General features: G+C 41.9%; 4 protein-coding genes across 11 annotated transcripts; 3 read left to right on the top strand and 1 right to left on the bottom strand.

Annotated features, from left to right (window-relative positions):
* The first annotated feature begins 3731 nt into the window (after nt 1-3731).
* On the top strand, nt 3732-9146 carry LOC140853453 (uncharacterized). Of its 5 annotated transcripts, none has more exons than XM_073248144.1 (9): nt 3732-4146; nt 4284-4357; nt 5221-5363; nt 5472-5518; nt 5610-5718; nt 5824-5981; nt 6750-6864; nt 8549-8685; nt 8864-9146. In XM_073248144.1, the coding sequence occupies exons 1-9, from the start codon at nt 3991-3993 to the stop codon at nt 8870-8872; spliced, it is 948 nt and encodes a 315-aa protein (XP_073104245.1). In that variant the 5' UTR covers nt 3732-3990; the 3' UTR covers nt 8873-9146. The 5 variants fall into 5 exon arrangements, with proteins under 5 accessions (XP_073104245.1, XP_073104244.1, XP_073104243.1 ...); XM_073248143.1 differs by having other exon boundaries at nt 8549-8709; nt 8845-9146; XM_073248142.1 differs by having other exon boundaries at nt 3737-4146; nt 8549-8709.
* A 25401-nt stretch (nt 9147-34547) lies between these two features.
* Nucleotides 34548-38336, top strand: LOC105055860 (ACT domain-containing protein ACR1). Of its 4 annotated transcripts, XM_073247908.1 has the most exons (9): nt 34548-34691; nt 34953-35097; nt 35405-35492; nt 35627-35672; nt 36412-36526; nt 36656-36723; nt 36794-37489; nt 37624-37731; nt 37825-38336. In XM_073247908.1, exons 3-9 carry the CDS (start codon nt 35407-35409, stop codon nt 38209-38211), a joined length of 1506 nt encoding a protein of 501 aa, XP_073104009.1. In that variant the 5' UTR covers nt 34548-34691; nt 34953-35097; nt 35405-35406; the 3' UTR covers nt 38212-38336. The 4 variants fall into 4 exon arrangements, with proteins under 4 accessions (XP_073104009.1, XP_073104010.1, XP_073104011.1 ...); XM_073247909.1 differs by lacking the exon at nt 34953-35097; XM_073247910.1 differs by lacking the exon at nt 35405-35492.
* Nucleotides 38337-38495: 159 nt separating this feature from the next.
* On the bottom strand, nt 38496-46596 carry LOC105055858 (uncharacterized). The gene is made up of 3 exons (XM_010937864.4): nt 45857-46596; nt 43425-43612; nt 38496-39322 (listed from the first exon to the last, which is right to left on the bottom strand). The coding sequence occupies exons 1-3, from the start codon at nt 46497-46499 to the stop codon at nt 38693-38695; spliced, it is 1461 nt and encodes a 486-aa protein (XP_010936166.1). The 5' UTR covers nt 46500-46596; the 3' UTR covers nt 38496-38692.
* Nucleotides 46597-48033: 1437 nt separating this feature from the next.
* LOC105055857 (GTP-binding protein At2g22870) lies at nt 48034-52245 on the top strand. Its single transcript, XM_010937863.3, has 4 exons — nt 48034-49107; nt 49454-49523; nt 51614-51776; nt 51887-52245. Exons 1-4 carry the CDS (start codon nt 48600-48602, stop codon nt 52106-52108), a joined length of 963 nt encoding a protein of 320 aa, XP_010936165.1. The 5' UTR covers nt 48034-48599; the 3' UTR covers nt 52109-52245.
* Nucleotides 52246-71069: the final 18824 nt, after the last annotated feature.

The following is a 71069-nucleotide window of genomic DNA, read 5'->3' as shown; positions in this document are numbered from 1 at the left end:
GCCTCCTCCTCCTCTAGAGCGACGACGATGGTGGGAGGTGGAGGTGGCAGGGGAAATGAGGCTTCGGGTGGAAGGCTTGAAACGAACGAAGAAAAAACACGTGACTCTCTCTCCTCTCCCACCGACGACGGCGACGATGATGGAGAGGGAGGCCACTGCCGATGATGCGTGATGGCCACTGCGATGACGCATGATGGCCAGCACGTCAAGCTCAGCTGGCACTCTAACGATGGCCCCAGCTCCTTTTTCGTGCACTCCGACGGTAATGCGTGACGGCCTCCGCTCCTTTTTTGTGAGCATTTTTTTTCTTTTATGTGGTAATGTGGCCAAAGGAGATCCTATATTGCTGCCAAGTGATGGATGGAAGCTTCTCCATTGAGAGACTTCCGTTTATATATATATATATATTATATATTTATATTTTTTATTTTTTTTATTTATTTTTTATATTTATATATATATATATTAGATATATCTTTTAAGACATTAACACATGTCAAGCCATTATAAGAATTTGCAATGCTAAAATATATATAATTTATCATAGCATGAGATCGATCTCTTATTAGCGATCTCATATCATAAATGTTGCACAAAAACCCACCCTCTTTAAAATGGTTTAGGAACTTCAAGCACACGACATCCATGTAAGACGGGAAGTAGCTCAGGTAGGGCCGACTTCGAGTCAGGCTTCAACTTAATTTGAAACAATTCAAGTCAGCTTGGGCCTAAATATAGAGTCTGTTTTTCTTTTAGGCCAATTCGGGCTTATCTTTGGCCTAGCCAAGGTCTGAGTCCAAATTTCAACCCAATTAAGTCCGATCCTAAATAGATTCAGCCATTTTTGTTGGCTCGAGTTAATTAACTATCTAAGTTGGCCCAATCAAGCCAGATAATTTTTTATTCTATTCCTCTATCCGAATAACACACCACGTTACCCCTTGTATGTCACAAATTTTGATTGTGCGCTATCCATCATGCATATGCTCCGAGATTTGCCCTAGTTCATGGTTTCATGGAGACCTAGTGCTGATGGAGGGGATATGGAGGAGGGGTCGGTGCAGTGGCAGTCATCAAAAGGGGTGGGTTCTCCAGCGGTAGTGGTTGGACGTGCGACGGTGGCTTTGCAGGAGCGGCTGGGGAGATCGATGTAGGTGGGGCCAATGGAGGGGACATAGAGGATGGGATCGATGTTGCGGCAGTTATCGGAGAGGGGTGGGTGCTCCAGCGGCAGTGGTGGATGCAACAGCGGCTGTACAGGCGCAATTGGGGAGATCAGTGTGGGTGGCGGTCGATGGAGGGGACATGAAGGAGGGGGTCGGTGCGGCGACGATCACCGGAGAGGGATGGGTGATCCAGCGACAATGAGTAGACACGATGGCGCCGTGCAGATGCAACTGGAAGGATCGGCATGGGTGGCGGCCGATGGAGTGGACATGGCGGCTTGGGTTAGCTTGACGAAGGACAGGCGTTGGGTAGGCCCAATCAGGTTTGGGCAGGCTCGAACCTATTTTTTCTCAAAATAATCAGGCCTAAGTCCAGTCCGAAGTTCGAAAATTTTTTCAGATCAGGCTCGAACAGGGATATGGCCCGGCCCAGTTCCAACCCTACATCCATAATAGGCATATAATACTTGGGTTATTCTTATTAGCTCGATAAGTGTTGGTTAATGAAAAAATCTCTATGTCTTTCGACATAACACATATTTACAGGAGGTGAATAAAATAGCTAATTAAGTTGTAGCCAATCTTAGGAGAGTCATTTTATGGACTTCTATTTTTGTGGCTGCTAAATACTCAATTGAACATTTATATGCTGATTTTTATGGTTAAATATCCTATTTTAAACCTCCCAAAAAAGATCCCCATTTGTGAACCATAACCCGAGGGGGGAATCTTCTTGGAGAGAGAAGCTCCGCCCCTTCTACTGTCACATCCCTAAAGTCTTTGCGAGTAGATGCCTCCTCTGATGGACCTTTTTCTCTGGTGCCGGCCGTCTGGGCCCTCTCCTTTCCCCTTCCTCTTCTTCTCCCCCCTCTCTCTCTCGTTTCTTCCCCTCCTCTCTTTTCCTCTCTTCTTCGGTTGTTCTCGTCGGAAGCCGGCTTCTCCTCTCTCCCTTGTTTTCTCTTCCCCTCTCTGTGTCGATGGAACCCTCCCTCTCCTCTCTCCCCATGGTTGAGCCCCACCCTCCTGAGGCCTCCTCCGACGGTCGGTTGAGTTGACGCCAGCCTCCCCCCCCTTTTTTTTCTCTTCCCTTCCGTTGGTCGGTGCTGGGCCTTGCTTCCCCTCTGACGGTCAACACGCAGTGGTTCATTCGTCGGAACCATGCCGGACCCCCTGCACTCCCTCCTCTCCTCTGATTGAGCCCATTGTCGGTGTTTTGCAGCCCCCATTGAGCCATTGCCGATGTTTCGTGTGGTGTTACCAAGCACCCTTGGCGGTGGGTCTGTCATCGAAACCCATGTCGGACTCTCTGCTCTCCCTCTCCTCCTCTGGCTGTCTGCTATCAGTGTTATGTAGGGTCCCCCCTCCGGTTGAGCTCCTCTCACTCTCCTGTCTCTGTTTGCTATCAGGTTTTAGCGAGGTGGTGCCGAATTGTCGCAGGGTTAGCTCTCCCTCTCTTGTCTTCAGTGGTTCTTTTCTGCAGGGTCCCCCCTCCTGTGAGCCCCTCTCTCTGTTTGATGCCCCATGTTGAGCCCCTCTCTCTCTCTCTCTTTTCTCTGTTTGTTGTCGGATTTTCGCAGGGTATCATCGAGCTCTCTTGGCGTCGGACTCCCTGTTCTCTTTCCCTCCTTCAGTTGTCTACTATCGATGTTTCGCAGAGTGCCCCCCCACCCCGATTGAGTCCTCACCCTCTTCTTTCTCTGTTTGATGCTAAGTTTTTGCGAGGCATCACCGAGCACCCTTGGTGGTGGATCAATCACTGAAATCCGCACCAGACTCCCTACTCTCCCTCCCCTTCTCTAGCTATCTGTTGTCGGTGTTCTGCAGGATCCCCCTGGTTGAGTTGCTCTCCCTCTCCTGTCTCTGATGGCTATCGGGTTTTCGTAAGGTGTCGTAGGGTCTCCTCTCCCTCTCCTATCTCCAGCGGCTCATTTCTACAGGATCCACATCGGAATGTCCAGAGCCGGCTGTTGTGTTCCCCTCTGTGCTCTTCTTTTTGATGCTTTCTCTGATGGTGACGTTCTCCTCCGACTATTTTGAAATTTGAATGAATGTTATTGGGAGGGGGGAATTTTAAATTTTAAATGTTGGTTGATGGATGAATAGAGAAAATTTGAAATTTAAATTTTAAAATTTCAAATTTGAGTTTCAATTATTGGATTGGGGTTCTTTTTTTTTTTTTATGATATTTATTTTTTTAAAATAAATTTTGATGACTATTGTACTAATACATATTAATCTTTTTACATTCAAAAAAAAAAAAAACCACGGGGGCACATTGAGTGCTCTCTCTCTCCGCGGCGGCCGCCTTTGTTAATGTTTTGGCACCCATTTGCTGCATTTTTCAACTCTCTCATCTTTTCCTCCAACGATTGGGATATTGAGCAAAAATTAAAATATGGTTAGCAAAGGAAGTCCATGCATCCGGTATAAAAATTTTCCGATACACAAATCAACGGGAAAGCACAAGGCATAAAGTTGCAAGGTGTTTTTTCACTTCTTAGCTGTAGCAGGGCAAAGAATTCTTCCTCGATTGCACCCAATCAAACCTCAACCATGCATGACCAATCCTACCCATTCCAGTCTTTTACGTAAACTAGCCTAATTCATCCCCAGTGCAACCTAATCTAGCTTAATCAAGTCCCAGTTCAATCTAATCCAACCTAATTCCATCCCTTTCAGCTAAAAGATTTCCCGCAAAGTGACACCAGGGTCTGGTTACGACAACTATAAACCATCTCCTCTGCTCTCCAAAATCCAAATCCCATTCATAGCTTGGTTCATCGCTCTTCAGTGGATTATTACTGGAGGGTTACTCGAGGACAGGATGCCATCTCCCGCCGCACGAACTCCATTTCCTGGCCTCATCTGCCGCTCGTGGCGGAGCCTCAGCACCCTCCGCGCCCAATCGTCCGATGTCGCTGCGAGCCAAGCCCGTGGCGGTCTCCCTCGCTTCCATTCCCCATCCCTTCCCTCATCCAAGGCACGTCATTGCACTCCTCTCTCTTTGCTGGTGCTCTAATTGTATCGTATTCTCTTGGAGGCATTTCTACAAGCACTCGGTTCCTCGGTTCTTTCCCGCATGTCAACCCATTTTCTTTACTTGATATGTTCGAACAGGGAAGTGTTGTTCGGGTTCAAGGTGACGAGTTCTGGCACATGACGAGGGTCTTGCGCCTGGGCGTGAATGATAGGTATGTTCTTTATATACTGTCAGTTCAAGTGAAGCTTGATCTCTTGGTTCGAATGTGGAGAATTTTACATTAGAGAGCGATCGTTTACCAGAGATGTTGTGGAATTCTAAGGGAAATATGGTCGGGATATTGTTGGATTGAGAAGTGAAAGGGAAAAAGACAAAGCCAAAAGGATGAACAAATCAGGATGATAAGCTTTGATTTTCAGCTTGGTTTTAGGGATGAAATAATCAACGGCATGACGTCCCATGTAGAAGTAGAGCATGGAAACTTGGAAATAGGATAGATGAGTGATTTCATGTAATGCAGTTGAGTTGGATATTTTTATGTCCAAATGAGAGATTATACAAAGGAAGTTGTAGAGGATACATGGCATGTTACAGATTGCGGATATTTATTAGTAATTAGTTGAGTTCGTGGGCAACATATATTTCCTAGGAAAGATAAATGTTCAGATTTAGAATATTTTTCCTAGAAAAGATCTGGTGCAAGTCTCCTGTGGAGCAGTCAAGCTCTCAGAAAATTTTGTGATTAGAAAGTACAGAGCAAGATTCCAAGATTCAAAGAGAGTGGAGTGCCAGACCTAAGTGCAGCATGAGCCACAGATACCTCTCTCTTAGGTGGGCAGAAGTGCTGACCAAACTACGCAGGTTATTAGTTGTTTATGTTATTAGCCTACTAATCCATATTTTATTTCATCATGTTTGAAATGACTCTCATACCATAATATTTGACAATGCGAAGGTTCTACCTTCGATGCTTGAACATAATTGGAGACAGATATCATTTCTATTGGTGGTTGGATAGAATTATTCTGATACTGACAATGTTTTTTTTCTGAATTTCCTGGAATAAAATGCAAGGGTGGAGCTCTTCAATGGGATAGGTGGTCTAGTTGAAGGTTGCATTCAGAAAGTTGATCGTACTGGTTTAGATGTCATGGCTTTAGAGGACCTGAAAAAAATTGCTCCTCAGGGCATTCAGTGGCATGTATTTGCTGCTTTCGGTGAGTCTTACTGTGATTCTTATGTGATTCAAAAAAAAAAAAAAATCCAATTTCATTACCATGCTATTTGTGTATTTTTTATATCTATCTCTTGCTATGTTCTTTCAGGGACCTTGAAACGTGGTCGAGCAGACTGGCTTATCGAGAAATGTACTGTACGTTTTCTTTCACTAGTGAAATGTGGAGGATTTTGTTATATTTAACTTTGCATATGCAGTGGCTTAGTTATTCACTGTCATTGTCAAGGAATTGGGAGCTAGTAGTGTAACACCCCTGCTGACAGAGAGGTCTCCTACAATTACAGAAAATCGGGTAGACAGGTTGCAGCGTGTCATATTAGCTGCAGTTAAACAGTGTAATCACTTTTGATTTTTCCTTTTTAAGAGCATGCATGTATGCATGCATAAATTGTCTTCTTAATTCATTGTAATATGAATTTATGTTTCCTTCTACATTCAAGTCAATGCTATACAACACAGAAGTTCTTCACAAGATTGTGGCAAATCATTCAGTGACTCTACTTCTCTACTCACCGGATATGATGTCCTTTTCATAGGTCAGCGGCTACATGAAATGACTCTGAATCCTCCAATGAAATTTCACAGCTTTTTGCCTGTTGTAAGTTCTCTTTGATACTAAATATTTTAGAAGTGCGTTAGATCCTTTGTTTTTTTATTTTTATTTTTTATTTTTAACAATTTAGATAACACATACTGGACTATGCCATCTCATGGCTTTTGTCCAAGCATATTAAACCTTCTATTATTTAGGAGCTTAGGTGTTTTACTTATAACATAGATAAACAGGAAACAGGAAATGCAATATGTAGTTTGTGTACTCACAAGAGATTATTCTCCATGCTTTAGAGAAACAAAATTTTGTGCCCTCAAATTTCTCAAAGAAATTATGGCCTTATTATGTGCATGCTATTTGCATTATGCAGTGAGACTAGGGATGGGACAAATTTTTAACCTGGAAATGTGGAAAAACTAACTTTCAGGGGGCAAAAGAAACAGAGAGGAAGAGAGAAAATTTAGTGAATTATTAAAGAATTGGCTTGCATTTAGAACTCAGGGATAATGAAGGGCTGAACTCCCAAGATTACTTGTTTCTTCCTTGATTATAAACAGGATAAGGAGAAACGTAAGGATGTCCAGTTATAACAAAATCAATATGGATTAGGCTGGGATTTGATTATGGAGTATCTGAATAACTAAGACTTAAAGTACCTGCAAACCCAGCAATGTGAAAATAAGTGCAGTTTGTTGACACATTAAGCTTCTTTTTAAAAATAGCTAACATCTCATGGTTCTATCAAAATGTAACTGAATGTTTTTGCTTCACAGCTTATGACCATTGTGCATCATGTTTTTTGTGATATCCCAGGTTGCCAAATCAAAACTCTCTTTCCTTGCTGCAGCTGAAGCAACTCCTCTTATTAACACCTTATCCTCGTCAAGTGTAGAACCCAGTGGGCTTTTGATTGTTGGACCAGAAGGGGGTTAGTTGCTCTCTCTCTCTCTCTCTCTCTCTCTCTCTCTCTCTCTCAGACCTCCCAACCGTGCTTCTCTCTAACATGTGCTTTATTCATTCTATATGTTTATCTTGATACATATCTGCTGTGTAAACGGTTTTTTTAACATGCTAAATTGTCACAGTAGTCTATTGTCAGAGAATCAAATCATGAAACTTAGTAAGAATAATAGTTTCTGCTGCATCTTTCCTTACATTTTATAAAAATTAATATTTTCCATATTTTAGAAGACTGAAGTTAATGGTTCTTGAGTTTTGATCATGAGCCTCCTCTAAATGATTGAAATGATGCTACGATCATAAAATGCTAAAAAAAAAAAAAGAAGAAATGATGCTATGATCATTGATCACCACATTTTTGGTAAAATTCATATGTACCTGTTTGGAACCATATTTTGCATTTTATTGGTCCATTTAATCCTACTTATGGTGAAGTTCTACCAAAAGAAATATAAGTGCTCAGAATTTCAATCCAAGTAATAGGATTTCTCTTCTGCTTTTTGCTCTTTAATGTGATCTTGTCAAACTGTTTATGTTCAATACTATACCTGTCCAGATCATGTATTGTGTCTTATGCTCACATTGAGATTCTCATTTTTCCTATGTTCATTTGGTGCCTTTGTCACTGATGTTGTATGGCATGTGAATATATACAATAAAGTCAATTAGCATACCATGATGTTTTTACACTCCAAAAGCTCATTTCCAACTCTGTAGTCCTGTTTTAATCTTATTACTGACATCCTAATCCTTCTTCTTCTTGTAAATTCCAATGAGCAGGCATCCTTTACACCATGCAGTTGTCGCTAAATTCGCATTCTACCTACTCTGCCTTTTGCCTTACTGATTTTTTGGAGAATATTTATCTGATTGGTTTTAAAAAAATGTTATTTTCTGATCCTATGCCTGTCCAAAAGCCTTCAATGTTTTACACAACCTGCAGAATGGACCCCTTCCTTTTATGATTGGTAGGAGTGTCTTGTAATATTTTTTTTAAACTCTACATAGTGATGTTCATTTAGGTGATTTTCATATCTTTATGCTGTAAAATGATCGCATATTGGAACATCAGATCTGACATGGTAAATTTTCTAGTGGGATCGCAATATTAGTACTTCAGTGGAAGTAGAAATCTCAAAACCCATCCATATACACATTCAAGACTGTCAAATTCATGAGGGATATTTATGTTTTCCAGTTTATAAAAGAACAATTTCTTACGTTCTCCCCCTCCTGTCATATGTCTCCTCTTATCAACTAAACAGGAAGTTATTTTTTAGTGAAGACCAAATTCACCCATCTGCTACACTTATCTCTTCTATTATAATGCAAGAAAACTTTAAGCTACCTCTCTGGGAGACACTGAGCTTCCTGTTTGAGAATGCTGTCCTATATATGCTCCCTCCTTTAGAAGGAACACCTTATATAGTTCAGTTTGCATTTTTTAAAGCAGAAAAGAAAATGCATAAGACGGAAAGGCTTATGTTCATTGATATCTATAAACACAGAAATAGAACTTGATTACATGTGACTCCATCCATTCACCCCTCTTTAAGCATGCAATGCACATGTCTAATGCTAGCATAATGGATATCTGATACCACCAGAAAGGTTTCCAAAGAAAATTATGGTATATCAATTGCTTTTTCCAGACTTCACACAGGAGGAGGTGAAGCTGATGATAAAGGCTGGTGCTACTGCTGTTGGTCTTGGTCCATCCCGACTGCGAGTTGAAACTGCTGCCATCACTCTACTCGCAACCCTAATGCTATGGTCTGATGCTCAAAAAGTAAAGCTCCAATAGCACTGATAGGTAGAGCATTAATTTGTTAGTGGTCCTTGTCAAAAGGTTTTGGTAACGACATTTATGTCTGAATCTTTCCTGCATATGTGTTTGTTAGAATGCATTGATAGATTCGTGATTTATTTATTTATTTGCTTCCTGAAGCTATAAGGTTGAATTGCAGATGAACTGAGAAGAAACTGGACTTCTGATCCATCCACATGTTTCAAGGCAGGGACCATCCAGCTGTGTGCAGAGACCACATTAGGGCCAAGGATGGTGCTTCTTTATAGAGGGCAAGGTGGTCAGCACAATAAGAAAAAGAGCTTAATCATTGAGATACATTGTATTTTTGATGAAATTGAGATACATTGTATGACATTGTTGCAGGGTACACTATATTCAACAAAATCTTGAACAAATAGCCCTTTGTAATTGTATGAAGAAGTAAGTGGATTCTGTCTTCATTTTTGTTTTTCTTTCAGCTTTCATTACATGATTTTTGTCTGGAGAACGTATTACATTTTTCAGTGCTTGGTTGCCTTTAACCTTAGAAGAAAAAGCACAGGAAGCATCCTCAGATCGTAAATGATGGCATACCTTACACGCATTATATTCAGCTCTTTACTTGTTATTCGCTGTTGTCTTCCGGATTGGTTGATTTGATTTGTTGGAGAATCGTCTATACTTTGTCAGTCAAGTAAGCGCATGAACAGAAACTTTTAGAGCATTGTAAAGATATTGGGAGCCCAATAGTCAGCTCATGGCCATCCACAAACCCACCTCCAAGTCAAACCATTTCAGAACTTGTCAACAAAATCCATTTCTCAAGCCGACCTCCAGGTCAACCATCTACAGATCTTACCAAAAAAAAAAGGTCAACCATCTACAGCAGTGTAAAAAACGCATCACCATGGTGAAAGGAATTCTGAAGTTTCGACATTGGTTTTTCTCTAGACCGACTTTCAAGTTGGGAAACGGAAAGAAATCACCTTTTGGTATGATGAATGGATAAAAATGAGTTCCTGAAAAATCTCTTCCCAACAATCTTCATGTCAAGGCATCCTGCAGGTTTGGTATTAGCTATGATGGCAAAGCTACAGAAGGGGAATGGCCATTCCTTGCATTGAGCTCTAGACGCAAAGAAGAGCTAACATGCATGACCAAACTGCTCAGTGGAATTACGTTGAGGAACGGACAAGACAGAGTAAGCTAGAAATGGAGCAACAACAAATGCTTCACAGTTGAGAATAGCTATCACTTTTTAAGCCATGAGGGAATAAATCCTTCTTTGCAAAGATCATATGGAAGCGGCATCTACCAGAAAAGGTAAAATTATTCATTTGGCTGGCCTACCATCAAAAAATCCAAACAATAGATAATTTGATGGAATAAAAACTGGAATAGATCGCAATTGTGTATACATTGTGATAAGGAAAATGAAACAGTGGATCACATATTTGCTGCTTGTGCATTTACCTTCTTTGAGGATTGCTTGTGCATTTACAAAGATGATTCGGGACCATTTTCAGACAATCCCAGTCTTCAAAGATGACATGATATCAATAGAAAAGCTTTGGACTTCATGGAGGAAAACCCACCAACGACAAAGGAATAGAAGTGGCAGTGGACTGTGTACTAGCTACAGCATATTGGTCTGTAAGAAAAGAGGGGAACCAAAGATTTTTCCACGGAGAAGTCACCGCCCTAAGCATGGTTGCCCAGCAAATAGTTTTCCTTTCGAAAAATTGGACAACCCATTTCATCAAAAAAAGAAAAAGAAAAAAAAAAAAAAGGTCAGCTTTTCCCTTTAATCCAATATTTCGTTGGCCATACATGGAGAGAAGGCGAACAATCTCTAGAGAACAAGAACATCCCCATTTAATTTAGCAACTTGAGAAATTTTTCGGACTCAACCATCTTCATATTATATGCGTAATATCGATATTCGAGCCATTTGAACAGCCCGAATAATTTGCAACGTATCTCGAATCTAGCTAATAAGAACAGATCTCCAATTTCATCGTTGTAACCACGTTGTGATTTTTTATTCTGGAGATAATTGCGGGGATCATCCAATCACCCACCACCACCCGGGCCACTCCCTAACTACCTTGGAAGGAATGTAACACCGTCCCTTCCCCATTGATATATAGCACAAAAGGAAGAAGAACAGAATCTCTACGTCTTCAAACAAGCAAGCAATGGATTCAGAAAGGACGGAAGAGAATTGGAAAAGAGGAGGAAGAGAAAGAGAGAGAAAGATGGCTGTGATGCTGGGGAGCATCGTGGATTCTATGAAGACAATGGTGATAATATCTTTGAAGACGAAGAAGAAGAGCAAGACATACGCGAGGATGGACAAGAGCAGCAGCATGAAGCTGAAGATCCGTAGCTTGCGGGCGCAGCGCCTCATCGATCAAACGCTCAAGGCGGCTGATCGCCCCGGCGAGATCTCCATCTCTTCCTGAAGTTTCCCTCATTTTCTCTGCCCCTTCTTCACTTCAGATTTCCTATCTAGTAGAGAACCAAAAAAAAAATTGCGTAGGACTATATTCATTCATTCATCGCATCCATCGTTACATGTAATGCTTATCGCAGGCATCCCTTCTCTGATCTCTCTTTTTTTTCGTTCCTCGGAGATTGGAGAGAGTAGCAATAAGATGCCGATTATTTTTGGACAGGATTTTCTTTTTTTTGTAAAGAAATCCTCTTATTCTTTTGGTTGATTCGTTTTATATTGGGTTTATGAAGTTATTTATTTATCTATTTAACTTTCCCTCTGTAATAACTCGAGAAACGAAAGAGATGGTGCGAGGGAAGGAAAGCGGCGACCGGGAACAAATAGATGGTCATCACAATTTTGGTTTAATTAACACGAGCATATGAGTCCATGACTTCACTTTCCTTTATCTTAGGATGGTCTGGATACATCTACGAACGGTAGGAAGCACGGTTTTTGCCACTGACAACTCAAATTAGGTCGGTTGGGAAACGCAGGGTAGAAACTAAAAATATTGCACGGCAGCACTCTTCATTTAAACTTTAAATTTTAATATCAAGATTTAAATTTTATTTTTATGAAATTACAAATTTTATACTTGATTTTTTTTGCAATACAAAAAAAGGCTAAGCCAAACTAAGATATATATATATATATATATATATTGTTGCGGCCAATCCCCTCATCGTCTGGTCGCCGGGAACGTGCGCCTGCAAAAGAAAGTCCACACTGACTGGGGGTGGCTCCGGCGGGGACCCTCCGACGGTCAAGTCAGAGAGGAGACTAGGCAACAGTGAAAAGAAAACAAGAAGCTCAACGAGAGAGAGGAAGAGAGGGAGCTAGAGAGGAGGAAATTCAGGGGTTTCGAATCGACCTCTAGCACTGTTGCCTTCCCCGATATATAGTGGAGCATGGTATGGCGCCGTCATTAATGGCGCGGACAATTGAAGAATTGTCAACTCACTGAGGACTGTCAGAGTCGTCGTGAGGATGTCAAATCGTCGTGAGGCCGTCAAATCACCGTGGCGCTGTCAAATCGCTAGGGTTGACCCATGCCTTAGGTGGGATAATGCCCCTAGGCGGCAGTGCCGCATGCCGTTGTCAGGGCTGATAGTTTCTGGCAGCCGTACGGCATCTGAGGGAGCCGACCGACTATAGGTCGGCGGCTGGTTGAGAGACGTTGGGTGGAAACTCGGGTCCCTCCGACGGTCAGTCGGGCGCGTTGCCAAAGTCGGACGTCGGACCCCATAGTGCAGCCGATCAAGGGAGAGAAGAAGGTCCGCCCGACCGACGCATCCTCGGTCAGTCAGCGGCCGTCGGTCAGTCGGCAGAGTCGGACGTCGATCATGTAAGCCCAACAATGAGTCGGCATGAGTGGGGTCGGTCGGTATCCTCCAACAGTTGTCCCCCTTCACTCCTAAGTCGGACGATGCGCTGGCCAATGTCTTTGTTCGGACGGCAGCGTCGAGCGAAAGGAGTGGATTCTCATCGTATTAAGTTCTGATTCTGATGATCGTACCAGGGGCTGATATGGTGCCGTGGACCTCATGAATGCCAGGCGATTCGCCGATGTCAGATGTCCCATCGATGTCAGACGTACTGTCTCATCGGCGTCAGACGTCCTGTCGGTGTCAGGCGTACTGTCTCATCGACGTCAGACATCCTGTCGGTGTCAGACGTACTGTCTCATCGGTGCCAGACGTTCCGCCTCTTTGGGAATGGAAATCGTCGTTCCCACCGCCCGTTCGGGGATACGAAACGTCACGGCCTCTGCGCCACGTGGCAGGTGGCTATTGGGTCGGGTTGGTTCGAGCGGATGGAGGTGACGTGGCTCGATCTGAGGATGGGTGCGTCGAACCGTTGGGCCGACAGACGGCCCGGATGATGCCACCTGACGCGATCTGGAAATCCCTCGTTGGTCGTGCCTTCATCTCGTCTGCCAGGGGATACTATATATACAGGGCCGCTCATACCCAGGTTTCTACCCCCTTCATTTTGCCGTCGAGATTCTGCCCATGTGATCCCCTGTTCCAGGTACTCATCTCCGCTTTCCTTCTTTTTGAGAGTTCTCTCTTCTTCTTCTGGGGGCCTTTACTGCCTTCATCACCTTCTCCCTTGTCTTCTCACAGTCTTCTCCTTCTTTTTCTTTATTTCCTATCTTCCGTCATGGCCAGAACATCTCCAAGAGGAGGTCGGTCGAGAGATCCGACCGACGACCCTCGGTCGACCCCGGAGGTGGAGGTCTCTTCACTTTCGGAGCCGAACATCGATCGGCTCCGGGAGCAATATTGCGTCCCGAAGCAATTTTGGCTGTTCACCCCCGGTGCCAATGGTCGGGTCAATAGCCCGCCCGAGGGCCAGGTGGCCTTTTACGTTGAGGACCTCCGGGCCGGCCTTCGCTTCCCGGTTCCAGAGTTCGTCCGAAACGTGCTTGACTATTACGGGCTATGCCCGGCGTAACTCGCGCCGAACTCGGTTCGGCTAATAGTCAGTTTTGCTCTATTGTGTCGGCTTTTGCCGACTGACCCTCGGATTTTCCTCTTCCGAGCTTTCTTCGTCCTCCGACCCCACCCTAAGGCCCGAGGGTGGTGGTACTTTAATCTTCGAAAGGGACTTTCTTTTATCACCGGTCTTCCGTCGTCCATTCATGGATGGAAGAACCAGTTCTTTTTTGTATCTTCTTATATCCCTTGGGGGTTTTCCGCCCGTTGGGAGAATCTCCGAACCCAACCGAATGAGAACAGTCGGGTGGAAGCTGAGGACCGGGAAGACTTCCACCGGCTGAAAGATATTTCAGTGCCGAAGCAGAGGAAGCTCATCACCGAGCAGGCGCTGTATGACGTCGGTCTCAGCCCGATCCCTCGCTTAGGTCAATTTTCCATCTTCTTTCTCCTTCCTTCTTTCCTTTCCTTTATGACGCTGACCGTCTGTCGTCGTTTGCAGATATGCCACCGAGGTCGAGACTGACGGCAGCCGACGTACGGCAGTACGCCGTTCGGAAGAGGCCGGCACAAGGGGCCTGGCCGTCGCGGCCTCCCAAGAGGCCCCAAGTAGCTCCGTCGGTCGAGCCGACTGGGTCGGAGGCGGAGCCCGTCATCGCGTTGTTGGCGCCGACGGTACCCGTCGAAGTCCCGTCCGAGGGACCGTCGAGCGAGGGCGCAGCCTCGCCCGAGAGAAGGGCGGTCGAGGAATCGATCGACGGCGCGCCGGCTGCTCAGCCGGCAGAGGAGGAACGGGAGGGGGCGCGTGAACCCGAGCGACCCGCGCTTGCTGCTGCCGCGCCTTCGGGGGAAGCTCGGTCGAGCTCAAGCTTGCCGTCAACCTCCGATATCAGGGCCTGGGTGTCCGACCGAGGGAAGGCCCCGATGACATCCGACGACGAAGGCAGGTCGGCCGGTGGTGGGGGGTCGACCGACTTCCCAGTCTCGAAAGGTGCGTCGGGCCTGACCAACCATGGCTTGGCCAGAAAATTATGCCAGGTGCTCCTTCTCCCGGCCGACATTGAAGCAATGAAGAATCAGCGGGTCTCTGACATGCTGTCTTCATTTTATCCGATGATGATCCGGGTGAGTTTCCTTCTTTATTTTCATTATTGCTTGCACGAGTTCGGTCTCCTGACGGTCGGTCCATTTTGTGCAGCTGGTTTACAATATATCCGAGCTAGAGGTCGGATATCGAAAGTTCGGTGACCTGCGCGCGGCTTGGAGAGACAAGGTCGCGGCCACTGAAGCCGACAGGATCATCCTGGTCGACCAGCTGCAACAGTCGGTCGATCGGGAGGGCCGACTTGAGGGGGAGGTCTCCCGACTCAAGGAGGAGGTCTCCCGACTCACGGGTGCCTTGGCGACTTCGGAGTCCGAGCTGCAGTTGACCCGGGACGACGCCAAGAAAAAGTCCCGAATCGTCCGTCGGCTTCAGCACAAAAGGGACAGCTTCGCCAAGGAGCGAAGGCCGAACGCGAGCACTCCGAGTAAGCCTCGGGAACCTCGTTAAGGCCGAAGAAGGTCTGTCCATTGCCCAGGCCGACGCAGACATCGCGAAGGCAGAAGCTGAGTCGGCGAAGGAGGCCATGGGTCGGGCCATAGAAGACTTTCGCGACTCAGAAGAGTACCGGGAGGAACTTCTAGAGAGCGGCTTCCTCTCATACCGAGTGGGGTACGAGGATGCTCGGAAAGCCATTCGAAGCCTGTACCCGGAGCTTGATCTCAGCAGCATTGTTCTGCCAGAGTCGGAGGCCCCAGCTACGGAGGAGACGACCGACCCGTCACCGGGAGGTCTCACCACCAGGGCGGAAGCCGAAGTAAACGCGGAGCAAGCCACCGAAGATCAAGCGGCCCCATCTCTCGAACCCGAGCGGGTTCGCCGACCGTCCCCGACCGTCATCTGGTGGAAGAGGCTGACTCTGAGGACTAGTCGGCTTTTCATTTTTCCTTTACCTCTGTTTGTCATACTTGTATTCGGGCTTCGGTCCAGTTTTGTAAACTTGACCTGAACTTCAATGAAATGAAAGTCAAAGTCTTTTGAACTTGAACATTTTTCCTTTGTATGTCTCTTCTTCTTTCATGTGTCATAGAATGCTTTTGATCACATAAGTCGCTAGCCCTATAGATTAATTAGGACGTTCGGCAATGCGTGCTGCCACGAAGGCAGGGCAAATCCCGACTTTGGACCAGCCCCCTGACTGTCATGTAATCCGATGATCGAAGCCTTTAAGTCGGACGTCCGTCGCCCGGTTGTGAGTCGGGCGTGTTCGTCGAGTCGAAAGCCGACCGTCCGCCGGGCAAGGTTCGGCAGTCGGATATCTTTCGATGCGTTCAGTCGAATGGCGTCCGACGCACTTAGTCGGAGAGGCGATGATAAGTCGAATCTCGATAACCTTACATCGGGTACTTACGTCGCACCGCATGATAGACGGTGGTAAGCCGAATATCCTTCGACCGATTGTAGCTCGGTCAGTGAGTCACGAATGCAACAAGGGTCGCATCGTGTGATAGACGGTGGCAAGTCGAATATCCTTCGACCGACCGTAGCTCGGTCGGTAAGTTGTGAACGCGACAAGGGTCGCACCGATGTTTTGCCTTTCTTGGTCGGGGCTGAGTCGGTGAGTTAGCCGATCGTTTGGCCTGAAAGTTCGACCGTAAAGGAGTGTTGCTCCCGTTGTCATGGATGCATCGGCCCTTGTAAGCGTCCGGCGCATCGTCGGCGATCAGGCCGTCAGTTTCGAGCAGGATGTTGAGTCCGAGTCGGAACATAGGGCCTCGTACTCCTTGGCGAGCGCTGACCAAAAGTCGAAGAGTCGAGATTCCAGACTCCAAAATTTGAAACTAAACTTGTATTCTGAGTGAACAGGTACAAAGTTCATTGGTGATACAGCTTTAGGTTATCGGCATTCCAGGTCCGAAGAATGGGGTTCTCTTCCAGAGTCTCCAGTCGGTAAGCCCTCGGCCCGTAGGTGTCTGCTACCATGTAGGGCCCTTCCCAATTCGGAGCTAGATTCCTTGGTCTAGAGGCTTCGAGACTTCTGCCTTTCTTAGGACTAATCCCGGCCTGAAAAGTTTTGGCTTGACCTTGGTGTTGTAATATCGGGCTACCTTCTGTCGGTAAGAAGCCATACAAAGTTGAGCCTCGCTCCGAAGCTCGGGGAGGAGGTCTAGGTCGGCTCTCCGACACTCAGAGTTGTTCAGCTCTTGATACTGCTCGACCCTAGTTGATGGCAGCTCGATCTCGAGCGGTATCATCACCTCCGTCCCATAGGCCAAACTGAAAGGCGACTCCCGGTTGGCACACGGGGGGTCGTTCGGTAAGCCCACAGGACGGAGTTCAACTCCTCGACCCAGAGGCCTTTGGCTTCATTTAGTCGGGTTTTGAGCCCGTGTAGTATGGTCCGGTTGGTCACCTCGATCTCACCGTTGGACTGTGGGTGCCCGACGAAGTCAGTCGGTGCATGATGTGAAACCTCACGCAGAAGTCTCTGAAGTCCTGGTTGTCGAACTGTCGCCCATTATCGGTGATAATGGATGTGGCAATCCGAACCTGAAGATGATGGACTTCCAGACGAAGTCCTCCATCTTTCACTCGGTAATCTACGCCAGGGGCTCAGCCTCCACCCACTTGGTGAAGTAGTCGATGGCGACGACTATGAACTTCTTTGGCCAGATGCCAGAGAGAAAGGACCGAGAATGTCGACCCCCCACTGGGCGAAGGGCCATGGGGCGACAATAGGAGCGATTTGGCTGGCTGGCTGGTGTTGTACATTGGCGTACTTTTGGCATGGTTCACACTTTCGGACCAGCTCAGCCGCATCCTTCCTCATGGTGGGCTAGTAGTAGCCCTACCGCAGGACCTTGTAGGCCAAGGATTTGCCCCCCAAGTGACTCCCGCAGATCCCTTCATGCACTTCTCTAGCACGTAGTCTGCGTCGGTCGGTCCCAAGTACCTGAGCAAGGGAAGGGAGAACGACCTTTTGTAGAGTCGGCCATCCATTATCACATATTGGAGGCCGACCATCGAAGCCGCCTGGCCTCCGTGGGATCTTCAGGACTGATCCCGTCGATTAGGTACCGAACAATCGGATCCATCCAGCTTGGTTCGGCTGTCAGTTGTAGCACCTCATCGACCTTGTCGATGCTCGGCTGTTCGAGATTCTCCACGAGCATCCGGCCCAAAGCGTCGTAAGCTGAAGTCGCCAGCCTGGAGAGTGCGTCGGCCCGGGCGTTCTCCGACCTAGGGATATGGAAGATCTCGAAATATCCGAGGCCGCCACAAAATCCTTCACTTTCTAGAGGTACTTTGCCATACTGGATCTCATGCCTCGAGTTCGCCTCTGACCTGCCCCACGATTAGCTGAGAATCGAAGAATATCCGGAGGCTGTCGATCCCAAGTTTCCTCGCCATCCTCAAGCCGGTGAGGAGCGCTTCGTACTCGGCCTGATTATTGGAGGCTTTGAAGTCAAATCGGAGGGCGTGCTCAGTGACTACCCCTTCCGAATTGATGAGCAGGAACCCGGCCCCGCTCCCCTGAGCATTTGAAGCTCCGTCGATGTGTAGTACCCAGGTGGACACTGGGTCAGGCTCGGAGACCGCAGCTCCTCTGGGTTCTCGCCTTCCGATCCTTGGTCGGTCGTCGGGCATTCTGCGATGAAGTCGGCCAGGACCTGGGCCTTTAAGGCAAGTCACGATCGGTACTGTATGTCGAACTCGCTGAGCTTCATCGCCCACTTCGCCAGTCATCTCGATGTATCGGGTCGGTGCAATATCGCCCTCAGAGACTGGTTGGTGAGGACCACGATGGCATGCGCCTGGAAGTATGGGCGGAGTCATTCTGCGAAGACGGTCAGAGCAAAAATCATTTTTTCTGTCTCCGAGTATCGAGCTTCAGTACCGCGGAGTACTTTGCTGGTATAGTATATAGGTTGATGAATTCGACTCTCTTCTCTCGGACGAGCACCGAACTAACCACCTCGGGGGAAGTAGCCAAATAGAGGTACAGCATCTCCCCGACCTCTGGCTTCACAAGCAGCGACGGAGAAGCCAGGTACTCCTTCAAATCTTCGAAGGCCCATCGGCACTCGTCCGACCAAGAGAAACCCCTCACCTGTCTCAGGGTTTTGAAGAACGGGAGGCATCTTTCGGCCGACCGAGAGATGAATCGGCTGAGAGTGATGATTTTTCTATTCAGCTGCTGAACCTCCCTCTTGGTGCTCGGGTGCCGCATGTCGATGACTGCTTTGATTTTCTCAGGGTTGGCCTCGATTCTTCGTTGCGAAATGAGGAAACCGAGGAACTTCTCCGAGATCACTCCAAAATGCGCTTAGTCAGATTCAGCTTCATTCTATGTTGTCGTAGAGTGCGGAAAGCTTCTTCGAGATCTCGAACATGATCCACAGTCTGCGCACTCTTTACCAGCATGTCGTCCACATATACTTCCATGTTGCGGCCGATCTGGTCTTTGAAGACCTTATTGACGAGTCGTTGGTAGGTAGCTCCGGCATTCTTCAGTCCAAAGGGCATTACTCTGTAGTAGTAGAGGCCCTTGGGGGTCACGAAGGCAGTGTGCTCCTCGTCTTCAGGCGTCATCTAGATCTGGTTGTACCCGATGAAGGCATCTATGAAGCTGAGCAGTCAAAATTCGGATGTCGCATCCACCAACTGGTCGACCTTCGGAAGCGAAAAGCTGTCCTTCGGACAGGCCCGATTCAAGTCGGTGTAGTCGATGCAAATCCTCCACTTCCCGTTGGCTTTCTTCACTATGACAATATTGGCAAGCCAATCGGGATATGTAGTTTCTCTGATGAAGCCTGCCTCGAGTAGCTTGTCCACTTCTTCGTCGATGGCCTTCTGTCTTTCAGGAGCAAAAGACCTCTTCTTCTGCCTCACCGGCCTCATCGTTGGGTCGATGTTGAGTCGGTGCATTATTATCTCCGGGAGGATGCCCGACATGTCTGCTGCAGACCAAGCGAATATGTCGGCGTTGGCCTTCAGTAGCTCCGCCAACCGTCGTCATTCTGGGTCGGGTAGTTGAGACCCGACCTATACCGTTCGGTCGGGATTCTCCGCTATTGAGACGGGGATGAGCCGTTCGATCGGTTTTCCTCGTTCTTCCTCCTCCCGTTGGTCTAGCTTGTCGATTGTCAGGGAGCCCTTCGACTCCTCGCTTCGAGCGAAGATCTGAAAGCATCGACGAGCGAGCTGTTGGTCCCCGCGCATCTCTCCGACTCCGTTTTTGATCGGAAACCGAACCAGGAGGTGATACGTCGAAACTATCGCCCTGAGGGCGTTTAGCCCGGGTCTTTCGAGTATGGCGTTGTAAGCTGAAGATGCTTGGACGACCGCAAAAGTCAAATGGACTGTGCTTTGTCGTGGTTCGGTGCCAACCGTCACGGACAGAGTGACTTCTCCTTCCGTCGTGACAGCGTCTCCAGCGAAGCCTATCAAGGGTGTAGAGACTCTCCTGAGTCGGTCGGTCGATAGTCGCATCCGAAAGAAGGTCGAGTAAAACAAAACGTTCGTTGAACTTTCATTATCTATAAAAATTCTTTTTACATCATAGTTAGCTATTGTTGCCGAGACAATAACAGCGTCGTCGTGGAGAGTCTGGATGCCCCGAACATCTTCTTCTGTAAAAGTAATTACGTCGTCCGGGTGTGGCTTCTTTGTCAGCTCCCCTCTAGCGGACGTCTCCGGGCCCAGTCGTTTGGAAATCATATTGATGACCCCGACCGTAGGCTGATTAGTCGTCGCTTCTTCAGTCGGCTGGGGTCGTCGGTCGGCAACGGATTGAGTCGGTGGATTCCTCCAAAATTTATCGAGATATCCCCGACGGATGAGAGCTTCGATCTCATCCTTGAGCTGGATGCACTGCTCGATATTGTGGCCGTGGCCCCGATGGAATCGACAGTACTTCCGTCGGTCGAGGCCCTTTGCCTTCAAAGGCGGAGGCCGTCGCAGGTACTCTTCTCCTTCGATCTCCATCAAAATCTGCGCACGAGGAGCAGAGAGAGGAGTGTAGGAGTCATACCTGGGGCGTGTCGGCCTTGGGCTCCGTCGTCGGGGTGACCTTTGGTTCCGCTGTGGGGGTGAGACCCGACTGTCGGTCGGGGGCCTGTTGGGCATGGCAGGGTCCCGACCCTTCCTTTGCTTCTCCTTCGGGCCCTTGGGCTCGGCCAAGCACCGGTCGGAGGCTCCTTCGTCCGCGTGCATGTATTTGTACGCGTACTCCAATAGTTCGGTATATGTCCGGGGGAGGGTCTTGTCCAGGCTGTAGGTGAATCGGGATGCTCTCAACCCGCGCTTCATGGCCGAGATGGCCATATCTTCGTTGAGATCCCGAACCTCAAGCGTGGCCGCATTGAATCGCATCACAAAGTGTCGGAGCATCTCATTTTCTTCCTACTTGAGGGAGAAAAGGCTGTCCGAAGTTCGTGGTGGCTTCCGACTAGTACTGAAGTGGACCACGAATGAGTGCTCGAGCTGCCCAAAGGAGTGGATACTTTCTGATCGAAGATCGAAGTACCAGGCCCTGGCAGCTTTGCGGAGCGTGGCAGGGAAGCCGATGCAAAGGAGAGCATCGGTTGCTCTTTGAATCGTCATGAGAGCTTTGTAGCTCTCCAGGTGGTCGATTGGGTCAGTGGAGCCATCGTAAGGCTCCACATGCGGCATCTTGAACCGACTGGGGATCGGTTCATCGAGGATGAGTCGGAAGAGAGGTTGGGCGGTCTGGAAGTCGACGTCGTTTGAAGACTTCTGCCCGTCCACCTGCAGCTGGGCAAGCCGACGGTTGATTTCCTTGAACCTGCGTTCGTAGTCGTCGATCCGTCGGTGCTGGGAGACCCCAGGAGTGGAGTCTCCGAAAGAGTCCGAGAGAGAGGCGGACGGTGTTCGCGGCCGCTTCTCCTTCCTCGCTCGCTCCAGCTGGGAAGGAGACGGCCGTCGAGATCGACGGATGTCACGCCGCGGGCGCCCCTCCTCCTCTCGGTAGGAGTGTTGAGATAGGTTCTCCGGAGGGGGCAATGGAGATTGGTACGGACGTCGGTGGCTGCTCCTGGAGGGCATCGGGCGTGCCACTGGTTGCTCGACCGGTGAAGGTGACTGCCGGACCGGTTGCTGTTGAAGGCTTTTGACCGCGTCTGTCAGCACAGTTATCTGTCGCGCGATCGCCGTGATCTGCGCCTCCATGGTCACCGCGGGGTGCGGAGAGCTAGGTTCCGCCATGGAGGGTGGAGGGGAGGCCTCTTCCCGGCGGGAAGAGCGCCTCGCCGATCCAGTGATCCTCGATCGTTGAGCTCTTGTCTTTGTCATCTTGGAAGATGTTTTAAGTTCCGTGGGGGTCGCAATCCCTGGTGCTGTCAATGAAGCACTAACTTGTCACTGCGCTCCCCCTTCCTGGCGCACCAATCTGTTACAGCCAATCCCCTCGTCGCCTGGTCGTCGGGAACATGTGCCTGCAAAAGAAAGTCTACACTAACCGGGGGTGGCTCCGTGGTCGACCGAGAGTCGTCGGTCGGATCTCCCGACCGACCTCCTCTTGGAGATGTTCTGGCCATGACGGAAGACAGGAAATAAAGAAAAAGAAGGAGAAGACTATGAGAAGACAAGGGAGAAGGCGATGAAGGCAGTAAAGGCCCCCAGAAGAAGAAGAGAGAACTCTCAAAAAGAAGGAAAGCGGAGACGAGTACCTGGAACAGGGGATCACACGGGCAGAGTTTCGGCGGCAAAATGAGGGGGGTAGAAACCTGGGTATGAGCGGCCCTGTATATATAGTACCCCCCGATGGACAAGATGAAGGCACGACCAATGAGGGATTCCCAGATCGCACCATGTGGCATCATCCGGGCCGTCTGTCGGCCCGATGGTTCGACGCACCCATCCTCAGATCGAGCCACGTCACCTCCATCCGCTCGAACCAACCCGACCCAATAGCCACCTGCCATGTGGCGCAGAGGCCGTGACGTTTCGTATCTTCGAACGGGCGGCGGGAATGACGGTTTCCATTCTCAAAGAGGTGGAACATCTGGCGCCGATGAGACAGTACGTCTGACACCGACAGGACGTCTAACGCTAATGAGACAGTACGCCTGACACCGACAGGACGTCTGACGCCAATGAGACAGTACGTCTGACACCGACGGGACATCTAACGCCGGCGAATCGCCTGGCATTCATGAGGCCCACGGCACCATATCAGCCTCCGGTACGGTCATCAGAATCAGAACTTAATATGATAAGAATCCACTTCTTTCGCTCGACGTTGCCGCCCGAACAAAGACATTGGCTAGCGCATCGTCCGACTCAGAAGTGAAGGGGGCAACTGTTGGAGGATACCGACCGACCCCACTCACGCCGACTCATCGTCGGGCTTACATGATCGACGTCCGACTCTGCCGACTGACCGACGGCCACCGACCGACCGAGGATGTGTCGGTCGGGCGGACCTTCTTCTCTCCCTTGATCGGCTGCACTATGGGGTCAGACGCCCGACTTTGGCAACGCGCCCGACTGACCGTCGGAGGGGTCCGAGTTTCCATCCAACGTCTCTCAACCAACCGCCGACCTATAGTCGGTCGGCTCCCTCAGATGTCGTACGGCTGCCAGAAACTGTCAGTCCTGACAACGGCATGCGGCACTGCCGCCTAGGGGCATTATCCCACCTAAGGCATGGGTCAACCCTAGCGATTTGACAGTGCCACGACGATTTGACGGCCTCACAGTGATTTGACGCCCTCACGACGACTCTGACAGTCTTCAGTGAGTTGACAATTCTTTAATTGTCCGCGCCATTAATGACGGCGCCATACCATGCTCCACTATATATATCGGGAAAGGCAACGTGCTAGAGGTCGATTCGAAACCCCTGAATTCCCTCCTCTCTAGCTCCCTCTCTTCCTCTCTCTCGTTGAGCTCCTTGTTTTCTTTTCACTGTTGCCTAGTCTCCTCTCTGACTTGACCGTCGGAGGGTCCCCGTCGGAGCCACCCCCGGTTAGTGTGGACTTTCTTTTGCAGGCACACGTTTCCGGCGATCAGGCGACGAGGGGATTGGCCGCAACATATATATATATATATGCTTGATTTTTTTTGCAATACAAGAAGGGTGATTATTATGCGCGCGCTCCCTCTCTCTCTATATATAGAAAGTATATCAAACGAGAAGAGTGGTTTAATATCAGAGGTTAGAGGATATAATAATAATCTTGGATCTACATCAATAGTTCAGATGAGCACCATAGTTATCCAAATACTCCTAAGTTGCGTTTGGTAGCTGGTAATCTATCCGAATTGTTGGCAATTTAAAGGGACTTCACCAGATTACCACATTTGATATACTTTTTGGATTGATAATCCAGATTATCAGATGATCCAGATTATCTCTCATGAGCTAATCTGGATTACTAATGAGATGGATGGTTGTTGAGATTACTACTACTTTGATAATCTTACAATGGAATTTCTGAATAAAATTGCCCTCCTTTCCTCCCCCTCCTCGTGCGGCACCACTCGTCGCTTGCCCATGCCTCCCCTCTCCCCTCCCTGCAAGGCGCCACCCATCGTTTGCCCATGCCTCCGACGGCAGGGCCGCCTCCTACGCCACCATCGTGGCCCTTACCATCGTTCTTCCCACTGCCACCACCCATCCCACGGTTTTCTTTCTCACGATGGATGGCAGAAAGAGGGGGCCCAAAACCGACATCCTTCTTTATAAATTTCGATCGGTGGCGATCGAAAATCAGTCGATCAGCGAGCCGCCATCGTCTTCTTGAAGGCAGCCATCGATAATCAAGAGGAAACCACTAGTCTATTGAGATTCGACGGTCTCAAGGGGATGACCATGCGTAGAAAGAGAAAACAGTCAACTGGCCATCTCTTTCCTGACCTTCGTTGCCTTCTCCCACTGGCACGACCTCCGGTGGCTTGGGTGAGGGGCGGCGGCACAAATGGGTGAGGGCAGCGATGGAGGTGGTCGTTGGGAGCGCGGGGTGCAAATTTGCCGGGGGCCAGGGGTGGTGTAGGAGGGTGGGAGGAGGCACGGACGGTCGGAGGTGGTGCCGGAAGTGCAACGGGGGAGGGGCCAATGCCAGACGGCCAGAGGTGGTGGGGTGGGGTGTGGCGTGTGGGAGAAGGAGAAGAAGGAAAAAAAATAAAAATAAAAGTATTAAAAATAATAAAAAATATTTAAAAATAATAAAAAATTAAATAATTTGATTATGTAATTAAAAAATTTATAATTTTTTTATTATTAAAAAAATTAAATAAATATTTTAAAATACTAAATTAATAATAAAAGTATTTTAAGAATTTGATGTTATATTATCATGAGTAATCTGATTATCATACCAAACATGTCAATTAAGATTTTAATAATTTTATTGTAATATTACCTGCGTATACCAAATACAATAATCAATATTTCTGGCAATCTATCTAGATTGTAGGTAATCCAGATTATCACTGCCTGACAATGCACCAAACGCAACTCTAGAATTTATCCATTTCTTTCTTTTTTTTAATTTTTTTAACATTCACGTGATGCTCATCTGAACCATTGATATGGATCCAAGAGTTATTAGTATGTTCTCTCACCTCTTATATTAAATAACTCTTCTCATTTGGTACGCTCCTATATATATATATATATATAATATCATACCACTTCGTCACGAGCTAAAGGCTTAAAAAGGTGTTAGCTGTAAGCTGAAAATGGAATATCTCCTTGAAAAGTAGCAGCTGCCATCCAGTCCGCCAAATGATTTCCTTTGTGATAGACATGAACAGTATAAAATAATGGAATAATTTGCTTCCACTGCTTAACTCATGAATTACCGGATTTGCAATCTTTGTTACTCATTTTGAAGAAGAAATTCAGGCTAACACCACCGTCATAGAGTCTCTAACGACAAAACCAACTGCCACCCGGCCTCCTTGCAAGGCTCCATCAAAATTGACTTTTGGGACACCAAGGGGAGTGAGCAGGCCGTAGTGGTCTCAAATGTTGATTACCAAGTTGGATATAAGAACAACTACCTCCAGTACAATCCCGGGTTGATAAGGCTAAGAGAAAGGCTTCACGTCAAGCACACAAAACCATTACCAATTGCATAGGCAAGCATGAGTCTTTGCTGAAACACCCTTTTTAATGCTGCAACGAGAGACCTAAGCCTCCTTTCCATCGGTCCATGCACCATAGGACATACCTGCTGCCAACATTGTTGTGCATAGGGACAACGAATAAACACATGCTCATAATCTTTAATTTGAGGAAGGTACAAGTCGTGGTTAATATCTTCCTGTGGAATAATCCTCTTAGAATAAAGTAGCTGTTTGTAAGGTAATAACTTCTCCCAAAACAATTTCCAGCAAAACACCTTTATTCATAGAGGAATAAGTAAATTCCAAACCCAAGAGAGATTTAGAGAAATACCCAACATCGGCTTTGCATCAATTAGTGCATAAACATGCTTCAAAGGTGCCCAAGGATTCAAAGTAGAGATCCAAGTAAGCTGGTAAGCCCATGTACCAACCGGTAATGGTGTGGCACATATAATGGTCATCATATCAGCTGAAAATATATGAGGTTTATTTGAAAGATCCACCTCCATTTTAACCTCTATAAAAGAATATTTGAGCACTAGGGATCCTGCATAACTCGGATATTAGTACCATTACCAATATGCCACATAAAATCAAATTGAATATGAGAAGTAGAAGCTGCTATTCTCCTCCATAAAGTAGAAGAATGCCGAGGTGACTGATAAATTTAACTGATAGTCATGAAAATTATATTTGGCGATAACCAACCTCGCCTACAAAGAATATGGATTAGGCACTAACTTTCCTACCAGCTTGCACCTTTTATACTTATTTGATGGTGACTTGATATATCAGTAGTTGCTGCAACGATAACGGTCAATAGTGGTGTGGCCATCAGCAGCTTTGATTTTTTAGAAATTAAAAAAAATAAATTTTGTAGCTACCACAATTCTAGAAATTAAAATTTCTCCAGCTGCTTACGAGAACTCACAAAAATTATCATATCATATATAAAGATGTGATAATTCTATAGCCAAGCAACTTATCTAGGGCAGCAAATATAATAGGAATCCATAACGTTACTCGTTGGTCCGAAAGAGGCGTGATAAGTGATGATAAATACCCAAAAAAGTCACAAAACTATCTTCCACGAATCACATTACTTCCTTATATTACTACACAAATACAATAAGAGCTATCACCAACTGCGTGGAACAACCTTTCTGAGTTGAAGTATTTTTTATTTTAAAAATTAAAAAATTCTTAATAATATTCAGGTGGCACAACTCATTAGTCTTTTTTTTTTTTTTGCTTAAAAAAATCTCAATAAATTTCTAGGACGAGAAACTTCTATCCTTACTTCTTCTTCTTCTTCTTCTTCTTCTTCTTTGGAATCACGGGTGTCTAAAAGAAAAGTTTTATGTGTTTCGTTTGTGTTTTTTCTTTTTTTTTTATTCATTAACAATTACTCACGCGAATACGCGTTCCCCGTGGAGTCGTGCTGCTACTTTTCAACTGCTCGTCTTCCATCGACGCTTTCCCTCCAAAAAAAAAAAAGGTGAAAATCCCTCCTCAGCCCTCGTCACCACCCCAAAATGATAGCCTGCCGTCGAAACCCTAATCCTTCTTTCACCTCTGGAATCGATCCAAGCCTCGTGATCGAGGCTTTCTTTATTCCATCTCTCGCCGCCTATTCCAATCTTCTTCTATTTCTCATGGCGATTTCTCGACGAGCGTCGGTGAAATCCGGACGAGTATCGCGATTGCTTCTCCCCGAGAACTCTCGCCAATGTGGCCGCGCACCTTTCCGGGAAAACCCCTGTGAGTTAACGCCCATCTATGGAATTATCGATACCATTTCGGAACCATTTAATTAGGGTCAATTTCATGTGAAAATCGATTATTCCGGTCAATTTCTATAACGCAAATCATCGTTGTTTTCCCCTTTAGTTGTGATTTATATTTGTTATGCTGCATTGGGAGTACAATTGTCCTTTGCGTTGATGATGATAACATCAACAGAAAGCGGCAATTATATGATACTCGTTATGGCAAGAGAAATACAAGCCAAACACTACAAGAACTAATGGTAGCATTAATGTATTTTTTGGCTCGACAAATGAGTAGAAAACAGTGTTGTGCTTCTGGGATCAAGGAGGATGGACGAATCGCGTCAAGTTTGGAATTTGTTCCTGTACTATCTACATGCATGTTAGCCAAAAAGTCGTTGATGCATCAAGTGCAGGATATGTAAAAGGACTTGAGGCCTTGTGATCTGGAACTGCTACTCTGGTTTGTCTAACAGTGTACCGGAATCTAATGATTAATGATGGTCTCATGATACAGGAGTTGTTAAGAAGAGTAATGGCAGCAGAAGAAACATGCAGACTCTTTGAATTCAGTGACTGCATTTAGGGACTGCTTGGTCATAGTTACAGCAGGGCCTGGAAGGACAGCAATTCCATTTTATTGTGATTGTTGCAACTATGAAAGGAAAACATATATTTTTCAACCTCGATGGTGTCTTCATCATACTGGTACATGTACATCTATATAAGCAGTGACCTGGCAAATGCAATGGATATACAGAATGAGTGTGTGGTTCTCCAGTTCCAGATGTCTCTATAACTCCAGAGCATTGACATGTCTAATTGGAGAAGTGATTCCTCAAGAGTATGTCATTTGTCACATCAACACTTTGTCAGTCATCTTAACTCATGTTTGCAACCTTTTAAGATAAGATATTTCTATTCTAACAATTATAGGTTATAAGGTTTAGACCAGTCACCTTCATTTTGTTATTATAATATGAGTTAAATATATGGCATTTCCTATGCCCTTGAAGCAAAAGCGTGAAGGCCATCAAACTGCAAATCAATTTAGTGAACAGTTATCCCTGGATATCCTTGGGAAATTACCAGTTGCTGCTCTTCTCTGCACACCAGTATAGAAGAAGATAGTATCTATTGCATATCCAAGGTTGCAAAGTACAGTAAATCTGAATATCCAACTTTTACACACGTGTTGGTGAGAAATCCTTCCACACAACAATTTCAGTTTTTGGGTATTTCGGGGCTAGGTCTTCTTTAGTAATCTTTTTCCTTTCAGCTTTAGCTTTCATATTCTTTGACAGATTCCATTTGAAGTGAAATGCTGCATTTTTTTTTTTTTTGTTGGAGACTAGGAGGGGACGTACATGTATTGATTATCTTGGATATTAGCTCAATGCTTTGAAATTTTTACCAAATATTTTCGATTGTGAACTTGATATGTCAAGGCCCAATTATAGAGTAAGGTGATGATGCTATTTATTAGCATACTAGCAAATAGCATGCTTTTAACACTTTTAAGTAATGCAGATACATTAACAAGTTTTCTCTTTAAAAATCCTCTTCTTGGACATCAAACACTATAAACATTTGAAATTGGATATGTGGCTTGTGGCTTTTGTATTTTGAATCATTCACTGGTTGTCGTTTGTCGTGTTCGGTATGCAGATATTTGGAGTTCACTGGACCTTCATTTTCCTAAAAGGGCAAATCTGAACATCTTCCAAGAAAAAAAACTGAACGCCTCTCATTTTGTAAACTTGTGTTCGCCAAACTGCCATGATTACTTTGTTGCTAGTTATTAGTTAATAATGTATCTTGTGGTTGATTTCCTTCTGTAATTCCTCCCAACTGTCTTAGGTAGCTTTTATCATGTAAGAGAAAATGCAGAAAGGGCCCTTCATGCTTTCAGGTTTCATTTGTTGGTATGGAGCTTCACTTTGAAATTTTCATGTCTGTAATACTAATAGCATTTACTTCAAGATCTTCCCTGTTGGTTTTCAGTTAGTTTTCAATACCTCTCTCTGCACTTCTATAAGAGAACATATTTGCAGCTAAAGCATTTGTGGCATTTGTTCAGAAGTCTCAGATCCTGATAAGGCAGGAAGAAGCAAAGACATGGAGAAAATAATGTCCATGTGTTCTATTTGGTGCTTCTAATAGATTCAAATCTTTCCTCTTGACCAAATATGCTAGTAATATCCCTAGAGGGGTAGAATTGTCCTAAATAGCACCATGGATCAAATAAATCTATGCCTAGTAATGGCTCTTGTCATCTAGAACATTCCTATATTCTTAATGAATTTAAGACATTCGAAGAGTATTATGGAAACCTTAATCAAGTTTAAAATATTAGTGTGTATTGGTCCACATCAACTGTATTGGATCACAGCAGTAAGGTACTGATATTGGTATACAACCCATACTGGTACAATACCAATGCATGTATAGCAGCTCCACCTTTGCTGTACTGGCAAAACGAGGCATGTTGTGTGTTGATACTTTACCATATTGCACCTATCCATTACTGTAGTTCGGTAGTGGTAAGGGATCAGTAGGGGTGCTAGTACCAATACTTTAAACCTTGGCTTTGATGACTAACCTATACTTAAGCAAATGTGGCAATGGCCAAAAATGAGAGGAGAGGTAAGTTGATGGAAGTTGAGGTTCAAGGTCATTACATTTAGAAAACTATTTATCTGATTTCCGTAAAAGGCTTTGGTGACGGAGTTATGAAGTTTGTTCCTTCAGATATCCAATACAGTAAGGTAATGGGCAAATTTTGGTCATGCTATTAGTAATGATGTCATAATTGCTATCCCATTAATATATCTTAGTGCAAAAGCAACAAAAGCTATCTGATCAAAATGAATTATATCTCTTAAGAACCAGAGTACTTCCTAGCCTTGTGCCTACAGTTACCCTCTGTTCTCAATATCATACATCAAATATGGTCCTTTTTATGATCTGAGAATGCTTCATGATGAATACTACTTACAAGCATTTATTAATTTCAGATATATGCATCTTTTTTACATTGTATAGTTTGTATTACTTTGTGTCTTGTAAATATCCATCCTTGTAAATCTATTTTAAACTTTACCTTAATAAGATACAGGGTGGATACAACCTCTCTTTTTTCAATAAAAAAACATTGGATCTAAAGTGACTGTTGATACTTGATACTGTTGAAAAACCTCTTTATTTTATATGACATTTGGGCCATTTACCAAGCATGAGAGTTATTTGAAGTTTGGCTTCCAAAAGAATGTGTTGCTGGAAAAAAAAACCATTCATATAGAACATCACTTTGGATTCGTGTTTACCTTAGGGAAAACCAAATGATGTGAAAGAACAGAAATTAAATCCACCAAATTGCCATGTTTCCTCTATAGATAAAACATTCTTGGCTCTTTTTTGATCTAATATCATTGAATCCTCTGGTACTGGTTATTAAAACAAAGTCCATGCATTTGTACCAAAAAGGCAAAAATCCACAATCTGGTGTTGTCACTGCTATTTACTGTGAAGGCATTTGGCCCCCTTTGATTTATTTATTTATTTTGAGGAGTATGGTGAGAATGCTGCCTTTCGGTTTTGAACTAATTGGTCCCTTTGTAATGATTTACCAAATGCATATTATGCATTATACAAGAAGTCTATTTTGTTTTGCAGATAGATGCCAACTACTGTGTTTTATCAGACACCAGGGTCCAAATGGCTGGCCTAGGTTCTTAGAATAACTGTGCAAATCCAGGCTGCAGTTCCACAGGAGGGGTTTGCTAGGCCTAATATCGAGGATTAACGATGGGAAGTATGTGCTTCCCTTATCGTCCAAACTCCATGCGGCAGCGTTGAATTTTCTCCAGCACCAACCCTACTCAATAATGAATACGAGGGATGGTATCAGATCCAGTCCAGTTCAGGTTCGTATCCTATATATGTATCATAGTTATCTAATCAAGCTGGTCAATAATACATTGATATGATATTTGTTCTCACATAGCTAGGTAATCGAGCTGGCCGATAATTCATTGATATGATTTTTGTGTTGACAACATAGGTGGCTGTTGTTTGAACATTTTTTTTGATGCATGCCTTTTTACTGCGGGGATTATAGCCGTCTCAGAGCAGTCAATACTTCTCATATGATTTAGGAATAAAATAAGATGGACATGCTTTCGATTTGAAATTGTTCTTCAGGCACCTGAAGACGCCTGATTCAGACATCGGGCACCTGATTCAGACAGACTGAAATAACGTTTACAGTCTTGTCACATTTTCCTGCTGCGTCTTGTTATTCTTCTCGCTGCTTTTGCTCATATCATGACCTAAAGACACATTTGCACTGTGCTGTTTTTGTTCTACTTGTACGTTTTGATAGTTTAATATTTATGAACATAAGAAGATATGCAATACTAATTATGAATAAAACGACACTTTTGGCTTTCATATTCTGCAACCAAATTAAGTTGTTATCTTTGTTCGAAATGCTCTCAAAGTTGCAGTATTGGTTTGTCTCTTCATTTCATTTCCTGTTTCTCAATAAAGTTACTTCATTATTGAAGAAGGTGAGTGTCATCATCTTCTCAAAGGTCCATATTTTTATGCTAGCTTGGCTGGGGGTGTCCCAAGTCAGCTGTACCCGCGTGGCTAGGTCCGATAACCCTCAAGTTTGGCACGGTTAGATTCTTATATTTCTAAAACCATCGCCCATGCTGTGGTAGAGCCTTTTAGACATTTGAGATATTGTATAAGGTATGAATTGATGCCCAATTTAATTAAAGCTAACAAGCGAGCTTGGTTGGGAACCAGGTTTGCTTGGAATTTAGTAGCGTACGTATCCTTGTTTTCTTCTCCTCGTTTTTTTTAAAAATAATTTTATTCTAATTGTTAAATTATAGCAGTCGAGCCATCGTTCTGTCTTTAAAAACCAATGTCTCGTGTCTTGCTTCCTGTGGTAGGGCTTAGCTGGATCCCGTATTTTCTGTACAAGTATGGTGGCTGCACGAGACGTGTTAATATATCCATGATATCTAAAATTGTCTGACTGTCGTGTTTTTGTCCTAGCTTTAAGATAAAGCATTTTAGGTCCTAAACATGTGTAGAATATTTGTGTTGAAAACTAGCTGAAGTCAGTGATCCAATTAATCTAGGAGTGTTTAGTTGGAGAAAGTGGAGATTTGAAATCGAAATCGGAATAGAAATGGATAATTCTCATTCCAATTGTTTGGTTGGGAGGAGTTTCATTTCGATTCTGATTTTAAGATGGAATGAGAATGACTCAATATATATAGAACTCAATCCCTACTCTCCTCTAAGAATTCAAATTTTCATTTCAATTTCGATTTCGATTTTGATTCCGATCACGAATCAAATACTTTGAAAAATTTGATCATTCCGATTTCGATTCCAAACTATTCTGATTTTCATTTTCATTCTAATTTCGGTTGCGAACCAAACATTTTTAGGACATATCATGGATAATCATATCCATGGTGAGCAAATGCGTGTATCCATTTATTTTGGGACCTTTTCCAGCCATTAGTTTCTCTCTAGAACCATATCTGTCTAGTTTTCCTAACTATTTTTGACCAATAGGATAACCGCTTGATTCATCATTTGTCTTGAAAGTTTGCGTGTTTGTCTGTTGGACAAATTTTCCCGATTACACGGTGGATAAGCGTCTATCGCATGTTTTTACAAGTCAAAAGAAACTTCAAGTCTACAACGGAATCGTTGATAACAATCAATCGTCTGATGTTTTTTATTTCAACTCAATCTAAGTCTGATCTCATGCAACAGTGCTAAAAATCGGCTTCTGTCATCTTGTTGGGATGTGATAAGTCTGAGTTGTCAGCATGCCACGTAATTATTACCTTAAAAATTGGAAGGCGATAACAAGAGAGGGTTATGTGTGAATGGCATAATAGAGCTGTTAGAGTTTTCCACCAGATATGGTTCTTATCGTTCGAAATCTATCATAGAAGAGTCGAAGTTTCGCATATCTTGGGATTCAATTCATTGATGTTCTCTTGTTGCCAACGAAGATTTTGGAAGTCTACAAACATCGAAAGTGGAACCAAAAAAATTGTTTACGTATCATGCATACTTATTTGGAAAACATTAAGTCTACTGCTCATCAACATTAATGTTGATTTTTATTCACTTAATCGTTTTTGATTAATACACGGAATTAGATAATTGATGGCAATAGTTTTTGCTTCTTTTCTTAAATCACTTTGATGTGATGTTACATGAGTGAATCAAAAAGGTAAAGCTTTTAGATTCTGCAACAACTTGGAAGGTCATTTAACATGACAGCTGTTATAATGGTAATTCTAATGGTTATGAAGGCCTCCTATTATATTGTGAATATTAATAACAGAATTTGAATGACAGTCGATATATTTTTGTTTGTCTTAACCATTCTATTCCTGAAATAATAACTGTTTTTTTTTTTTTGATGAAAAAAATAATAACTGTTAGTTGCATCTTTTGCTCTTTCATTTGGATAAGATAATATTTCTGATTTATTTCTAGAAAGAGTTCTTTTTTCTCCTCTTTCCAGGCATGCAGAGCCTCGAGCATTTGTTCTCATTATTTTTCGTTATAATTTTGTTAATGAATATTATAAAGCTATTTCTGTAACTGATTTTTTTTTTTTTTTCTTTGGAAGAAAAGGAATGGTATGGCCGTGTGATATTACGGCAGCGCCACGTGTGTTGGTGCTAGGCGCATGATTTGTTCATCCTAGGTTTCGTCCTATGAGGATGATGAGTGAGCGCAAATGCTCACGGGTGGTTGAATGGGGAGAACCCCGTCAAAGAGCACGTGTCCGAGGGTGTCGCTCTAAACGAGCGAGCCGCCGCACTTGGGCCATGGAGCTCCCCCGCACCAACGCGACACGTGTCCAGATCCGTGGCAGCTGTAGCCAGGTAGATCCCTCCCCTCTCTCTCTTTCTTCCTCCCGTGTCTCGACGCCTATAAATAAATTCTTTCTCGCACTCGTCCAGGGGAGGATTCACGGAGGCGCGCACGGTCCGGCGAGAAAGAGAGATAGAAAGGAAGAGAGAAGAAAAGGAAGAGAGAAAGATTAAAAAGAAACGAGGAAAAAGAAAAGAAGAAGGGGGCGTACGGGAGAAGCTTATTAGCGGCTGGTTCGTTCGGCTCCCCTCCTCCTACTGTTCTTTTGTTTTGTTTGTTAATACAAAAACGGCGGCAACGCCCGCCGGCCTTTCCGCCCTTTGTTTCTTGCACTTCTTTTTCTTTTCTTGTTTTTAGTCCCCACACTTTGTTTTCTTTTTTTTTTGCTTTTCTTTTCTTTTTCCCCTTTATCTCCATCCGTTTTCATAAATTTCAAGGAAGATGGGTCTCCACTGCTTCATCTCTCCCTAACTAACTTTCTCCTATCTTTTTAGGGATCTATCGTTCTCTGGGGTCTCTCCCTGGGCCTACCGCACGCGCGATATCGGTATCCGGAACCTGGTGGATTCTTCGATCCGCTTGCGTCTGCCTGTTCCTGGCACTTGAGAGAATAGAGAAGAACGAGAAATTTCGAGAAAGGTGATTCCGAATCACTGCTCGCTAGCTTTCTCGAATTAAAAATCCAGTCTTCTCTATCGGATTTCGCCGCTCGTATGCATTTTTTCCTTTCCAATTTTATGCGGAAACGCGTAGATTTGTATGCAGTACGCGTTGTCTTTTTTTTTTTTTTTTAATTTATTTTAAAGAATTCGTTTTTCATAATAGCGTTTGATGCTCTGTTTCTACCATATTACGAGGAGATGGGATTGGTTTCGGGAAGCTTGGGTTTACGATCTAATTTTCGATGGGGGATGTGATCCCGATCTGCTTTTCGTTTGGCTTTTAGGGATGACGATGATGGAAGGAGGAGCATCGTACGGGCCTTACTTCGACCCCGATTACGATTCTCTCATCGAGCGGATCCATCCCCCAAGGTCCCCTATCTCTCTCCCCTCCTACTTTAATCCCGCTTTGCTTTCCTTTGTTCTGTTCTACGGAGTAATCTACCGTTCTTTTTTAACAAAGTTTATTTAATCTGTGGTGGTGGTGATGATGATCCTCAATCCAGGGTTTGTATCGACAACGAGACGTGTGAAGGCTGCACCCTTGTCAAGGTACCCCTCGGCTTCCTCTCCCCGATTCCCTTTGTTTGTTTTAAATTTAATAATCTGGTGAGAGCGACGAGTCCCACTCTCGTCCCTGTTTGCCGAGCTCCCGAGGGTTCGGGTGGCGGCGATGACATCGCGAGAGAGAACCACGTCATTTTGCGGCTGTCGGATCTCTGCGAGAACCGGGGACATGCGGCCATACGTTACCTAAGGGCCAGGGGAACTCGGAGTCTTATTGGAACTTTGCTAGACGGTGATCTGCCACGTGTCATGTACCGGCCCTCCAGAAGCTGTCGTTTTATTTATTTATTTATTTATTTTGGGTAACATTTAATTATGTGGTTCTGTCGTTTTATTTATTTATTTATTTATTTTGGGTAACATTTAATTATGTGGTTTTAACCGACTTAGTAGTTAAAGTCTATCTGTGCCGGGAATTCACATTCTCCATCAATATCCGGCTGGATAGCGTAACGGATCTACCACGAGGTTTATCCATCAACGGGTGAATTCTTTGCCAAATGACCGCTATGTTTCTCACAATAATTAACTAATAATTAACTAGATTGATAAAAAAAACATAAATTATGCGGTCTCGTATTTTGGTGGTGATACGTCCACGAAGGCCGATATAGAAGCCCACCCGGAAAAATACATGGGTTTGTTATTAGAGAGATAGAAATAGTGAAACCCTTTGTGGGGTCTTGTTTTTGCGATTGATTGTTTCCGACTTCCCGCGTTCCAGGTGGACAGCGCCAACAGGCATGGGATACTGCTGGACATGGTACAGGTCCTCACCGATCTGGACCTCGTCATCTCCAAATCCTACATCTCATCCGACGGTGGATGGCTCATGGATGGTATACACCGTTACTTTCTCTGTGTCTATAGATATCAAACACGGAATCTACGTTTTGCATGTACGCCACCCGTTCGAGTTTCGCAACTGACTGAAATATGTATCCATATGTATATGGATGGTGGTGCAGTGTTCCACGTGACGGACCACCTCGGCAGCAAACTCACAGACCCCACCCTTGTCCGCTACATCCAGCAGGTATTATAAGCCTGTTGCACGATGCTTTTGTTTTGCTGCTTCTCGAACTGATGATGTGTGGCTGTAACAGTCGCTGGTGGCGGAGCGGAGTGGAGTGGGCCCCGGAGAGGTGCGGACGTGCCTGGGGAAATTGGTGGGCCCCGGCCACCAGCTGGCCTCAGAGCACACTGCGCTCGAGCTGACCGCCACCGACCGGCCGGGCCTCCTATCGGAGATCTCGGCCGTCCTCACCGAGCTCGCCTGCCACGTGGTCGGCGTCCACGCCTGGACCCACAACGAGCGCGCCGCTTGCATCGCCTACGTCGCCGACCGGGCCACCGGTCGGGCCATCACCGACACGGCCCGCCTGGCCCACATCCAGGACCAGGTCGACAGCGTCGTGGGGGCCCACCAGGGCCCCGGCGAACGCCGGTGGGTGCGGATGTTCGGCCCCTTTCCGGGCCGCGTCCACACCGAGCGCCGTCTCCACCAGCTGATGCGCGAGGACCGAGACTACGAGGCCGGCCCCCCTCCGCCGCCGGCCGACGCAGACCAGTTCGCGGCGGCCAACATCGAGGTGAGGAGGAACGGGTGGCCGTCCTCATCGTCGATGGGGATGGAGACGAGGGCGTCTATCGATAGCTGGATGGAGAGAGGGTACTCGGTGGTGAACATCAGGAGCCGGGATCGCCCCAGGCTCCTCTTCGACACGGTCTGCACCCTCACCGACATGCAGTACCTCGTCTTCCATGCCGCCGTCAGCTCCCACGGGCCTCTCGCCATCCAGGTATAATGAACTAATCATAGCATAAATAGATATGAACCCACTCAAGTCTCTACTGCCGGTCCCGTAATAACAAGGGATACTTGGTATCTATTATCTATATATTTGTATTACCGTTGGTACCGGGGCTGCTGCAGGAGTACTATATCCGGCACATGGATGGGTGCACCATTTTGGATACAGAGAGCGAGCGGCAAAGGGTCACCCGTTGCTTGGTGGCTGCCGTGGAACGGAGGGTCTCCCATGTGAGTTGAAAAATAAGATAAGAGGTGTTTTCGTGTTTGATGTTTGTGATCCAGAATTGAGAATAATACCAGCTAGAAACTGATACTTGGCAGGGACTGAGGCTGGATTTGTGCACCAGAAACCGACAGGGCCTACTGTCTGACGTCACCCGGGCGTTCCGAGAGAACGGCCTCTCGCTGACGAGGGCGGAGTGTACAACACGAGGGGAGACGGCGGTGGGAACGTTCTACGTCACAGACGCCCATGGGGGTGAGGTGGACCCAGAAAGGATGGAAGCCGTGAGGAGAGAGGTCGGTGGGAGTTTCAACCTGGAGATAAAGGAGAATCCTGGATGGCCGCCTGTTAAGACTAGCAAGGACCCGTCGCCATCCAGAAGAAACAACAATCCCGAGGAGGACCGTCCCAAGTTTTCCCTGGGTAGCCTACTATGGTCGCGCATCGAGCGATTCTCGAGTAACTTCGGGTCCATCAAATCATAAGATGGGACCCGCATTGTAGTGTATATATAAAATAAATAGTACCGAGCTACTTCTGACTCTACAAATGGTAGTACAGGTTTGTGGATATGTGACTTGGTATGAGAATTGGGATTTGCTTTGTACCACTTCGTATGCATTACTCTCTTCATCGTCGGCGTGTGGAAGTCTTGGATGAAATCCAGAAATTCCAATGAAAGTGTTGCTAGAGCTAGACTTGGAAAGAATAATCACCCTATGAAATTATACCCACCTACTAACGTTCTAGATTCAAAAAGGATAATAAATAAACCAAATGCAAGCTTAAGCAATTCCCCAAGGGAGGCGTTCACAAATTTGTTTATATTCCATATTTCACATACGAAACATTGACAAGTAATAAACTTCATGTACAGAACATCAGCAACATATGAATGGCACAAATAAAACCAGTGGTTTAAGACTGACGATATATATATATATATGTATATGATGCCGGACGCAATCAAATATCATCAACACTTGGCCAATCATTTGATTCCCCGTTAGTCTGCTGGATGATAGAATTTCCCTCCTTTGCCGAGCCCCCTGAGCTTTTGTCAACCAACATTGCTTTATCCTTTGGCTGCGAGTTGATTGTCTTGGACTCTGGTTTGGAGCTTGCAGGCACGTTTCTATCATCTTCTTCTTCTAGGTCACTAAATGACACATCTTCGTCATTCTCAAAAGGAATGGCGCTGGTTCCTGGAACGCCCATTTCTCCTGAATCATCTTCCAACCAGTCATCACCCTCATCATCAAATTTTTGAATGAAGATTTCTGAGGTATCACTAACATCTTTATGTGGTCGGACTGGCGGCTGTTCTTCAATTACAGACTTGTCAATAATTCTTGTGTCGGTTGTTAGAATAGGATGCTTTTCCGTCTCAAAATCTGCAAATGAGACAGAAGTCCCACCTTCTCGAGTCCTTGGTGATGTTGTTTCATAGATATCTCTTGATCCGGTGAACTGCTCCTTGAGTGGAACTGAGGTATCATCTCCTTTCCTGTATGATACATCTACCCTAGGTTTCTCTACTTCTGGCTTTGTCCGACTCTGCAACCTCTGTAACAACATTGCCCTGGCTTCCACAATCTGCATAAAACAAGAGGCAGTACGTAAAAAACCACAAATAAAAGAAACAGATCGCAAAAGATCTATTTTTCAATGGTAAATATAAAGTGGTAGCGGTGGTACTAAACCAAGAAATCATCCTAGATGTCAAACTCTCCAAATTATTTGTCATAGTCACACAAGTCAATTAAATGAAATTTAAGACACAGAATTCTTATGCATCCAATATGACCAACAAGCATATGAAAGTACACACTGTAACGAATATTATTGCTGCAATGTCAAGCTAAACACATCCAGAAAGCAAACCCCAACCCAGAGGCAAAAGCTCCAACTTGATAAACAGAAATCTAAGATCTGTTCATCCAAAACTAGCATTTCTAGTTCTGAAAACAGCACACTTAAAATCTGAAAACCATTTGTCAATCTAAACCATGAATCTACCCATCTTTGCCTATCAAAAGCAAGCTTAAAACAATCCGGAGTCTCAGTTAACATCTCTCCAAACTCTGCAACATCATTCAATCAGTTATGCATTCTGACACTCCTTTGGTGTACACCTAGTCAAACTAAAGACTTCCTCGTAGTCCAAGCCTTTGCAAGTGTTAACCCAGCAGTATCTTACTCCTCTTGGAATCCTCTCAGATGACCCAACCTCAAAGAAATCACCAGTATAGAGCTCAATACTCTTGGATACCATTTGCAGGATGGATGAAGGAGGAGATCCAGAAACCTCTACAACCTCTCTCATGTTCAAATATTTCTACCCATAAGCATACCAGCTAATACAGCAGCACAACTTTCTGCAAGATAAACCAAGCCTCAAAGATAATATCGACTCAGGACCCCTTTCAATTCCTCTTTGCAAGAGTAAGAACATTGGCAACGTTACTGATGGAATCTTCATTGTTGTTAAATCTTCTTCCATATCCTTGATGTTTAAATCCTTAAGTTCATTATCAGTTAACGTTCCTACAAATAATATGACCCTTTAAGACAATCCTTGAACCAATCCTCTAGTTAGCAGCACTTCTAACTGTTCAAGTAACAATAGGCTAGTTGAATATCAGAGCACCAATCATCAATCCAAAAATATAAAGAATTGCCTGATGAGACAGGAAACTTGTATCCTTTATAAAGGCCTAACCTTATAAATTAACAACGACCTTATGAATAAAGAAAAGAATGGCAACTTGAGTATGCATTCCCTCTTCTCAAATCTCTATATATTTATATTTCTGCCTTCCTGGCTACACTTTCTAGAGATTGTCCATGCACCAGCAATCACATAGATCTTGCTGTGAGATTAGTCAATTGTAGAGTCCCTATTCCTGCCACTCATTAGGATATTAGCTATTCGGACTCCTTGCTATTTAATAGGATGAACTATCATGTAGAGCCACATACTAGGTCTCTTCATAGTTGAGCATCAAAATGAACCATAAAATTTTGAAAATGATTTCTTTTTAAAACCAGCTAAACATGATTGCAACTTGCTAGCAATTGTTGTTACATATACACCAGCCCTCATAGATAAATATACATTTTTTGGATTGTCCAAACAAAGACCTATTTAATGAAACTAGTGAAATATAATAACAATGACTATCCAGAGGAGAAATCAATCCTCTAATGATGTCATTAAACTAAAGCTTCTCATCAGAATTTTTCTCAAGTTACTTTGATTCATCAACTGCTCAATAAATAAATAAATAAATAAATAAATAAAAACGAAAACTGGTAACCATCCAAACCATCCATTCCTTATTCATATTAGCTGAGTCCATAGTTTACACCTGCTTCCAAGGATTTCTATTGTAAAGGAGCTGTTGTCTCCTCTCCTCAAAATCCATGTTCAGCTGCCAACTGGTTTCAGCAATAGCATACAACTACCCCTCATAAGGCTCTAAAATAAGTTAATCCAAACAAAAGATAGAATGTCTTGCAGGGCTTGAATAATTCATCAAGTGTACTAGGTTTCATATATCCAGCTTGCTGATGTAAAGTAACAGAACTATCACTAGCTGTCTGAAGTGCAGGCTATCAACAGTTCTACGTTCATAATGTACAGATCCGCAACAAGTTGTCAAGGTTGTTAATATGCGTATCATGTTGACTTTTCATCCCTTTTATTGATATAGATTACCTTGATCACAGATGAAATTTTAAATCGAAAAAGTCACCTTTCTTTAAATTTAATGGTTTGGTGGTGTTATCTGCTTTCTTCAAGAGAACCAAGTTCGTTCAACTTTTTCAGCCCACTCTTCCACCTCAGGAGTGTCAGTTCAGGTCCAACCTCAAAAAGAATTGAAGAATTTCTCATTCTTAATGAAATTCAAAAGGTTCTCTGGTCCTTTTTTTATAAACCTCATTATGTTACAAATTTGTCACCTTATTGTTGGAGAGTTGAACCACTTCTCCCAATTGATCTTGCCACTACACAACCAATTTGATGCACAAGAATGTTGTAACTAGGACCCCTGTTTGATATTTGACCATTTGGATAAGAGTTCTTGATTCAGAATATGTTCCAACTAAAATAAAAATCAGACCAAAGGAAGAGAGTATTAGAAAAGAATATATAGAATACTAAAAAAATGAATGGAAAACCAGATTTCATGGGGTCTGATGACATTCATTTTTTGTGCCAACCAAACTTAAGTTCCTAATCCTATTTTATTTCTATCATGTTATATAAATCTTGCTTGATGTCTTGCACTGCCAAATCTACTCTGTTAACCACTGAAAATAACTCTATCATGCCCCAGAGATACTCTTTTGTCAGCATTGTTCTCCCCAACTTTTCAAGAGCCCTTTTTCTCCCCTGCCAAGTCTAAAATCAGGTTTCTCTGGAAAAATTATCTCCTCTGTCAATTTTCATAGGCTTTATGTACAAGTCATACATCTTTTCCATTATCACCCCTTAACTTTCAGTTATTGAGTATAACAGAATTAAACTGTTCAGTGTTCATGACCCTGGGCACTATAGTTGAGGAGTCTTCCATTGCATCAACAGTCTTCTTCACCTTTCTTTCAGCTTATAACTTGCTCTCACCTACTAAAAGCGCATAGACTTATGCATATTGTCATCCAACCACTCTTATGCTATCTTGGTGGAAATAAGTAATTACGTATACAAGGGCATGGTATTTATATTTATTAAATCATAAGCCAAAACAAGAATCACTTATAAACAGCACATGGATTGAGTAGCAATGAAATGTTTCATATGCTAAGATTTTAAAATATATTTAAAAGATAATATCATATCAAGTATGTTAACATCTATGTTTCATAAAAGATAATGTGTAAACATGGTTATACAGTCTAAATTACCACATTAAATCTACAAGAGGGTTCAAATGGTGCTACACACATATTGCATAAATATTTTAATTCTCCATAAACCCATTTTACCCTCCTAGCTTCACATAAAAATAATTACAAACTACTGGAAATTGTTTAAGCTACACTCTAATATTTCATGAGTAAATTCTATAATTATGGCTCTATGTAAAAGTCAGCGATCCAACAGCCACAGAATAAGATATTTGATTGAATCGAACCATTAGAACAGAAAGGTAATTGATTATATTTTAATAAAAAATATACTGGTTCATACATACTATTATCTAATGAAAACAACTGGGCCTTTGTTCATGTTAGAATCCAGTACATGAAAATATTTATATGGGGAACCTTTAAAAAAATTTGGCTTAAAGTAGGAAGATATTGCAAATATGATCAAACCCCAAATTGATGGGGTAAAACTTTGCTATTTATGTTGTATAGAAACAAGATGAATGCTATTAGACAATATACAGAAGGCAAGTTCAAACAATTGCAGTCATGACAAATCTCAAGCATGAGGTATGTAGTTGGTAAGAGCCAAAAAAAGGCTCCATGAAAAACCAAACTCCAAATTGCATATGAGATCAGATGGGATACCAAGATCCAAAATGAGCATACCACATTCAAGGACCATTTACGGTAATCCATGTATATATGCATTGATGGCAATGTTTTATAAGAAATATGCTATTCCATGTTAAAAGGTTAAAGTGCTGACAGCTGAAAAGCATCGTGATAAGCAAATGAGACATTATGGGATTAGCAAACTTACTTGAGGTGTTGACAAAAGCTCAGCATCATGCTTATTGAGTCTGGGATGCAGAAGCACGAAATAAATTTTCCAAAAGCACCCTTCACTCATATGGGTTGGGCAGAGTTCAATCCTCAAAGCTGCTAATCTTGGTGCAAGGCGTTCCACAGCAAGTGCATGCTCTTGTTGGACATCAGACATATCAAAATCTTGAAGACAGCAATATTATCAGATGTAAGAAGCTATAGAGAACAAAAATAAAAGCTGAAAATTCTTCTGATTGAAGATTTTTTTTCCCTTGAAAATTTTAACTTTTTTTTTTGTGGGGGGGGGGGGATGGGCTCTAAAATTCTAGCAAAAGAATGTTATACCATCCACTGAAAATTTAAAACAAAAAATGTGCAACTAAAACAAAGATTACTTATTGATCGATCAAATGGGAAAACATAAAGGTGGTGAGAGTACAAAGGCTAAAATGCTGTGCATATCAAAATTTATCAAATTCTAATCAAGACATAACATACTAAGAATGTAAAGAACTACAATATCTGAAAATCATTATCATCTTTGAAAGGAATATTGTTATGCATAGTATTCACCATCAACTGGACATTCCCTGAATCAATTAATATAAAACCCATTTGCTATAAGTTTATCTCTGAAAAGAGAGGTCATCTTTGGCATTCTACAACAAAAATAATTTTGCACAGTGCCCCAAATATATGGTATGCTTGTTAATATATTTATATTTGTATTTACCAGGACAATTTTTTTTTATCAATGCATAAAAAGCTAATGTTGTTTTTCCTAATGGACTTCAATTTGATCAAATTTCCTCAAGTTTTCAAATTTAAGGCTAGCACATTCAAAATCAAAAACAATACCATCTGACCTACTATTTTATAAATCTGGAGAAGCATATACTTGATACTTATTGTGTAAAGCTTAAGCAGAAGTCATTTGGTAAAAAGTTAAGCATCTTATGAACACTATTACCTGGAAACTCTGTTTTTAAGCAGTCAGAAAGTGTTGCCACTTCAAGACATGACATGACATGGCTTGACACTCCACCTTCAAGTGTTCTACTGACTTTAGCAACAAAAAAAAAAGTCCTAAGCACTATTTTTTGGAGTGTCATGCCGATGACAATGTTTTTAGTGCAGGACACTTTTAACGAAGTATCCTTAAGAATTTTTGTGCTGGATTTCTAATATAAAGTTATCAAGATTACATGGACATGTTAAACAAATAATAATTATTGTTTGAATATAAGGTTATTGCAATTATATGAACACTTTAAGTGAAACATCATCACGTTTGAACTGCAAATATATCATAACTGGTTATCATTTTAAGTATCTTAACACATCTTAACTGAATCTGGAAAAATAAATCAAACAACTTGCAAACTTGTGGCTATTCCATTAGTTTATCTGTTAAATAGGATCTATAATTGTAAGTGCTTCTTTTTTCTTTTTTAAATGAGCATCATTAGATACAAACACACCAAATATATACATGAACACTTGCACAAATACATACACACAATATATGTATGCCATTTTCTTACACCTAGATTTTTGGAGGCTGCCGTGTCAGATACTTGAGGATACTCAGACACTTGGCACCCATGCCAAGTGTCTAGGTAATCCTGCTTATCAAGCAAAAACCAATGAACAAGTTTGATCATAAAGAGAAACCCCAGCAGCAAAAGCACAAACAAGAGCACATTAATGACCGTATGGCATTATCACTTCATATAATGCATAACAGTATATATAAAATAAATCTTTATGAAAGTGTTTCAGTCTAACTTGTTTGGTTGCAAGTTATGCTTTGCTCTAACTTGTGCTCTAACTTATGCTTTGGGATTCTAAGATACATAGAGGGTTTTTTGCCAACCAGAAAAGCATTAGTAGCTTAACCTCGAACCCCACCACTAAAGCTAGATGCTTCTAAAAAGAAACAACTAAAATTGATTTTTGAATAATGAATCAAAATTAGATCATTTCTAATACATTTGATTTATAATATGCAAGCTTCCTTGGAATATTAGTTTAAATAATTCAATTTCCCATCATCTTTATTCAATTTCACTCAAAAGGACACAATTATTTAAGCATTCTGTCATTATTTTATCTCAATCCCACCCCCATTATTCCTAAATCTACCAATCTGAACAACAGATAACAGTATGAAAACCAGATATCTAGTTCATGAGATCATTAATTTTTCATGCCTAAAGAGTGAACAAAATTAGACAACCTCATCAAAATCTACCCTGGTGATAAGAAGAAGCTTGTAAATTGATCAGTGATAAACAATTCCAGATTGCTTTGCCATAAGATATCAATACCAATACAAATACACAGTTCTCTAGAAATGTAATCCAATTGAAGCCTATATTAGCTTAACCCTATCAGTGGAGAAGGGGACAAGAGAAGAAGACAAACCATCAGAATCTTCGTCGTCAGCCAACAATGGGAAATCCAGCCATGTCTCCGGATGCATGGAGATGTTCCTCGCAAACGCCAACACCTCCTCCGTAACACCAACAGCATCCCTGCCAAGCCTCCCCTCAGACTCCTCGATCTGCTCCTCGTCCTCTTCGGATCCAAATGGGAGAAAGGTGGAGGCAATCTTGGAGATCTCCGACACCGCCTTGTGGCCGGATAGCCTGGATATTCCGGACCTGAATCTCCCTCCGATCTCGGCGAAATCACTCCGGATTCCCGTGATCGCCTGAGATTCTGCGAACTCCGACTGATCCACACCCTCGGAGGCCGCCGGATCGGACTGGCGATCGCCATCCGACGTGGAGGAGGGGATTGGGGGGGGAGGGGCGAGGAAGTTGGCGACGCCCCAGAATTGACGACTTAGGGTTTTGGTAAGCTCCGAGAGATCCTCTTTGACGCCTCGGCCACCGCTTTCTGGATCGATCGGAAGGTCTTGTTCTCCTTTTCCGTCTTCTCCCGTCTTCACCGCTCCGCCCTCGTTGGCGTCTCCACCGTCGTCATCGACGCCACTGCCACTGCCGCCGCCGTGGCGGAGGTCGGACCTCAGGGAGTTGGCGAAAGACCTCGCGAGCCACGACATTGTTGCGCTCTTCTCCTCCTATCTGAAAACGACTCAACAACGAACGAGTATTATGGAGTGCTAAATGACGATCCCCTGATTTCGAAGAGTGGTGTGTTGTTACCAAAAAGAAAAAGAGGGTGGTATTTCAGGTCGGTGGTTAAATAAAACAAAATAAAATAAAATTATTCCGATCCCACGCAAGCTTTGGGATAATACATGATCCCTTCAAACGTTTGAAAAATATATATATAATCTCTTAATCAAATATAAAAATTTAAAATTTAAAAATATAAAAATATAAAATATTTTAAAATTTATATAGATTAGATAATGATGCGATTATTAGTTTATTTAACAAAAAAATATTAGTAGAGTTTATATATATATAAAATAAAAAATTATATAACAGAATATATATTTTTAAAATATTAAAAAAAATCTATAATTATCTTGAACTTCAAAAAAAAATTATTATAATTTATTTAAAAAAATAAAAGATGAAAAGTTCAAGCAGGGACATGAATGATACATTATATAGGCTCCAGCCAGTCTAGACTTCGGGCCTAGAAGTGGAACCTGACCCTTATACTTCAATTTTTTTAAATAATTTTTAATTATAATAGATTAAAAATTTTTAAAAATATTTAAAAAATACTGTACATAAATAATTAAATATTTTAATACTAATCTTGATATTCGAAAATAATATACTCTAATAATCTAGGATTGGAAAAAAAAATCATGATGGGCCAAGCCCAGGCAGTCAGGCCTATGTAATGAACAAACTTGTTTTTGAAGCTTGATCAGGCCTCGGGGGCGTACAACATTGGCCCAAACCTGCCCAACTAGGTGGCCCATGAACAAATGTAGACGAGAATAAATATTTTATATTAGTTTCTAAATGTAAAAATGATGATTAGATGATAGAGATCAGATGAGTTTAATTACACCTCTAATCATAGTCGCACGTCAAGTTCTAGCATTGCACAGGAAATCCTTGCCCGTGTTGCCATGAATTTGGCTCATGCATGACAGCGATATATTGGAGGCTTACTTCGAACCATAAGAATGATTCCTCTGATCCTGAATACAAAGATTATATAGTGCTACACCATGAAATTGAAGCTAGGGGCTGCCGAAGTGGGTGCGAGCTCATCCGATGCTCTTTTTGATTACTTTTTCATGATGGTTGTTTGGCATATCTATCAAAAAATGAACAACGTTGTGGATTGAATAGCTCATTTATTACAGATCATATCAAGATTGATGATGACGACATGGAGATGTGTGTCTATGAATATTTTGTGAGATTTTATATGCTGATTTTTTGAATTGTATTTGCATCAAAGTGATGTCACCATCTTTTTATATCAAAAAAAAAAAAAAATGAAGAAGAAGCGGCAGCAGCAGCTAGGGCTGTCGATGGGCCGTCGAGATTTGACCGGATGTGCTGAGGTTGATGAGTTGATCACTAGGAGCGTCACTAATGGTCTCCCGCTTGATGGCTTCAACAAGGTCTCGAGATCCACCATTCCCCAACCCCCCCGCTCCTCCATTCCCTACACTATGCCCTTCCAGCCACATTGCAATGAACAGTGACCTCCCTTTCCGATGCCTCCCGTATCCTCCTCCGCGAGTGCTCCTGCCCCCTTGAATGCTTCTCCGCAGCCCAACCTACCCAAACGCGATCCAACACTACCATCTCCTCTCCAATCTCCATCTTTTCACCATTATTTTTGCTGCAACTGTTGATATACTAACATCCGAAGTCCCCTATCCTTGGATCACCCAGGGCATTGCCGCCTACTGCCTCCTCTCCCCATCCTTTCATCTCCTCTCAACTTGCCCTTCTTCTCGTACTCTCACCCTTCGTGGCCTTTGTCGTTGTCCACCACCCTAACACCCAAACGAGTCGGCGATTGGCCTCTTCCAAGTGGACCAGGTTCATGTACGGTGCATAACTGACAACTCTCATTTTATCTTGAATTGTTTAAATGGACGTTGGGGTTTAATGTGGCGAGACTGGGCAGGTGCATCCAATAATTAGAGATCCGAACGACGATCCTCTGGTTTTAGCCCCGTAGGAGGGTTTAATTGAACTTGGCTCCTACGATCCCCATGGTCCTCCTCTCGCGTTCCTCTTTCTATTTCCCTCCCGACGATATGCTACTCCGTCACCGCCTCTTAAGCCTCCACTCCTTTGCGACATCCTTCGCCGCTTCTCCTCCCGCGCCTCGCCCCTCCACCGCCTCCTTCCGCCGTTCTCTCTCCCTCTCCGCCCGGCTGAAACCCGCCAACTCCCCCCCTCCCAAACGCTCCGCCGCCGCCCGGCCGCCCGCGGCGGATGAGCTCGTTCGGACGGCCCTCTTTGTCCCGCCGGGCGTCCCCCGGGAGGAGGTCACCCCCGACATGTTGCTTTCGGGGTCAAACATCGTGTTGGGTCCCTACGCCGGCCATGCGCAGATCAAACAGGTGGAGTTCGTAAAGAGCAGCGCGCGGGCGCGTGACTGCCCCAAGGACGACCGCCCTGAGTTCGCGATACTTGGCCGCTCCAATGTCGGAAAGTCGTCCCTCATCAATGCTCTCGTCCGCAAGAAGGAGTTCGCCCTCACTTCCAAGAAACCAGGTCCACTTCTTCTCTTAATAGCCTGTTCTTTGGATTGGAAACCCGGTGTCATGCTGCTCTGAAGGATCTGTGCGAGTTCAATGCCTCCCACAGCTTGCCGATTGGCATGTTTGTGCGACCATGGTTACATACGCTTAGAGGAGCTTTCAAACTTATAATTGATCTCAGAGCAGCATAAAAGAAGCTCCTTTTTGGCAGTTACTGTTATATTTGCTTGTTTATTAGAGCTTCCTGGTTCCGTTTCTAGCTTAACTTGGATGTGATAATCAGGTTTATGGCTGATTATGGGTTTTTGAGATTGTATTGGTTTGGGAGTTTTGATCTTTTACAATGCTTCTTTGTATAGGCAAAACCCAACTTATCAATCACTTTTTGATCAACAAGAGTTGGTACATTGTCGATTTGCCTGGTTACGGGTAAGCATCTCTGTCTTGGCTCTCCAAGTGTTTCTACAACTTGCATGTCAACTGTTTGTTGGTTGGTCTATGACAATAAATTTCTAATAATGTTCATGTTTCCATTGCTTATGTGAACAGATTGGATAAATCTTTCGCTAGCATGTTTAGGTTCTAGTTGTTTCATGGTGCCTTTGTGGATAAATTTTGACCCACGTGCCTCAAAATGTATGCATGTAGGACTGGGTATACCTTGCAGGGTATATTGATTGGGAAATCCAACATGCCAACTAATGGTTATAACGCACCTTCATGAAGGTAAAATAGGGACAGCAGTAGCTTCAAGTGCATGAGTTAAGAATTAATGATCTTAGAATATGATGGGAAGTGAAAATGTTTGAGTGCTGGCAAATAACCATGCATTTTGGAAACAATAAGTAAATAAATAAATAAAATCCCTAGAAGCATCTGACTAAATAACTTGTTGGTAGTCACTTCTGGATGAGAAGATAACGGAAGAATTAATTTGTATAATTCAACATAGTATTTGATGAAGTTGTTAACAAAGACCGATATATGTTTATATTAATATACACTTCTGAATGAGGAGGTAAAAGAATTTTTGATTCAAGGATCAGGTTAGCAGTATAATATGTTGGAAGAAAGTGGAGCAGGGATGGAATTGGATATATGAGAGAGAGGATAAGCAAGGGGTCATGAAAAGTGAAATGAAACAAGAACACTTAAAAAGCCTTTCAATAAATGGAGTTATACCTAATAAATCATTTCTGAAAGTGATGTTGTTAATGTTTGTAAAGTAGATAATTAGTATGTAATTTAAGATATGAAAGATAATGTGTACAGTTGTACCTAAATTAGTTATTGTCAACTGTAATTTAGATGTAATTGAGAGAGGACAAGGGACATTCTAATAAGCATTTGAATGCTCAGAACCATCTCATGGCATAATTCCAAGAGAAACAATGGCAGTCATAATGGTTGATTACTGATGCAAAGGACAGTTGGTATATAAGCTCCATGACACTTTTCAGATGTGCCTTATCTTTATAAAATCTTAGTCCAGCTAATAAGTTTTGTTTATGTTCATTTGCATCTAAAAATTCTGGAGGAGCTTTGTAGTGTGAGGCCCACTCTCTTTCTTAGGATGGCATGCCGTAACAAATGCTTCTAGGAGATTTTTCTTTTTAGGCACCTGATATGAACTTCAAGTGGTGCTCATACATGACCAACACCTTGTGGCATGTGATTTTAATGTGATAGATTACTTATACAAGCATTCTGTCCATTGGTCTGGAATGGACATGAAGGATCTGATGGTTGTTTTTGCTGCCATTAAGGTCTGTGATGGTTTTCAAGGATCATTTAGGAAGTTTAGGATTTGATCTGAACTTTTGCTTATCTGAGCTTGGATGTGGAGGCTACTGCAACAGCTCTGCCTTAAGCTCTCTCCTTGCTCACATATCTTGATTCATTAGTGCTGCCTTGAGTGTTCTTTAGAAGCCTTCCCATTTGATCACGATATCTATATCATTCCCTTGCAACCTAGCAGGTCCATTCTTTAGAAGAAACACTGCCTTCATGTGATCATCTATTCAATTTCCTTTTTAAAATCTTTTTTAACAAAAAAAATATTGTCAGAGCACTGCACATGGTTTCATGTTGATGTGATACCGTGATTAAGCCACAAGCATAAGGTGTCAATGTCGACACTAAATGCTTATTAGGAACAAAAGATATTTTACTGATGCCATCTGTAAAGCTAGGCTAGGCCATATGCACAAGGGCTCGTATTATTCTTGTATAAACTGAATGCTTATGAAATTTGGTCTTAAAGATTATAAATCTGGGTATATTAAATATTTTGCTATAATCTCATAAATGATCCTTTTGTTTTTTGATGCTTAAAATTTTACCAAGGTCTGGGAGTTTGTCTTGATTGTGTGAGAAAAAAAAAATCCTCTGTGGGCATTTCTTTTTATTTTTATTTTCTGAGTTAACTCTCAGATCCAAATTACGAGGAACAAGACCAAAAATACTTGGCTTGTTGGCAATCTCAATAACCTCTTGATTATATGACTCTGTTCATGTAGGTTTGCAAATGCTTCTCAATCTGCTCGAACAGATTGGTCATCATTTACTAAGGGTTACTTCTTAAACCGGGATACCTTGGTTGCTGTCATGCTGCTCATTGATGCCAGTATTCCACCTCAGCAAATTGACCTGGACTGTGCTAATTGGCTTGGCCGTAACAACGTATGCTAATTCCATACTCTCTTTTACCAATTTGTCATGATTAACTTAGTTGTCTGGTTGCAAGTGGTTCCATGCACCCATGCGTTTGTCCTTTTCATGTAATGTTTCAGATTGGAATGACTTTTGTTTTCACCAAGTGCGACAAAATGAAGGGTGGTAAAGGAACCCGGCCTGAAGAGAATATCAAGCAGTTCCAGGATTTGATTAGTAAGTACTACAAAGAACCTCCGCCATGGATCATGACCAGCAGCATCACAGGATTAGGCCGAGATGAACTACTTCTCCATATGTCACAGTTGAGGAACTACTGGGATAATAATGAGCTAGATTAAAGTGATGCTTAATGCTGCTGGAGTTGCATCTCTAACCAGATCACTTTGTATATGAAGTTGTGGATGTGAAATATAATTAAACCCACTGGTATAGAGTATTGAGGAAACTTAGAATCAATCACTTTCTTCCTACTTAATTTGTTGATGCATCTTAAAGCTAAATGTTGTTCTTCAAATGACATCAATAAATCCAGTTATTTTAGTACAGGAGGTTGGAGTTAAGCAGCATGTTTTTTTTTTTTTTTGGTACAAAAGAGAAGCTTTATTTATGATGGACAGAAGGATACAAAGAAGGAAGCAAACCAGGTAGCTATATACACAAAAGAGCAACCCTGATGGAACTATAAAAAGACAAAGGAACACAAGGAAGTATACAAAACGGCTAATTGCCTAAAGTAGCCAGGAGAAGATGTATATATGCAGGTGCAAAAGTAAATATATAACATAAGGTAGATAAGCCAAAACTGAGCACTCGAGGAAAGAACAGCCAGTAACATTAGTTTGCATGATGACTGTTGATGAAGTCCAGGCGCAGCACATATATTCACGTAGGTGTCTGAAGTAGTTAACAGCAACAGAATAGATGACAGAGCCAGCTTTAGGAAAGAATGTGGTATGTTGAAATGTATATTCATAGTAACCTTAGTTGCAGCTGAAATATACATGTTGATGAAGACCAATTATAGCAGTTATATCTTTGTGAGTGTATGAACCATGTACCATCAGTGTTGAAGATGAAGCATCCAGTGTACAAATATAGAAAGAAATGTGTGCAGCAGCCTACTCTATGAAAGAAAAGCTTGGTATAAAAATTATATTGATGAGTGACTAGTAGAAGCAAGTGGAACTGAAATGTTGAAGAAGACCATATATAGTACTTTATCTTTGTATATTGTTGTATCCTTGTAATTGTATAGACCATAATTCAGCAAAATAATAGATGACATCTCCAATGAAGCAACATAGGAAGAAGTCTGTGCGGCAGCCATCCCTAAAAGACACTATCAACTGATGAAATGTGAATGGATTGTTACGCATTAAAGATTGTTGGCAAGCAGTTCGAAAACTAGAGCAGAACAAGCAACCCAAAAAGGCATATAAAGCATAGCAACCCAGTATGTGTGATGAAGTCTGAAATATCTGAATCCAAGCAGATACAATAGTTGCACATGCACATGGAGCCTGGCACCAATGTACTGTATGAACCTTGCATTGGAAACAGCAATGAAGAGGAATTTGCAGTTGTGGAAGAGAACAAAATAATAGAATGATCCTGTTTGAAGGTGTGAGTGTGATCCGAAACGTAAATTGTAGTGGCATAACTCAAGCCTCGCAATTGTGAGAGTAATGAACCACATCAAAGTAAAAGGCATCAAATACTTAAAACACACTACGCTCCCACGCCTTGGATGATAAACCTGCAACAATTTAGTCTACACCGCAGTCTGCAAAAGATTAGAAAATAACTGAGCCACAAGGATAAATAGATAAAGAGAAAGTGGGCATCCTTATTTAATTCTGTAATAACCTAAAAAAAAAACAGAGACAGAGAAACCTCGCACGCTATGCGCGTAAGGCAGGGGAAGGAAGACTCGCATCGGAGTCTTCCTCTTCTTCGTTTCCAATTGGCAGAAGGGATCCTAGGGCAGCCAAACCCTAGGATCTGCAGTCTATAAAATGCCCCTCCCCCTCCTAGCCACCTTATCCCGGAACCCCTTCCATCGCCGTCAAGAAATCTTTTGATTCTTCCTTGATTTTTCCATGAAGGATCTCTGGGATTTTTCCGACAAATCGGTCGTTCGATCCCACCAGAGCCCAGATAAGGCCGAGATCCTCCTCTTTCCTTTCTTCTGCTCTGAAATTAGGTCCCCATAGCTAGGGTTTTGGCCGGCGAGGTGCCGGATTTATGTGGAACAGGGTCGTCTCTGTTCTTCTTTCTTTCTCCCTTCAAGCCGGCCACCGTTACCGGATATAGGCGGCGCTTGGGCAGCCGAGGCGTGCCGTCGGGGTCTGCCGGTGTCAGGCGGGGGGTTGCCGCCGTCGTCGGTGGGCCACACCATGGGTGGGGGGTCGGCTAAAGCCATCCACCCTGCTTTCCGAGAAGAGAAGAAAAACGAAAAAATAAAAAAATAAAAAAAAAAGAAAAAAAAAGAGAAAAAAATTTTTTTTTCTCTCTCTCTCTTCCCTACGTTCTCTCTCTATTTTCTTTCTCTAAAATTTTCTTTCCCATGAATTTATCTTTCTTTAGATATTTTATGGACCAGCAAAAAATTCTAGGTATTTAAGTTGATTTAACTGATTTATTTTAAAATATTACTGTGAATATATAGAAGGGCAAATCATTGAACAGGAGGATATTGAATAGAATTTTGACATCCAAATCATAATCTAATAAGTTCAGTTTATCATTAATCGAGGTAAGAATCTCTTTACATGATCATATATATATATATAATTTTCTTCTGTATTATGTATGATGGTATTTCTGATTTTATATTGAATATATACTTTTTTATTATATACATATCATCGACTATGTTGATCTTTGAAAAATATGATATCTGATTTTGAAATTGAATAAGAATATATTATAAAAATATTAAATAACTATTGATTGAGAAAGAGGATTTGGACTCGTTATGATATAATTGCCAGTCATGGACCGAATCATGACATCTTGATTTGCCACCGCGGGCTAAATCACAGATATTTTGATTTGTTACTACGGGTCGAATCGTAGTTATTATAGATTGCCACCATAGGCAGAAGCATAGTTTATGGTTTAGTCCAAACTGAAAGTTGATGATTGATCTGAAAAATGTTAGCGAACCATAATTAATGAGTCATATAGACATACATGTGACATTTATGATGAAGTTGTGATAACGCATGATTTATGATACATATGTTTATACAATTGTTGAGTTATATTACATGCTTGGCATAAGATTTTGTGATTTATAATTTTTCTTCGATATTATTTATTTATTATTTTAAATTATGTTATTATATTTGTATATGTGTGATAGGAATTTTACTGAACTGTAAAGCTCATAAATCTATTTTTTTTTTCTTATAGAGTTACGGGATACATAGCATTGGATGGGTTTGAGCATGGAATTCGAGCGATGGAGTCTTTAGTTAGTTAATTAGTTTATTTTCTGATACCAAATAAATGATTATGAACTTTATTTAATAAAAATAGATTGGTTTGATTTGATAAATATGATTGAAGTATTATAATTCTTTGGTGCTCTTGTGGACTGTTTATTATTTAGGACTTGCATATTCCTAAAAACTTGTCCTAGGAAATATGTGGCCATCACGTATCCGACTCAGATACTGGGTTCGGGGCGTGATAAATTCTATGAGTAGCAGAAAACCATATAGATCCATTAATGATTAAGGCAAAAGTAGGATGCAGAACATGAGCTTTAATCCAAGTAATAAACTGTTAATGAAAACTCATTTGCTCTAAATTATTGAATAAGAACTGCTAATGAATTTGATCATAAGTTTTTTCAATATCAAATTTCAACATCATAAGACTGCAAGATCTAGAAGTCCTAGCTAAAAAATGTATAAGTTTCTGAATAATAAGAATGTTCATAGTAATGTAACAACCCGGAATAAAGGCATCTTGTTTTGCATTGATTACATAAGGTAAAACTATACTAATATGATTAACCAAGATTTTAGCCAAAATCTTATAATAGTATTACATAAGCTTATAGGCCTATAATCACTTGGAGTTTGTGGATTAGTTTTTTTGTGTATAAGCATAATATAAGTCCGATTCTAGGACAAGGGTAGGGAACTCGTCACAAAAAAATATCGAATAATGGTAATAACATCATTTTGGATAAATGACCAAAAATGCTAAAAGAAAAAAGTAGAAAATCCACCTGGAGCTTTATCCAGATGAAGAGTCATGACCATCTATTCAATCTCATTATCTGAAATACAGTGAGTCAGCCCTACATTTTGATGTAACGACACTAGAGAAGTAATCAAAGGATAATCTAGATTCTAAAAGACCAACACCATCCTCCCATAGCCATCTCTGAACAAACACATGATTGATATCATCTTGATGAGTTACACGATCACCATTAGGATCAAAAATCTAAGAAATCTTATTTTTCCGACAATGCAAAATAGTAGAAAGATAAAAATAATGGTATTAGCATCACCCTCTGTTAACCATATATGTCTAGACTTATTGATGCCAAAGAAGTTCTTCTCTATACAAATTATTATGGTAATCAAATAATAAAAAGAGCATTAACTCATGCAAAATGAGAAGAAAGTCCACCTATAGCAGTCTCTTACAATTGTAAATTATAAAGCTGATAATATAACCGCCTACCTTTTCGAAACAAGTTACCCAACCTCTAATTCCATACATGAATGGTTGTGCAAACATTTTGTAACAGCAAAGAAAGATGAAGGTTAGGAGCATGATTGCCAACATCCACCCAAGTATTTTAAACCACATCAGTTAAAGTATGACAAAATAACCAAAATTTTTTAAACCTAAAAGAGGGAGGACCTCTTGTGGATTGATTGGACATTAAGATAGATAGCGAATAATGATCAAAAGCAAAATGACTCAAACAAGTAACAATAGATTCAGAATATAAATTTAATCAAGTAGTTGAAGTAAAAGCCCTATCAATCCTTTTCCAAACTCTAACTTAACCAAATTGATTATTACACCATGTATACCGAGGACCAAAAAAACCTAAATCAATAAGAGGAGTATGCCTCACAAAAGCTCTGAATTCCCTAACTTTACAATCAACCCTAAAAGATCTACCACCCCTTTTATCCTCAACATGGAGGATACAGTTATAATCCCCAACAAGAAGTAAAGGTACCCCGAGGGAACTAACAGAGTGCACTTGATCTCACAGTTGATGATGCTCAAAAATTGATGTACTAGAATATACCACCCCCAAAATCCAAATAGGTTCATTCGGAATAGAGGTCACTCCAAATGCTATTTGTCAATTTACATGCATAAAAAGATATCCCCCAACCTTTTATGCCAAGCAATAACAATCCTCCCAAAAAGACCAACCATCATCAGAATAATATAAACATCCAATCTAGGATCTAGAAATTGAGAAATCCTACGTAACACATCATTACGCAAATGAGCTTCAAGAAATCACACAATGTCAGGCCTATCAGTATGTGCCAACATTTTAGCACAATTTACAAACAAAGGCTTAGCAGCACCTCGGCAGTTCCAAATAAGAAATTTTATCCTAAAAAATGGAGAAAAGGATAGTTAATTCAGCTAAGATCCTCCTAAAGAAGGACCCACATCAGTCATTGAACTCTTACCCCCTTGCATTTGGCATGATGGTTGATATGAAGAAAGCACAAGTTGTAACTGATGAAGCATAGTCTCATGAGATTGATCTTTCAACCCTATAGATTTGGATTCATAACTATCATCAATTAGTAGCAGAAGAAATAGATTTAAGAGAATCATTAAACATAGGTTTCCAAATTTTAGCCACATCAAACCTTTGCCGAGGTAGAGACTTTGATGATCCTAGATTATCATGCCCATTGGCTGGAGTTTCTACATCAGACAAAAATTTGGCTTGGGGGATAGGGGTAGACCGCCCTTGACGATGAGCTAAAAGATGAATATTTATCAGGAGACCGTTTTCTTTTATCTTTTTTATCAGTGGCTGCATTAGGTTAATCAACAAGCACCATAGGCTCAACATCCATCATGTCAGAATAAGGAACATTCTCCCTCAAAGTTGGAACTCGTCAAAGGAGCAGATTGAGTCTTAGTTGGAAGTATCTCAGAAACCACTACTCCTTGATTCCGAGGAGAAGATCTCTTAGCTGATTTTTTAGATAAAGACCAACGAGAGGAATCTGATTCACTAGCAGCAACAGGCTTAGAGTTCTGTGAGGTAGAAGACTGAACCATTGGAGCCCTAGTTGCTCAAATCTAGGGACCGAAGACTAAAGGATCTTCAGTGTCCACTGTACCCGAGTCGCCACAGGCCTCCAAAGTCATACTAATATGTCCACAAAGATAACATATATTAGATAATTTCTCATAAATAAACTGTTTCCATATCAACACATCATGAAGTCTAACCCTTGTTCCTAGACTGAAAGGTTTACTTAGATCCATAAGAATATACACCCTAGCATACCCCATCCTAGTGGAAATAAGAGTCCATTGATCAAGAAATAAGGGATCACCCACCTGAGCCATACTTTTATAAATTTTATCCGCATCCCAGAGTTCCAATGGCAACTCAGGCAAATGCATCCAAACCTTAGGTTTAGTAATCTCATCACCATCTGGACAAAATCCTGGCCGCCATGGTTCTAAAACTAAAATTTGGATAGCCAACGATCATGGCCCTTGAGCAAGAATTCTAGCATGCTCCTCAGCCAATGAATAGACAAAAAGTAGAAAACCTTCGGCTAAAGCAAAAACATGGAAATCTCCAACTATTTTCCACCAATTTCATAGCTTCCTTTTAACAAATTCCAAAGAAAATCCACAGCCTAAGAATTTACCTACCTGCGCGAACTTCCAACGATCAACCAATCCTTGGATATTTGCCATAGTGAAGAGGACTATCTTGTGGAACTTGCTCTCAAGCATCGCCATTTCATCCCTTGTAACCTTTGACATTTCCCATTGAAAACACCTTTGTCCCTGCACCAGCTGGATCCATGGTCGTATCATCACCCCTGGTCGACCAGCAGGCAAAGAGAAAGAAGACCACAGTAAGGATGCAGCCTCCCTAGCAATCTTAATCCAACATCCTCGTCGGACCCCAACATCGATTTCTCTCACCATTTCAGTGATTTTCCTTTGCTTTTTTCGATGATCCCCTCCGAAGAGGGAGAAATTCTAACTCTAAAGTTGTGAGTTGCGGCAGCTGTCGAAGAAGACATATCACTTATTTCGTCTATTATTGTTAAGCCGCACGTTCAATCATGTGTTTTGATACAAAAAAATAAAAATAAAATAAAATCATATTTGAAAAATTATGGGTTTTGGCATCAGGTGCATGCTTTGTCTATTCTGTGTTGCCAGCAAATTCATTTTTTCCAATTTCAGAAGGTTAGAGGTTAGATTGCAAAGACCATGCAACGTTTCTTGCATTTTATTATTCTCGTACATGCTCCTCAGGAGTTTAGTCCTTACCATTACAGGCAACAACTATTTGAAAAAATTCTAATGATTCTAACAAATTGTAATCATAAAATGATAATACCGTAAACTCTTTTTTCCTCTTTGATTAAGTAGGATATCACTATAATTCATCAAGAAATAATAATTTACACAATCTTTTTAAATAATTAATAAATAAAAATAATCAAGCAACCCATAAGTAAGAGACATGATAATTTTAATATAAAATTCTTTCAATGTGAATATTTTACTATTTAGAATAATGAGATTACTGCATGTCTTCTCTAAATCAACTAAATGCTATATAAATATATCATCAAGATTAAATCTTAATTTTCATAATAAAAAATAATCTTCATCAATAACATGGACTTCAATAATAAAAAAATAAATGATAGATCTCTTCAAGCATGGTTGCTTGAAATAATCGATAAATAAAACTTTTTTAAGATTGAAATCATTCAATTTATAGCACTCGATATCAAAAATAAAATATTAAAAAAATTTTAAAATCAAAATCAGTTCTCCAACCATCTGATAAATAGTATTATTTTTTTAATTTTTTCTTTTTACCCACTTCCTGATTTTTCCGCACGGATTCTTACCACCATCTCTCTCTTTCCTGCTACGAAAAGCTAGGCCGAAACAGTTCGTGACGTACATGTCTCTCTCTCTCTCTCTTGCTCGCTCGCTCCCTCATTCTTATTTTGAAAAGTTACGGGTCTCATTTGAGGAGGGGCCATAAAATCATTCTTGTGTGCATTATGGGTCTCATATAAGGAGGGACTGCATGATCATTAATTCTTGTGCATGCACCTCAAGAATTCAGTCGTTACCATAGAAAGCTGTAACTACTTGGAAAATTACGGGTGATTTTATTTTCTTCAGGTCACCCCACCCGGTCTTTATATCAAGAAATACATAACGAGATGCATCACGGAAGCAAAGCCAACTTCCGTGAATTAAGTTTTCCATCGCCTACTCACCGTCATTTAGTCAGAGTAAATTTCCGTGGTCTTATACTAGGATTACAAACGAGTTTTCCTATATAAATTATTTCAGAAAGCCTTGGAACAATAAACAATTCTTTAAACTTTGAAATAAACAACCTATCGTGCTGTCTGTCAACCTCGCCCCCTCTCCCTCGCTTAGGCTGGTAAAAATATTCATCGTGATCAACTTTGAACAAAAATCTAATATCTAGAAGCAATACTAAGAGAAGCAACGAATGCATTCAAGAAAGTTTGTGGTAACACTCACCAGGCATAACGTCGTTCTAAGGATCCAAAATGCAGCACTTTTTCAACTGAACCTCCGTACACCAAACCGTGCGTTCCCAACCCTCCCAAACCATTAGTTCCCAAGTGCCTACTGGTCCCCCGGAGGCGGCGATCTTACTTGGACGGAAGAGGAAAGCGGAGAATGACGTTCTTTGGGAGTTCCATGGGTGTGGGGGGAAGGATTCATTTCTTTATTCCTAATCTGTTGCTTGGGTCGTTCTATTTATCTCACAAAATAATTTTTTTTATTTTTTATACAGCATATGCTCTATAAAAAAAATTTATCATTCTATTTGATTGGACCACCTAACCACTATTTTTTTCTACGTATTTAATGCTTGTAGTATTATTTTTTGTTTGATGACGAAAATATTTTTTTTCTTCTGAAAAAATTATGATATCCTGCGATCATGTTATAATATTTTACGATCAAATTAATAAGTCTATAAAATATTATAAAAAATAAAAAATATTTTTATTATTTAAAAATTTTATAAATTTTTAATGATAAAAATATTTTTTAAATAATTTTTAGATAAAAAATATAATTTTTATATATAAAAAATTATAAATAAAAATATCGTAATATAATTATAAGATATTATAATTTATTTTAAAATAAAAAAATTATAATTTAAAATTTAAAAAAATAAAATTATATATATTAAATATGCATTCAAAGCAATGCCCGCAGCACCAGGACGGTTGAATAAGGCGTTCCACGTGGCTTTTATTTTACCGCACGTGGTGTACGAAGACTTCCTCCTGACAGCAAATGGGATGATTAGGCAGAGCATCATCTCACGAAGCAATAGGTCTCTTCGTTATTTCAAATCGGTTGTCATGTCACATTGAAGTTCTTAGTTGATGAAGGACCGTAATTTCAAAAAGGATTTATGAATGATTGATTGATGATTAGAAGTTAGTAGAATTCAAACCATAAAGTTTTTAAAGGCACAAGTTTTTGAAAAGACTTAAAATGAGCCCATAGGAAAACCATAATCCATGGAATCTCCGATGGTTTTTCTTCACCAAAGTTGAGCATCAAAAGTTACATAAATAGGATTATGACTGACATAATTAGGAACCATCCTCAATTTGCTTTCTCCTCTCTATCTCAGAGACTAAAGAAGATGGAGGCAACGCGGTAAATGGGACTAATATCATCAAAAACGAATAACGCAGGCCCTCACGAGTGACCTGATAGTCCCTTTTCTATGAATTTAACCCATCACATTTAAGGATGGTAGTTGTATTTTTTGTACAAAAGAAGGATTTACCTTTGCATTAAGCCACCATTGGATTGACCGCTGGTCACTTTGAGACCTGAGTAGGCAGATGAATGAGCATTTGGAGTGCTTTGAGATTTGCATGATGGGTGATCCAACAATGATTTCATGTGAATGAAGGTGAATTCCAACCCTCGTCTAACTTTGAAACCAATTAACAGCCTCTCCAAGCCAAGCCTAATCCTAACCCATAATCAACCCAAATCCAAGACATGGCCAACCCAATCCTAATGGATAACTAACTCATATCAATCTCATAATCAACAGATCCTAACCCATAATGATTCCAAGCTCTAGCTATAGCCAATGCAAGCCCAACTCGTAACTAACCCAAGCTTAACCTATAACCAATTGACCCATATCCCCATATATGTACACGCAAGCCACTACAATAGCCCATATGAATGTTGGGTGGATGTCTGGTCAGAACACCATCTCTCAAGATTTTTTCGGTACTGCGCGATGCAGCAGAAAGAAAGAAATAAAATAAAACAATCAAAATACGTGGATCAGCCACAAAAGGACTCGTCTCTACGGGGCATGCAAACTTCACTATGAAAAAAAAAATTTACAAGAGGAGATCACATCCTCAACCCTCGTACATCCAATTTTTCTCTTACAGAAAGTTCCCCTCACAAAAGCTCTCTCTCTTGAAAAACCCTCCTGAACCCCTGAAGTGATCGGTGTCCGCTGTCCAGAAGCCTTCCTGAAGCTCTTTCTTTTCTCGATCACACGGCTCTCTCTCTCTTCTTTTCGAGTTTTCTGGGTTTCCCCGTGCAACCTTGTGAAGAATCGAGCCACCGTCTGATTTTCTGTTGAGAATCCAAAACCACCACACACTACCTTTTGTTCCTGTGTACAGGCCAGGGCTTAAACATCAATTAGAGAGGGATTAGGAGTCCTAAACAAAGCCAAATAATCCTCTGGACCGTCGGATCAAGGTCCACATCAACCCCGACCGTTTGATTGCACTCTGATCTACGGAATAGTGCCATAGACTGTGAGAAATGCCCGAAGAACGCCCAGGCGGTCCACGCGGTTTGTCATGGACCGCCCGATCCATGGTGGACTGGGGTATAGGCCCCAGGTGTGGTGCCTAGGCCTGGGCCGCACCCGCCCCGGGCGCCTGGGCCCGGGCCGCACCTCCCACGCATGCATGTGGGCTGGGCTGCACCCCCGCCTAGGCCTCGCGCCTCGCACGGTGCCGCACACTGGGCTGCACCTCCGCGTGGGCCTCGCGCCCCACGCGGTGCCGCGGGCTGGGCCGCGCCCTACCGCGCCGCCACCGCTCCACCAGCCCGCTGTCGACTGCCGGCATCTTCCACCATCTCGGATCTCGTACCGACTTCGGAAGCTCGTCTCTTTTCCGTTCGAGCTTCGTTTTGGGTGATCTTGATCTCGTTGGACTCCATTTTTCATCGCAGACCTCGCTATGGGCTCAATGTAGATCGAATCTCAAGATATCAAATCCTAACAATGAATTACTTTACATAAACACTTTACATGCTCTATATCACACCCCTATTGACCATTGGATTTATTAGATCATGAACCCAACAAATTCTTACGACCTCTTTTCCTCCATTAATTTCAAATGAATGATCTCTAGCAGCACATCCCATCCACTCCAACTCATCCTCTCTCGTATGCCTATCACTTGAGTAAGCTTAGAAAAACTCTTATCATCTAATCCATACATTTTATTTTATAAGAAAAAAAAAATCTTAGCTCCTGCAAACTCTAGTAGGAGCCCTCTCTTCCCTCTTCTAACCCCTCTCTCCTCCTAGTCTTAATCCTTAGCCCTCTTCCAAAAGAAATCCAAGACTTAACCCCAACTCCAATACCTAAGCTTTAGGCAGTAGTGCAAATGGGTTAGGTCAGATCGAGTCATGAATGACCCCGACCCAATCCGATTTTTTGATTAGATCTTGATGATGTTGCATCCGGATCTAGCCCTATAAGAGATTAGAAAGATCAAATCGAGTCAAGTCTAAGATTAAATTACTTGACCCAACAAATAATTCGGATCAGGTCGGATCCATGTATGACTCAGACCCAACCCATAAAAGGTGAGTTCGATTTAGATCTAGATTGGATGTGGGGAAATTTACTTGTGCCAACATCTCCCATCAATAAGGTTCATTATCTTTATCCATCCCATGTAAAATGTTATAAGATTTAAAATGCTGCCTCTTCCTCTCCATCCCATTGAAAGAGTTCTGAGACTTATTCTAGCTACCAGCTTACTCCTAGTAGAGGTATAATCAATCGAGCCAAATTGAGTAGCTGCAAGCTCGAGCTCGACTCGACTCGACTCAAAAATACTCAGACTCAAAATTTGACTCGAGATCGATCGAGTCTTAATATCCCAAACTCAAGTTTAGCTTGATGAAAAATTAGCAAAACTCGAGACCGGCTAAACTCGACTCAAATATCAACTGAACTATACTCGAGCTCGAGTTCGAGTTCGAAATCGAGTCTTAATCTACTAATAATATATATAATAATATATATTTAAAAAATATTATTATTAAAAATATATATAAATTTGAGTAGACTTGCAAGCTTTCGAATCGAATATTTTGCTACTCGAGCTCGACTCAAAAAATTATTTAAGCTACTCGAGCTCAATAATAATCAAGTCGAGTCAAGCTCAAATAGCTCGCAAATGGTAATTGACTCGTCTACACCCCTAACTCTAAGTATAGCACCAATTTATTTTCCCCCAATATTCAGAAGAGTAATTGAAATACTGGAGCAAATGATTTTGTTTATCCTTGTGTAACCTTACATAGATCACATCTTAATCCAAATAATTGATACAATTGCATGAATGGTACTTAATAAACATATTTCTCCTTTGTAAAATGCTATGTAAAAAATACTTTCTTCTTAATAGAAAGCCATGCAAAAAGTGTTTCACAATTTGTATCTAATCTACTAAGATTTTAGGGATCAAGAATATACAAAATTATACTTCAAATTTTTTCCCTTCATCATGCTTTTGCATTATAAAATAATATTTATTTTATTTAAAGCAATGATCTTTTGTCATAGATACAATAGTGGCTGGCCCATAGATCAGAACTTTCTCATGGATAGCTCACACTCGAGAAAAGACAAGGATTGTTGGTCAATCTCTCAAAATGATAGCTTAGGCTTTTTCTTCTACACTTGAAGCCCTTGCCTGGAGTCAAAATGGATGTTCAAGTCTCTCCATAATACACTACAAAGAAAAGGGCCTGTAGCGACAGTTTTTTGCCGACGCTTTTGGAAAGCGTCGGCAAGTTGCGCAGACCTGCCGACGCTTTTTAAAAGCGTCGTCGTTTAACGACGCTTAAAAGCGTCGTAAAACAATTCAAGGTCAACGCCGACGCTTTTAGCAAAAGCGTCGTTAAATAAAGAAAATGCCGACGCTTTTGTAAAATAATTTAACGACGCTAAAAAGCGTCGTTAGGTTCGTTTAATACCCCCGATCTCCCGTGCCCTAATCTATCTCCCGCCGCCCCATCGATCCTTTCCTCCGCCGACTGCCGACCCCATCTCTGCCATCGGTAGCGCAGTCGCCGTCCCACTTTGCCATCGCTTTCGGTCCTTCCCCCTGTCGCCGACGATCGCCGGCGCCGACTTCTCCTCTCGTTTTTTCCTCACCGCTGCTCGATCCCGTCTACGATCATTCGATCCCGTCTCCGATCCCTCTAAGGCTGTCCTTTCCGCTTCTCGAGCTCTTCCTCTTGCCGGCACCGGCGCTTTCTCGTCTCTCCGAGGTTTGATCTCTTCTTCCCTTCGATTTTTTTCTATCTCATGTCTAGTCTCACCCCTTGACCGGAACCCTAACCCTAATTTACTTCTTTCTTGGTCGGCTGTCATCACTACCCGAAGGTCTCCAACAACGACTCCCCGGCCTTCAGCGTCTGAGAATTGAGACAATATGCGAAAGGAGGCCGGTATTGGGACCTGATCTCACGCATCCCCGATACGGAACACTATCTGAGATTAGGAGCAACTTCAGCACATTCCCTCCTTCCTTTTCTTGCTTTTGAAGACCATCTATAGTTCAATATCATCCGGTCCTTTTTAGGTACAATCCTCTCTCTCAAATAAAATGGAAATTAGTGAGTGTAATTATTTATCTTCCCTCACATTCTTGTTTGGAAATGGCAATGGCTTACATGTATGGATAATGCATCTTCCAATCAATTGGGCTTGATATTCAACCACTACTTGACTTCACACTTTACAATTTGAGTCCATCAGCCTTATTGTACTGAGATAATTTGTTATATCTAAAATCCACAAGTGCTATTGTATGTAGGAGCTTTCTGTAACTTTAGGAACATACCTTAAAATGCGGGTGCCTTGATAAAGTTTTATTTTGCAGCTTAAACAACAAGTAAAATAATCATGGAAATATATATACAACCATACCTCCAATTCAAATACAAATAGAAGCACCAATAATACAAAAGATACTAGGAATTAAACTATTAAGACCATATGAAATACCAATTCATGGATGGAATTTCATGAGATAAAATGGGTTATTATTGTCAGGAAGCATATGCTAACCATTCCAAAATTAGAGAAAACACTAGATAATTCACGAACCACTCTGGTGCCCTAATATAAGAATGAAGTGATAATATATTGCAGCAACAACAAAGGACTTGAACTTGAGGCATGCTATGATTATGAAGGTGGGGGAATTAAGGCCAGAAAGCAAGAAAAGTAGAAAATGTTACAGGAACTAATCCAACTTTATGTGGAGAAGATAAACCATTTATTTTAATTCTATATTTTAGCAATAGATGAAAAGATTTAGAGAGCACATAATTATTTTAATTCTATATTTTAGCTATAGATTAAATGTCTATATTTTTTTCCCCTAACTTCCTTGTAAAATCTAGTTGTTACAGACCTAGTTAAACAATTTTATCCATGAGTACTGTTATAGCTTCATTTCACAATAACATTTAAGAAATCATACAACATAACCCTGGTCCACATTAGTATCTGAAAATACCCGCTTCCTCCTTTCTTTATTATGGTGACTCAAGCATTGTTGTTAAAATCTTATGATTAACAATCCACATGTTGCAATCTGGATCAAATGACCCTAACATATCTGGATCTCATCCTGGATTGGGATACGTTAGGATCATAGGATCTAAATTTGTATTGAGGATCATATAGTCCTTTGGATCATATGATCTGACTGGATCATGCTATTTAGATATTGAAGAGAACATTTTCAAATACTTTACAACTGTATGTTAAACTCTTATTCTTGCTTTTTTCCTAAATTCTACCTAAAATAACTGATAGGCATTAGATAAATATCTTGAAAAACCAAAGACAATTTTGTTTCATTAGGAGTGCTATCTACGGTGGAAAGTAAAGTTACAATGCTAATTGGAAACCCCAAATAAGCAACATCCATTTAAATGATGGCTCAGTTATCCAATTGCGACATACACATAGGGGTCACAACAAGTATAAATGAAGTGAAGACTATTATAACAATATGCGACATCATTTGATCAGTCCAATCAAATGACACTTGTTTTTTTTTTCCTTGTGGCTCTTAGCTTAATGCTAGCGAGATATCAAGCTTTTCATTTATCAGATTAGACTTCATTTTGTTGTGATTGAAAAGTTAAATATCTTTTCTGTTATATGGAGATTATGAGCACATGGTGCATAGTTTTCTATATCATTGTGAAATATTCAAGTTGGTTGATAATCTCTCATTAAATTGTATTATTAGTTGCAACTTTTTATCACAGAAATGGCTAGATTTTCAAATGCATGCTAAGTAAATTTTCATGGGTGTTTTTGTGATGGTTGTGAATTTAATGTCAGGCAATGTTAATTATGAATTAATTTTAAAAAAAAAATTGCATTGCATAGAAACATAGACCCGTCTTTTGATTAATGTACATATTCTATTGTATCCGTACATTTATTTATTTTTGTACGGATAAAAGAATTATGTACATTGATCAATTGATTGTTGTTGCTCCTAGATTGATTTTGATGATTACAAAACAGTTTGAAGGGATACAAATATTTTTTATTTTGAAAAAGTCCTTATGCTCTACAGGGGCAAAATCGTAATTTTATCAAAACTCTGATTTGATAGTATCATCTTGTAGAGCAAATGATTTGTGATCTATTGGTGAAGATTTCATTATTTTTGGACTTATATTTTTGAAGTTATGAAGGTTTGAAGTGCATGAGTCGACTCATGAGTCGACTCATGGCACAATGAGCTGATTGGCACGCAAAAATCCTGTTGGCACGCGACCTTTTTTGGCTTGGCACGGCTTGTGAGTCGACTCATGAGTCGACCCACAAGGCATGAGTCGACTCATGAGTCGACCTCTGTTAGTGTGGGCCAAAATTTCCAGAAACTTATTTTTCTGGATGTTGCATCAGAGGTCGACTCATGAGTGACCCCTGAAGCATGGGTCGACTCATGAGTCGACCCCTGCGACGGGATTTGCCTGTAACGGCTAGTTTTTGGCCAGATTTAGTTGCTTTTAATGCTCACCTTTTGTGCTCTAACGGCTCTTTTTCTGTCTAGTTTGTTTTCCTTTGTTTCTTAAGGCTATAAAAGATTTCAAAAGGTGGAAAACAATAAGGAGAGACATCAAATATCCAAGAGGCATTCAAGAGATTTGAAAAGATAAAAGAAAGAGCATTCAAGAGGGCATTCAAGTGCATTCAAGAGAGGATTTCTCAAGCCAACTTCTCAATCTCATTCAAGAGCTCATTTAAAGCCTTCAAGAAGCCTTCAATCAAAGCTCACCAACTCCTCAAGCTTTTATTCCTTTTCTCATCCATTTTGAGGAAATCAAAGAAGGGCTTCTTCTTTTGAGTAAAGCGTATTTATTGTTATTCTCGCTCATTTAAGGAGCTATTCTTGTACTTATTTGTGCTCTAAACTGATTTTATCTTGTGAGTAATTGTTTTGTTTTGGAGGGTTTCCAAAACAAGGGAAGGTTGATCCGAACCTGAAATCGGAGTGTATTGGGTCGGCTTGTACCCGGAAAACAAGTGGACTAGCTTGAGATAGCTAGTGTCGGAGGTTCCGACGTTTGTATTCGGGTTGAATACAAAGTATAGTGGATTGGAATTCTCAAGTAGGAGCTTGGGGAGTGGATGTAGTTGCAAGGTTGGCACCGAACCACTATAAATCCTTGTGTTTGTGGCATGCTTTATTGTTTCTCTTTAATTCTCCATTATATCCTTGCATTCTTGCTTTAAGCAATTAATCTCAAACTAAAGTCTCTCTTTTCATTCATCAAGCTTTTGATATATATTTTTCATAAGTAATTAGTTAAGCTTAAATTTTTTAAAACCCAATTCACCCCCCCTCTTGGGTTGCATAGCTGGACAACAAGTGGTATCAGAGCCCGATGCTCTAGCCCTTCTTTGATCTAACAATCAAAGAGCCAAAGATCTATGGCAACCCACGTCGGCACTTCTCTAGCCGAGGGGCAATCCACCAACCGACCTCCACTTTTCAATGGGTCTAATTACACCTATTGGAAAGCTTGGATGAAGATATTCATACAAGCACTAGACTATGATATGTGGAGTATCATAGTGAACGGTCCTCACACACCCACCAAGATTATAGATGGTGAGGAGTCAACCAAACCCGAAAGAGAATGGGATGAGGTTGATAAGAAATTGGCACAATTAAATGCTAAAGCTATGAATGTTCTTTATTGTGCACTTGATGCAAATGAATTTAATCGCATTTCTACCTGTGCATCTGCTAAAGAAATATGGGATAGGTTAGAAGTAACCCATGAGGGAACAAATCAAGTAAAAGAGTCCAAAATAAACATGCTTGTACATAAATATGAGCTATTTAAAATGGAGCATGATGAGTCCATAACTGCTATGTTTACTCGTTTTACTGATATAATTAATGGTTTGAAGAGTCTTGGCAAATCTTATACTAACAGTGAGCTTGTAAGAAAAATTCTCAGGTCATTGCCAAGAACTTGGGAAGCCAAGGTGACTGCCATCCAAGAAGCAAAGGACTTGAACACTCTACCTCTAGAAGAGCTTCTTGGATCCTTGATGACTCATGAGCTTAGCATGAAGCAACATCAAGAGGATGAAGTCAAAAAGAAAAGAACCATTGCCCTCAAATCCACAGCTTCTCCTGATGAAGAAATTGACGACACAGAAGATGAAGAACAGGATGAAGAGATGGCACTCATCACCCGGAGATTCAAGAAGTTCCTAAGAAAAAGGAAGCAGGGGATGAGAAAGAGACCTTTCACAAAAGGGGAACAAAGCAAAGAGAAAGAAAAAGATCAACCCCTTATATGCTATGAGTGCAAAAAGCTGGGGCATTTCAAATCCGAATGTCCACAACTGAAGAAAGGTCCCAAAAAGTTTAAGAAGAAGGCAATGATGGCCACATGGAGTGCGAGCGATGACTCAAGCTCCGATGAGGAGACTTCAACAGAACAAGCCAACCTGTGCCTTATGGCACATGAAAATGAGGTAATTTCTGAAATCCCTAGTGAATTCACTTTTGAAGAATTGCATGAAGCCTTCAATGATTTAATTGATGAATTGAAGAAACTAGGAATGAAAAACAAAGAACTGAAATTGAAAAATCAATCCTTAGTAAAACAAGCTGAAAACCTTTCAATTGAAAAATCTACTTTGCTTCAAGAGAACCAAAGCCTAAAGAATGATATTAACAAGCTGAAACCTATAGTAGATAAGTTCACCTTAAGTTCAAACAAACTAAATATGATTCTTGAAAATCAAAAGGTCGTATATGATAAGGCTGGACTTGGTTATAACCCCTTAAAGAAACAAAAATTTCTGAAAAATATTTATGTAAACTATTCAAGTAACAAGTCTACCAATATTACTTGTTTTAAATGTGGTAGAATAGGACATAAATCTTACACTTGTGCAAACACAACTATAAAGAAAATATGGGTTCCAAAAGGAACCATTTTGACTAACCAAAAAGGACCCAAGAAAGCTTGGGTACCTAAAACAAAAACTTGACTTTGTTTGCAGGTGTGTCTAGCATCCCATGGAGAAAACAGGAAATGGTATCTGGACAGTGGATGCTCGAGACACATGACTGGTGATGAATCACAATTCATCACGCTTGATGCTAAGGATGGAGGGATGGTCACCTTTGGAGATAATGGCAA

Source organism: Elaeis guineensis, chromosome 13 (assembly GCF_000442705.2).
Source record: "Elaeis guineensis isolate ETL-2024a chromosome 13, EG11, whole genome shotgun sequence".
Lineage (NCBI taxonomy): Eukaryota > Viridiplantae > Streptophyta > Magnoliopsida > Arecales > Arecaceae > Elaeis > Elaeis guineensis.
This window is presented reverse-complemented; position numbering and strand designations above follow the sequence as displayed.

What these genes read in the sequence shown, in the direction of transcription:
- LOC140853453 (XM_073248143.1), top strand. Translation starts at nt 3,991, where the DNA reads ATGCCATCTCCCGCCGCACGAACTCCATTTCCTGGCCTCATCTGCCGC. An exon ending in GGCTTATCGAGAAATGTACT is followed by an intron (nt 5,519 to 5,609) that starts GTACGTTTTCTT and finishes GTCATTGTCAAG; the next exon opens with GAATTGGGAGCTAGTAGTGT. An exon ending in GATTGTTGGACCAGAAGGGG is followed by an intron (nt 6,865 to 8,548) that starts GTTAGTTGCTCT and finishes TGCTTTTTCCAG; the next exon opens with ACTTCACACAGGAGGAGGTG.
- LOC105055860 (XM_073247909.1), top strand. Translation starts at nt 35,407, where the DNA reads ATGACGATGATGGAAGGAGGAGCATCGTACGGGCCTTACTTCGACCCC. An exon ending in TTGTCCGCTACATCCAGCAG is followed by an intron (nt 36,724 to 36,793) that starts GTATTATAAGCC and finishes TGGCTGTAACAG; the next exon opens with TCGCTGGTGGCGGAGCGGAG. An exon ending in ACGGGCCTCTCGCCATCCAG is followed by an intron (nt 37,490 to 37,623) that starts GTATAATGAACT and finishes GGGCTGCTGCAG; the next exon opens with GAGTACTATATCCGGCACAT.
- LOC105055858 (XM_010937864.4), bottom strand. Translation starts at nt 46,499, where the DNA reads ATGTCGTGGCTCGCGAGGTCTTTCGCCAACTCCCTGAGGTCCGACCTC. An exon ending in TGACGACGAAGATTCTGATG is followed by an intron (nt 43,613 to 45,856) that starts GTTTGTCTTCTT and finishes GCTGTCTTCAAG; the next exon opens with ATTTTGATATGTCTGATGTC. An exon ending in AGCTTTTGTCAACACCTCAA is followed by an intron (nt 39,323 to 43,424) that starts GTAAGTTTGCTA and finishes TGTTTTATGCAG; the next exon opens with ATTGTGGAAGCCAGGGCAAT.
- LOC105055857 (XM_010937863.3), top strand. Translation starts at nt 48,600, where the DNA reads ATGGTCCTCCTCTCGCGTTCCTCTTTCTATTTCCCTCCCGACGATATG. An exon ending in GTCGATTTGCCTGGTTACGG is followed by an intron (nt 49,524 to 51,613) that starts GTAAGCATCTCT and finishes CTGTTCATGTAG; the next exon opens with GTTTGCAAATGCTTCTCAAT. An exon ending in ATTGGCTTGGCCGTAACAAC is followed by an intron (nt 51,777 to 51,886) that starts GTATGCTAATTC and finishes GTAATGTTTCAG; the next exon opens with ATTGGAATGACTTTTGTTTT.